A 72,089-nucleotide genomic window follows, 5' to 3' on the forward strand; every position below is an offset into this window, starting at 1 on the left:
AAAACAATTTCATACTTATAAGATATGTACATGTGATGTGCATGTATGTACAATATAACATGTGTGTGGTGTGTGTATTTATATAGTACATACAAATAATATAAGATACAAAATTAATAAAACATTTTGGAGGGAGGCAAATTCTGAGGGAATTAGGAAAAGGGTTATGCAGAAGGTGAGACTTCATTTTATGAATGACAATTTTGACAATTCTGGTGGAGGTGCTGGTGATGGTGTGGGTTGTGATGATGATGATGAAGAAGGAAGAAAGAAAGGAAAGAAGAAGAAGAAGGGAGAATAAGAAAGAAGAAGGAAGAAGAAGAAGAAAGAAGAAGGAAAAAGATAAAGAATAAGAGGGAAGAAGGAGGAGGAGGAGAAGAAGAAGGAAGAAGATAAAGAAGGAAGGAGGAGGAGGAGGAGAAGAAGAAGGAGGAGGAGGAGGAGGAGAAGGAGAAGAAGGAAGAAGATAAAGAAGAAGGAAGGAGGAAGAGGAGGAGGAGGAGAAGAAGAAGGAGGAAGAGGAGGAGAAGAAGAAGGAAGGAGGAGGAAGAGGAGGAGGAGGAAGAAGAGGAGGAGGAGAAGAAGGAAGAAGATAAAGAAGAAGGAAGGAGGAGGAAGAGGAGGAGAAGAAGAAGGGGAGGAGGAGGAGGAGAAGAAGGAAGAAGATAAAGAAGGAAGGAGGAAGAAGAGGAGGAGGAGAAGAAGGAAGAAGAGGAGGAGAAGAAGGAAGAAGAAGAAGGAAGGAGGAGGAAGAGGAGGAGAAGAAGAAGATAAGAAGGAAGGAGGAGGAAGAGGAAGAGGAAAAGAAGAAGGAGGAGGAGGAGAAGGAGAAGAAGGAAGGAGGAGGAAGAGGAGGAGGAGAAGAAGGAGGAGGAGGAGAAGAAGGAGAAGAAGGAGGAAGAAGATGATGAAGAAGAAATGCTCTATTTACTTTGATCAATGTCCATAGAAAACTGGCATAGGGTTAATTGGCTTCCTTTAAGCTGCCCTGAAATTTACTATCAACCAGGACTGAATCTCAGATTATGCACTCCAGACTTAAGTTTATATGTAAAATATACAAAGAAAGTCAATACTTCTCACTATTTTTCACTCTTTGACAGTTATCATTTTACTGTGACATTATTTATTTGTATGATTTTAGGTAAATAGCCTAATCTCTTTGAGATTCAGCTTCCTCATTTGTAAAATAAGAATATTGACATTGACCTTACCTATCTCTCAAAATTATTATGAATATCATCAATTCATTTATTCACATAAAGTCATATATCTTTTTGGTCTCTATACTCTTTACAATGCCATACAAATTAAGGTGGTTTTGTTATTCTTATACATTATTCATGATGCCACAATGGTAAAATTCTGCTCAGTTTTCTGGGACAACAACTGAACAGAGATGATCATCTTTGGGCTATTACTGAGCCTCCATTTACAGCAAGAATTTTATTATCAGAGAGAGACTGGAATAGGTGGAATGGGAATAATTTGCATTCAGATCTCTAATTTTATTTGCATCTTTGCACATGATTCTGCCATGGGTTTTCAGAGCTGAATTTTACCTAGACTGAGGTGATTGTCCAAAATTCCCATATTTTGAGGGACCCTAGAAATAATGAAAACTGATTTCAGTATTAAACAGTCAGTTAGAGTTGCCAGTGAGTCAGGAAGACTTTGGACAAGGGAAGGGAAGACTAGTTTTGAATAAATATCAGTGTGGGGAACAATGACACCCAAATGACAAAGAGAAACTGATTAAGAACTGTAAGCCAATAGCATGTGACCATTTCTAATGAAGTGGACCACAGTCTGAGATCCCCCTGAATCTTATTTTTATAAGATTTTATATATATATATATATTTCCATTGGCTAATAGATCTTGCTTTGAAGGTCAAAAATGATGTGATAGCTTGAAATGGAATGTTAACAGTGAGAGTCATGGGTTGGGTGAAGCAGGGAATGTTGGTTATCCTTCATAAGAAAGATAGATTCCTCATCGTGTCAAGCAAGAGGAGTATGTACAAGTCATATGTAGATACCAGAAACAAATTGGGGGGATTTTCTGTACCATGCCACCCTTACTTGGCTTGGTCATGGAAACTGAAGGAAACAAGATGGAGATATATCAGCAAGAATGTAATCATTCTTGTGGTTACACAAGTAAGTTTTGCTGTAGCAAACAGTAAATATGAGGCCATTATAGGGGCCTTATATATGATTTGTGTAAAAATGGATTAGTATATTGTATATTTTATAACTATCATCAGATTTCTGACTATTACTAGATGACACTGTCAATTAATAATTACAAATAATCATTATCTCTTATGAAATCATACTGAACTGATTAATACTGATTAGAATTTGACAACAGGTCCAGAATAAACCATCTCTCACACTAGAACAGAAAGTCATATTCCTTCCACTCAGTCTCATATGCACTTTTGGGCTGCATACTACCATTTTATGACCCATTCTTTTAAAAAAATTCACAGTCAAAGAGAATATGTTTTTGTTTTTACCTATATAAAATATTAGGCTTGACCTGCATAGTGTAATTTGCTCTGGAGTCATCCACTTCCCTGTCTTTCTACTCTTTTTTATACTCTGCAGTTCAGATAAATTGGTCTTAATGTTCTTTACACATAACAGATACTTTATTAGACTGAGCTTCTTGAGAGTAGTGACTCTTTTTTGTAGTGATTTTTTTACTTTTCATTGTATCCTCAGTTACCAACACATAGGAAACTTAATGAATGTTTGTCTTGAATTGTTCTAGCAATGCCTGTAATGCACTCTCTAGCTCTACCATAAAGGATTCATTTTCCACCTAAAGACTCAGTTCAAGCACCACCATCTCATTGTGATCTTTTCTGATACCTTCCAACTCCATATGCCCTAATTCTCCAAACTACTTTGATTGATTTTACACATATTCTATATGTACTTGTTCTCTTCTCTATACCATGCCTTACCTTAAGCTCCTTGAAGGCAGACAATGTTTATTTTTGTGTTGTAATTCCCAGTATTCAGAACAACATGGAATATGGTAGGTACTTAATAAGTGTTTATTATTTGATTGATTTGTAGGTTGGTTAAATGACAAGAACCACCCTAATTTTAAAATCTTTTGCTGATGATACATTTAGATAATTTACATGAAATGAGATTTTCACCTAAAACAACTTAATTTACTTTACTGGTAAAGTATTATTGGGTTCCATAAGAGGTGGTTTTTGTAGATTATTAGCATGAGTAATAATTAAACAAAAATTGCCACATGCTTTTTTATCATTTTTGTTATCATGCATTAATTATGTTCCACAAAAATTTGTTAATGACTTTGCAGTTTAGTCAAATAAGTTATCTACACAGGACAAAATACAGGGTATTCTCAGTATCTGCAACTGACTCTATTTTGTCCTGTTCATTTTTAAATATCATCTCAACATTAAAATTGACTGTCATTGATTCATCTTCTTAAATTTTATCTCTAATTATACATTTTCAAATTCTTGTTTCTAAGGAGCTGTGATTGTTTTGGATATTCTTGAGATATCTTGGAAAGACTTCAAAAAAGATCTGTCTCACTTGGGTGTAGGGGAAGCATGGCCCAGCACAGGCAGGTGGGGAGGACTGTGGCAGAGGCTTTCCCTGAAGCAAATTTCAGCAAGTGAGGTACCTAGGTCTCAGAACACTAGGTCAACAGCAGAGCAGGCCAACTGAGAGGTCTCCAGGTCCAACATAGAAGGGAAAATGCGAGCCCCAGAACCCCAACATAGTTGGTATGACAAGGCCAAACACTAATACCTGAGCATGCAGAAAGGCAGTGAACAGACCTGTGACCCCCAGTCCAAGAAGTTAAAGTCAATGATCCTCTGTGACCCAGGAGAAGAGCTCAACTATAAAAAAAAAAAAAAAAAACATGAACTGGACTAAATAAAATAAAAAAAATAAAAAAACCCTAATCTTAGAAACTTCCTATGGTGATAAGGAAGGTCAAAATACCATTTCAAAAGAGGACAGTGGGAAAAGAGCTATAGTGAAGATGCAGAGAAGAATATGAATTTCTTTCAATTCCAGAAAGTCCTCTTGAAAGAGATAAAACAAGATCTTAAAAATCAAGTAGAAAAATTGGGGAAAGAAATGAAAGGTATGTAAGAGAGAGTCAACAGCTTAGAAAAGGGGGCACAAAAAATTGACTGAAGAAAATAACTCCTTCAAAAACTCAATTGTCAGGGAGGCAGAGCTAAGATGGTGGCATAAAGTTCATTTGAACTCTTCCCCCAAACCCTCCAATTACTTTTAAATAATGGCTCTCAACAACAAAAAGATGGAATGAAAGAATTTTCTAGTTCTACAACTTAGAAGATTGGCAGGAAAGGTCTATTGCACCAGGAAGCAAAGTGCAACACAGACTCTGCCAGTGCAACTCTGACCCCAGCTATACAGGAGCAGACCTTGGGAGCCACTGAATCAGCAGGGGCAACAGGAGCTTCCAGAACACCTAGCATACTGTCACTCAGGGGACCTAACAATGAGTTAAAAGATTATGGTGGTCTTTTCGCTGGCACTAAAGCAGAATGGTGTTGCTTTACCCATACCCAGATCTTGTTTATAGTCATGGATAGCAGTCCCAGGGCAGGAAAGAGCATTAGTAAACCAGAACTTGGGGCCACAGTGGAGAGGGAACTATTCTCATAATTCCAAGGCATTAAAGAGTTCTTGGGATCACTCACAGATGGGAGCATAGGCCAGGAAGGTAGTACACACCTCTCCTTAGAGAAAACCACTTTGGAAGAACTGAATACTTTTAGTTCCCTAGAAATGTCACCAAAAATAATACACAAAATCCAAGAACTTAGGACAGTGTGCATTCCACTCTGAAAGCAAAGCCCTACTTTAACAAAGAGCTAAAATCAAGTCATAGACTGGGAAAGTAAGCAAACAACAGAGGAAAAAATCTGACCATAGAAAGTTACTATGGTGACAAAGAAGTGCAAAACACACTCTCAGGAGAAAATAACATACTTTTTTAGGAGAAAAGATAGCTATTTAACAAAATTGGTGATTTTAAAACTTTCATAATGAAAAAACCCAGAGCTGAAGAGAAAGTTTGATCTTCAAAAAGGAGACTCAAGAGATTCATGAAAAGGTTAACAGGAGAAAAGAAAAAAACTAATTTTTAGTAAGATTGAACTTGTTCAATCCCTTCCTGAGAGGAAAATTCTCAAAACTCTTGAGAATCATATCTATTAGAGGGAGTATTTTTGGACATGAGTTATTTTGATGGAATGATTTCTATAAAAAATGAAGACATTAAAAATGGGAGGAGGGTTGTAATGAGACTGGAGAAGAGGAAAAGCAGAATGTGCCACATGAAGAGGACCTATTGCAACAGATAGAAAGAAAGGAGAGGGTAAGAATTGCTTGAATCTTATTCTCATCAGATTTGGCTTAAAGAAATTTATCTGACCTTTCAAGTATTAGGAGGGAAGGGGTGGGGTGTGGGGAAGAGAAGGAAGAGCTAATAGAAGGAAGGGGAAGAAGGGGGAAAGGGGAAAAAGTGAAGAAAAGGGAGGGGTACTGATAGAAGTGGGGGCAGATTGAGGGAGGTGCTATTCAGAAACAAAATATTGGTGAGGAGGGATAGGGTGAAGGAGGGGAAATAATACAAAAAGGAGGAAAGATAGCATGGAGAGTAATAAAGAGTTAGTAATTATAATTGTGAATGTGAATATGATGAACTCTCCCATAAAACATAAGTGAAGAGCAGAGTAGATTAAAAACTGAAATCCTACCATATGCTGTTTACAAGAAATACATATGAAATGGAGTAAAGGTAAAAGACTGGAGCAGAATATATTATGCTTCAGTTGAAGTGAAAAAAGCTGGGATAACAATTTTTATCTCAGACACAGAATTTGCAAAAACAAATCTCATTAAAAGCAATAAGGAAGGGAGCTATATCCTCCTAAAAGGTAACATAGACAATGGAGTAATTTCAATACTAAACACATGTGTGCCAAGTGGCATAACATTCAAATTCTTAGAGGAGAAGACTCAGATCCAGGTTGCAGTTTGGGCTTCCATACTACTATTTCCAAGCAGGGACTCTCCTCAGAGTTATGGGAAAACATACACAGTAAAACTATAGACTGGGGATCTCAACCTCACTTTCTCAGAATTAGATAAATCTAACATTAAAATAAACAAGAAGGAAGGTAAGGAGATGAATAACTTATTAGAAAAGTTTAATATGATAGAATTCTGGAAAAAATTAAATAGGAGAGGGTAGAGCCAAGATGGTGGCATGAAGGCAGGAATTCCTGGAAACTTGTTCTCCAAAAAATTCCAAAAGATGTCAAATTATGACTCTAGTCAAAATTTAGAGGGGAAGAATGCACAGAATGACTGAATGATATAATTTCCCAGTCCAAGACAACTGAGAACTTCCAGAGGAAAGGTATCTTTCACCAGAACCAGGGATTGGAAAAAGCTGCTGTGAGTGCAGCCAAAGCCACAGCCTCAGTCACAGTGCAGGCAGGCCAGACACCGGGGTCCATAGCAGAGTGGGTAGTTTCCAGACCTCCTGGCCCTGGGATCACCAGGAACAGCTTGAAGGAGTGGTGAGGGAACTCTCCTGCACCAGATCAAGCTTTGACCTCAGAGAAGCCCTGAAGTGAGAACCTGCAGTGGGAATTGGCGAAGGCAGCCTGCACCTCCAGAGCACAGCCCATAGATGGTAAGGGGGTCGGAGAAACTGCAGAGGTCTCTGCGCTCTCCCTGAGGCAGGACTCTGCTGTTTGCCCACACTCAGATCCAGGTTGCAGTTTGGGCTTCCATACTACTATATCCAAGCAGGGACTCTCCTTAGAGCTCCAGAGCAGAGGGGAAGGCCTGTGGTCATCCACTTACCAAAGCAAAGGCAAGAGAACAGTCAAAGCCTCTCATAAGACCTTGGAGGAATTAAGGTCCCAGTGGGTTGTCCCAACCTCACCTCCACCACCCCCCCCACCAAAAGCCTTGGAAGTGAAGTAAATCAGTCATAGGTTGAAGAAGTGAGCAAACAAAAGAAAAAGAAGAATCTGACCATAGAAAATTACTTTGTCCCATGGAAGATTCAGAAGATGACAAAATTGCAGCTTCTATACCCAAAACCTCCAAGAGAAATAGAAAATGGGCTCAGGCTATAGATGAGCTCAAAAGAAACTTTGAAAAGCAATTAAGGGAGGTAGAGGAAAAATTGGGAGGAGAAATGAGAGCAATGTAGATAAATCACGAAAACCAAATCAGCAGCTTGACAAAAGAAATACAAAAAAATACTGTTGAAAATAATATGTTAAAATCCATGAGGAGAAGAGTGTGTTAAAAAGCAGAATTGGCCAGCTGGAAAAGGAGAGAAAAAAAGCTCTCTGAAGAAAATAACTTCTTCAAATGCAAAATGGAACTAAAGGAAGCTGATGGCATTTTGAGAAATCAGGAAGAAATAAAACTATTCCAAAAAACCCCCAAATTAGAAGAAAATGTGAAATATCTCATTGGAAAAAAGAACTGATCTCAAAAACAAATCCAGAAGAGATAATTTGAAAATTATTGGGCTATCTGAACATCATGACCAGTAAAAGAGTCTAGACTTCATTTTTCAGGAAAGAAGATAGCAAAATTGCCCTGAGATCCTAGAAACAGAGGGTAAAATAGAATTTGAAGGAATTCACCTCCTGAAAGAGATCCCAAAAGAAAGGCTTCCAGGAATATTATTACCAAATTCGAAAATTCCCAAGTCAAAGAAAAAATACTAAAAGCTGCCAGAAACAAACAATTCAACTACTGTGGCTCTATAGTCAGGATTCACAGGATCTGGCAGCATCTATATTAAGGGTTTGGAATATGATATTCCAGAAGACAAAAGATCTTGGTTTACAACTGAGAATCAACTACCCAGCTAAACTGAACACCCTCTTTCAGGGGAAAAGATGGACTTTCAATGAAAGAAGGGACTTTCTAACTTTCCTATTGAAACAACCAGAGCTGAACAGAAAGTTTGATATCCCAGTACAAGACTCAGATGAACCATAAAGAGGTGGATGAGGACTAAATATGAAGAACCTAATGATAGTGAACTGTTTGTATTCCTGCATGGGAAGAAGATACTGATAACTCATATGAACTTTCTCATTTATAAGAATTGTTAGAAGGAGCATATATAGACAAGCACAGGAAGGAGCTGAATATAATGGTATAATATAATATAATAAAAACATTAAGTCAAAGTGTGATAAAGGAAAGTACTGGGAGGAAGAGAAAGGAGAGGAAGAAGGGGCTAAGATAGTTCACATAGAACAAGAAAAGGTTCACAAGAAAAGGTTTTTTCAGTGGAGTGGAATGGGGGGAAGGTGAGGGGAATGAGTGAGACTTCATTCTCATCAGAAATGGCTCAGAGAGGAAATAACATACACACTTAAAAAGGTATAGAAATCTATCTTACCCTAGAAAAAAATAAGAGGAAAGGTATGGGATAAGGGCGAATGGGGGGAGGGAAAGGGGGGGAATAGGTGATAAAAGAGAGGGAAGACCATGGGAGGGGGTCCTCAGATACAATACCCTTTTGAACAGGGACAGGGTGAAAGAAGGGGGAGAAAATAGAATAAATGAGAGTGGGAAGGAATAGAGTAGAGGGAAATACAGCTAGTAATAGCAACTATGGGAAAAATACTGAAGCAGCTTCTTTGGTGGACTCATGATAAAGAAGGAAATTCATCCCAGAGACAGAGTCATTAGAATCTGAACACAGACTAAAGTACATTTTTTTCTCTCTCACTATTCTTGAGGTTTTTCATTTTTTGGAGGGAGAGGAAATTTATGTTTACACTCACAACAAGATTATTGTAATAATATAAAATAAATAAACCAAAAAAACAAAGAAAAAATAAAATTAAGTAGGAATAGAAAGGAATATGCTTTATTTTCTGCAGTACATGACACCTACACAAAAACTGACCATATATTAGGGCATAAAAACCTCATAAATGCAGAAAGCCAGAAATATTAAATCCATTCTTTTCAGATCATGATGCAATCAACATTACATGCAATAAAGGGCCATGGAGAGATAGACCAAAAATTAATTGTAAACTAAATAACCTAATTTTAAGGAATGAATGCATCAAAGAACAAATCACAGAAATAATTAATAACTTCATACAAGACAATGATAATAAGAAGACTAACATTCCATAACTTGTAGGATATAGGCAAAGCACTTATTAGGGGAAATATGTTTAAATGAATATATAAATGAAATAGAGAAAGGGGAGATCAATGAATTGGGCATGCAACTAAAAAAGCTAGAGAAAGAATAAATTAAAAATACCCAATTAAATACCAAATTAGAAATTCTGAAAATCAAAGGGGAAATTAATAAAATCTAATGTAAGAAAACTATTGAACTTAAAAAAACCTGAGTTGGTTTTATTAAAAAAAAGGAATGAAATAGATAAACATTTGGTTAATTTGATTTAAAAGAAATGAAGAAAACCAAATTACCAGTATAAAACATTAAAAAGATTAAATCACCACCAAATGAAGAGGAAATTAAAGTAATAGTTTGGAGCTATTTCTCCAACTGTATGCCAATAAATTTGATAATCAAAGTGAAATAGATGAATATTTGCAAAAATATAATCTGTACAGGTTAAAAGAATAAAAAATTAAATACTTAAATAACCCTATTTCAGAAAAAGAGATTGAAAAAGCCATCAATGAACTCCCTAAGGAAAAAATATCCAGGATCAGATAGACTCTACCATTCTAACATTCAAGGAACAATTAGTTTCAATTTTATATAAACTATTTGGAAAAAAAAAGGTTAAGAAGGAATTTTCCTTCTATGACATCAATATAGTGTGATTCCTCAACCAGGAAGAGTCAAATCAGAGATAGAAAATTCTAGACCAAGCCACTTAACCCCATTGCCTTGCAAAAAAAAAAGCAGAAAAGCCTAGAAAGACATACATGATATTGAATGAGATGAGCAGACTAGAAAACTATATACACTAACAGCAACATTGGGTGGTTATAAACTATGAAGGACTTATTTATTATGGTAGAATAATCAAAGTCCATTCTAAAACACTTGTGATGGAAAAATCCATTCATATCCAGAGAGGGAACTGTGGAGTTTGAATGTAGACCATAGCTTCTTATCTTCAATTTTTAAAAGTGGTTTTATGTATTGTCATTTTTTCTTTCCATTTTTTCTTCCATTTGGATTTGATTCTTCTTTCACAACATAATTAATATGGATCTATGTTTAGCATAACTGCTCATGCAGAGCCTATATTAGATTGCTTTCTGTTGGGGAGTGGTGAAGAAAGGTAAGGAGCAAGAAAAATATAAAACTCAAATTCTTGCCAAAAAAAAAAAGAGAATGGTGACTACTACCATTGCATGTTTTAGAAAAACAGATAAATAAAAATATTAATTAAAAAGAGGAATTTGTGAAAATTTTTTTTTAGGTTTTTGCAAGGCAAATGGGGTTAAGTGGCTTGCCCAAGGCCACACAGCTAGGTAATTATTAAGTGTCTGAGACCGGATTTGAACCCAGGTACTCCTGACTCCAGGGCCTGTGCTTTATCCACTGCACCACCTAGCTGCCCCGTGGAATTTGTCAAATTAAAAAGAAGGTACAAAAACACACTGAAGAAAATAGTTCCTTAAAAGTTAGAATTGAACAAATGGAAGCTAATTACTTTATGAGAAATCAAGAAACAATAAAACAAAACCAAAAGAATGAAAAAGTAGAAGACAGTATGAAATATCTCACTGGAAATACAAATGACCTGGAAAATAGATCTAATATTCAACTACCTAAAGACTAGGATGAAAAAAGAACATAGACCTCGTCCTTCAAGAAATTATCAAGGAAAACTGCCCCAATATTCCAGAGTCTGGGGGGAAAATAGAAATTGAAAGAATCACCAATAACTGCCTGAAAGAAATCCCAAAATTAAACAACCAAGAATATTATAGTCAAATTTCAGTGCTCCCAAATCAAGGAGAAAATGCTCTAAGCAGGAAAAAAAATCAATCATAGAGTCACAGTCAAAATAACACAAGATTTAACAGCTTCTTTGTTACAGTATCATAGAGTTTGGAATATGGTATTCTTGAAGGCAAACGAGCTTGTATTACAACCAAAAATCTACAATCCAGCAAAACTGAACATTCAATGAAATAGAGAACTTTCAAACTTTGCTGATAAAAAGTCTAGATCTGAACAGAAAATTTGATCTGCAAATACAAGATTTAAGAGAAATATAAAAAGGTAAAGAGGAGGGACAGGTAGGTGGTGAGTGGGTAGATTACTGGCCCTGGAGTCAGGAGTACCTGATGTCAAATCTGGCCTCAGACACATAATAAATACCTAGCTGTGTGGCCTTGGGCAAGCCACTTAACCCCATCTGCCTTGCAAAAAACTTTAAATAGATAAATAAATAAATAAATAAATAAATAAATAAATAAATAAATAAATAAATGCCTAGCTGCCATGACTTTGGGCAAGTCACTTAACACCATTGCCATAAATAACATTTTTAAAAAAGAGATACAAATACTTTTATTATAATTATTTCCCATAATCACCGTTATGTTTCTCTGAATCATGTTCTGCGGTTCAATAAAAGTCATTTAAAAATCACTGATCTGGTGCCTACATGTGTTTGTTTATGTATGAGAAGGAGCAAAAAAATTTCCTCACCCCCTAACCATCTTATCACTTCTAAATTTCTTTTATTTTATTACTCATGTGCTATTTACTTCCAACTTTATATCTGTCTATCCTTCTTCTATTTCATTTTTATTGGACAACCTAATGAGTTAGTCAGCAGTAGGTTCCAAAGATCATGCCCAAATGATTAAACTAAAATTATTAACAAGTCCTTGCCATGTTTGACTATATTCATTTAAATATAAATGACCACCCATACTGAATATTATTGGGGATGTCCCAGATTTTCTCCCACAAATTGTATACTTGCTAGATTACGAGCCCTATTTTAAAATTAAAAAACTTAGAAAATTACAGCAATATTGTGAATTTGAATGCATTCCAGTATACCAGGACAATCTGAGCTTAAATGGATATGTGATTGCCAGTGAGAGGAAGTAGTGCATTAATTTTATGAAAACTAAGAAAACTGGTAGATTTAGTACTTGAACGAGCATGGTTCTATAAACTAAAATGAATTGCCCATTAGTTCAAATGCAGGACTTCTTTTTAGTCAAAATGAGCCTCTCTAATAGTAATCCAAAATTGAATTCAAATTAAACCTCAACCAGAAAGTTCTGTGAAAAGAACATTAATCCAAGTGATTCTAGACTTCAATGAGTAATTTTAGGAAAAGTTTAAAGGATTCATTACAATAGGTGATCACAAGAAATGGAGTGGAAAAAACAAATGCTAATTTAAAAACTCAAACAAAATCTTAGGCACTTATATAGAGAGAGATGTTACAAAGAGAGGCTCAAACAAAGATGAATTAATCTAGCCATTTGAAAAGTTAAATATGAAATATCTGGACAGATGTGTTGAAGAGAACTCAGGAAAATCTTTTATATGTGAGAATTTAAAAAAACTCAAAAATGAAGTCAAGCATAGTTCATAAGCTCATAAACATATTCCCTAAATTGTTATGTTCCTTTCCCCTATCACTTCAAACTCCAGATTTAAATCGTAGTTATTCTGCATGTCAAAAGTTCCAAATTACATCATGTTGAGCTTATATGGTTGGGATTTAGACCTAAAATGTTGTCATTGCCCCAAAAATGACTTGATAATTTAGGGGAAAACTGATTTTTTTAAGCAAATTTAAAGATTAATCATCCCTACTGCCCAAATTGACCATATGATTTTTATCCTTGCACTGCAATCTGCACTAATTTCATTATACTGGATTTAACCTAACATTAAAATATCTCAGAATTAACCTCATGAATAATGCCATCAGTAATTCAATGCTTTTTAAGAATAATAAGGGATTTTTTTTAATAATTGAAGGCTAAAATTTCTTATCATTAAGCTTTTCTTAGTAAGAGGCCATGAAAAACTTTCAAAAGTAACCAAACTTTTTTAGCACCTGAAAGTTACAGTCTTCCTGTTGGGAAATAATCTTTGTTCCAAAGTTCTTTGAATAAGTGTCAAAATTATTTTTATTTCTTGGACCTTAAAACTTACAAATAAATATAAGCTGAAATGGTAGTAAGAGTAAAAAGAAGCAAAATATGTCACAATTTTCCACTTTTTTCCCTATTTCTCGGCATTTTAAAGAAATGAAGCTGTGAAGGGAGCAGAACCAAGAGAACATTGTCCACATTAACATCAACATTATAAATTATTGACTTTATAGATGCATCCCATCTCAGCAGTTCAGAGAGCTAGGATAACCTTGGGAGATCTGTTAAGGAAAATCATATCCACATCCAGAAGAAGGAAAAAAAACCCCTACAGAATCTGAATGAACACTACATTCACTTTTTTAAAAAAAAATCTCTTATGTTTTTCCTTCCTACCCCATGGTTTTCTTTCTTTCTTTTCCCTTAGTCCTAATTCCTCTTACCAAAAATGACTAATATTTAAATATGTTAAACATAAATGTGCATTTAATGATGTTCATCAGACTGTTCACCACTGAAGGGTGGGGGATGGGAAGGAATAGTGGAAGGAAACAATGGATCATAAATATGCATGTGGACGAATGTCAAAACACTTTCATAATGTGGAATTAGTAAAATAAAATATAATATCAGTAACAAAAAGAAATGAAGCTGTTCCTGTGGGGTTAAAAATGATAACTTTCTGATCCATTTCTCAATTCATACCAGGAAATGGAGGATTGTGTAGGATGGAATTGTGAATTCTTTATAAAGTGAAATGAGAATGGACTTCTAACAAACTTAACAAACTTCAGCTGTAAAGGATTAGGGAGAAAATTATGGTGGCCACATATTCTTTAAATTGCAGAGTAATTCTGTGCCCCTTGATGACACTAGTAAGTACTTAAGTAAAGGTAATCATCAAGGTAATTTGAAATATATGTTGGATACATATTAGCCTGAGTGTTTTGAATTATAATCAATCAAGTTGGCTAAAAAATCAGATTTGTTTGTTTATTGACTTCATTATTGTGTGTTTTTATTTCTTGCCCAGCATGTAGGTCAAAATAATCTGTTTAAAGGTAAAAATACAGCCAGCATTTAGTATTTGCAATATGATGAATAGTGTAATCTTGAAAAGATTATTCTACTCTTCCTCTCCAATACCACCACAGAGATTAACATACTACTAGAGGTAACATAGCACTTTGTTAGCAGAGTATTTCTTTGGACCAAAGAACCAATCCTTTATGAAGTCAATTCATCTGGGAGAAAAATTAGGAACCTAAATGTCCCAAAAACATTGTCCTTCTCTCTTCATCCAATGCTGTAACTTTGACCTACAAATACAGATAAACTAGTCTGCATACTTTGTGAACCCAGGGTTACCTTTAGACCACATTGAGTATTAGAATAGTACTAAAATGGATCTCAGTTGTGTGTTGTTTGAGGTGGGAAAGGAGGGGGAGAGTGTTAAAAATCACAAAAATTTTAGACCATCAACAAATTTGAATTTAACTATTGGATGTGCTAATTGTGAAATCTTTATCCAATGTCTGAATATTCCTATTACTGGAAATTAATTGTATTAATTATGACATTCTTGCTATAAGCAAAACTGGAAATAAAGAAGGAAATTGCAGCTAAATGGAAGAATGACTAACATGTATTCCCTGGAAAGATATAGAACATAATTGGCAGAGTGAGCTTAATTATATACTTCAAAGTTACAAGAAATATCATTTCAAAGGTTATTTGGTCATCACACATTACATTACTACTTATAAGTATTTGCAAAAAAATTGTCATGAAAATAATTTCAGCTTATGTATCAGTATCATATACAGAGGGGATCAAGTGGTTGAGAAAGTTTATAAAGAATTTCTGATTCCTGAATCTCTGATGAGACTCTCCAGACCAAATCAGTAACAAAACACTTGGATATTTCATGACATCAATGTAATCATTAGGAGAAGGGAAAATGAAAGGAAATATGAGGCAAATGTGGTTCAAGTCAAAGAAAAGAGAGAGGTCAAAGATTTGTGTATTACAAAGAAGTTTCATGTTTCCATATCTCAAATTCTTTCTTTAAAAGAAATATGGCTAATATGACAGAAAAGGAAAATGATAAATGTTGAAATAAATGTGGGAAAAGTAGGACACTAATGCACTGTTGGTGGAGTTATGAATTGATTCAACCATTCTGGAGAGTAATTTGAAATGATGCCCAAAAGTCGATCAAAGTGTGCATACCCTATCATCCAGCAATACTACCATTATGTCTATCATGAAGAGATCACAAAAAAGGGGGAAAGCTAAAAAAAAAAAAGACTTGCAAAAATATGTATAGTGTTTCTTTTTGTGGTGTCAAAGATTTGGAAATTGAGGGAATGCCTATCAATTGGGGACTGACTGAATAAGTTGTGGCATATGAATGCAATGGAATACAATTGGATTATTAGAAATGATGAGGGGCAGAGCCAAGATGGAGGCATGAAGGCAGCATTTCTGGAGAACTCCAAGCCCCCAAACCCCCCAAAAACAAAGGATGACACTAGCAAATATTAAGAGGGTCAGAATCCACAGAAAGACTGAGTGATACATTTTCCCAGTCCAAGATAAGTAGAAGTTCCACAGGAAAGGTGTGTTTCACCAGGCCCAGGAGTTGGGGAAAAAAGGCTGTGGCACAGCCCAGCACAACCCAGTGCAGCCCAGAGATCACCAGCAACAGCTTGAAGAGGTGGTGAGAGAACTCTGATTCACCAGGTTGGGTGTGGAGTGAGGAGCACCAGCTGCAGAACCTGCAGTGAGAATTGGGAGAAAGCAGACTGTACCCACAGAGAAGGTAACGGAAGTCTGCAAAGATTTCTCTGCTCTCCCTGCGGTAGGACTCTGCTGTTTGACTACACTCATATATTGCAGTTTGGGCTTCCATACTAAATAACCAAGCTGGATCTCTCCTTATAGCCCCAGAGCAAAGGGAAGTACTGGACCATCTACATATCAAAGCACAGGCTAGAGAGCATAAGACCTTGGAGGAATAAAGGTCCCAGTGGGGTGTCCCCCCCAAAAAAAACCCAAAGCCTTGGAAGTACTGCAAATTAGTCTTGGGTTGAGGAAATGAATAAACAACAGAAAAAAGAATAATCTGACCATAGAAAATTACTTTAGTTCAATGGAAGATCAAAACACATATACTCAGATGATGACAAAATTGAAGCTTCTGGATCCAAAACCTCCAAGAGAAATAGAAAAATGGGCTCAGACTATGGATGAGCTCAAAAAAGACTTTGAAAAGCAATTAAGGGAGGTAGATGAAAAATTGGGAGGAGAAATGAGAGTGATGTAGAAAAATCATGAAAACCAAATCCAAATCTTGTTGAAAGATATACAAAAAAATACTGAAGAAAATGATATGTTAAAAACTAGTTTAGGTCAAATGGAAAAAGCAAAACAGAAGGCAAATGAGGAGAAGAATGCCTTAAAAAGCAGAATTGGCCAGCTGGAAAAGGAGGTTAAAAAAAAGCTCTCTGAAGAAAATAACTCCTTCAAATGCAGAATGGAACAAAAGGAAGCTGATCACTTTGCAAGAAAGCAGGAAGAAATAAAACTGCCAAAAATAAGCCAAAAATTAGAAGAAAATGTGAAATATCTCATTGGAAAAACAACTGACCTCAAAAACAGGCTCAGAAGAAATAATTTAAAAATTATTGGGCTCTCTGAAAGCCATGACCAGGAGAAGAGCCTAGACTTAATTTTTCAAGAAATAATACAGTAAAATTGCCCTGAGATCCTAGAAGCTGAGGGTAAAATAGAAATCGAGAGAATTCACTGGTCACCCCCTGAAAGAGATCCCAAAAGAAAAATTTCCAGGAATATTATAGCCAAATTCCAAAACTCCCAAATCAAAGAGAAAATTCTAAAAGCTGGCAGAAACAAACAATTCAACTACCAAGGCTCTACAGTCAAGATTACACAGGATCTGGCAGCATCTACATTAACAGCTCATAAGGATTGGAATGTGATGTGCTGGAAGGCAAAAGATCTTGGTTTTCAAATGAGAAGCAACCACCCAGCAAAACTGAAATCTGTTTTCAGGGGAAAAGATGGACTTTCAATGAAACAGGGGACTTTCAAACTTTCCTATTGAGATGACCAGAGCTGAACAGAAAGTTTGATCTCTAAGTACAGGACTCTGGTGAACCATAGAGGAAGTGGAAGAGAGGCAGTAACTATGAGGAACTTGATGATGTTGAACTGTTTGTGTTCCTGCATGGAAAGAAGATATTGATAACTTATATTCACTTTCTCATTCATAAGAGCTGTTAGGAAGGAGAAGAACATAATGGGAAGAAGATATTGATAACTTATATTCACTTTCTCATAGGAAGGAGAAGAACATAATGGTATGATGTGGTAAAGGGATGGAGTCAATGGGTAATGGGGGAAAGTACTGGGAGAAATGAAAAGGAGATGAAGAAGAAGCTGAGAGATTTCTCATAAGAGTAAAAAAAATGCTTTTTCAATCGAGTGGAGGGGGGAAGGCAAGTGGGAATGAGTGACCCTTCATTCTCATTGGAAATGGCTCAGGGAGGAAATTACATACTCACTTAATAGGGTGAGGAAATCTATCTTGACCTGGAAAAGGATGGGAGGAAAGGTACAGGATGAGGGGGAATGGGGGGAGGGAAGGGGAGAATAGGTGATAGAAGAGAGGGAAGATCGAGGGAGAGGGTCCTCACATTCAACACACTTTTGGACAGGGCCAGGATGAAAGGAGAGAGAGAATAGAATAAATGAGAGTGGGGAGAAATAGAGTGGAGGTACAGCTAGTAATAGCAACTGAGGGAAAAATATTGAAGCAACTTCTCTGGTGGACTTATGATAAAGAAAGCAACTCACCACAGAGGCAGAGTCATTGAAATCTGAACAGACTGAAGTACAATTCTCTCTCTCTCTCTCTCTCTCTCTCTCTCTCTCTCTCTCTCTCTCTCTGTCTCTCTCTCCTCTCTCTCTCTCTCTCGCTCTCTCTCTCTCTCTCTCTCTCTCTCTCTCTCTCTCTCTCTTCTCTTCTCTTCTCTTCTCCCTCTCTCTCTTCTTGAGGTTTCTCCTCTTCTTGGGGAGGAAGGGGTTTCTGTTTATTCTTATGTTTAGTCTTATAACATTCAATTTACATCAATGTATGGCATGGAAACAATGTAGAGACTGTCAGACAGCCTTCTGTGGAGGAGAGGGAAGGGAAGGCGGGGGGGGGGTAATTGTGGAATTCAGAGCCTTGCAGAAAATGATGGGTACATATTACTATTCTATATAATTGGAAATCAAATTGTTAAAATATTAACAACAAAAAAGAAATGATGAGCAGGCAAATTTCAGGAAAACTTGGTATACTTAACATGAACTGATACTGAAGGAAGTGAGTAGAAGTTGAATCCATCCCAAAATGAACACCCCCAAGACTATTAAAATCAAATTCCAGAGTTCTAGGCCAAGAAGAAACTATTGCAAGAAGTCAGAAAGAAACAATTCAAGGGGATCATGGATCCACAATCAGGATAATACAAGATTTAACAACTTCTACATTGAAAGATCAGAGGGATTGGAATGTGATGTTCCAGAGAGAAAAGGAGCTAAGATTATAACCAAAAATCACCCAACCAGTTAAACTGAGTACAATCCTTCAGGGGGAAAAATGGATATTCAATGAAATAGAGGACTTTCAGACATTATCATTGAAATGAATTGAATAGAAAATTTGACTTTCAAGGCAATGTTTTATTTTGTTGAAAAATTTGACTTTCAAGTGACACTAAAAAAGGTAATCAAGAAAGCAAAATCATAAGGAACTTAATTAGGTTTAAAGAGTTTACATTCCTACATGAGAAGATAATACTTGTAGCTCATAAGAAATTTCTCATTTTACAAGGAATATGTATTGATAGAGGACATAAGTATGAATTGAATATGAAAGGATAATATCTAAAAACTTAAAAAGTATTTACACTGGAGGGGAAGGAGAGGAAATTTGAGGGCAAGTGAGTAAATCTTAATTTCATCAGAATTGATTCAATTGGGCATAGAAATCTATTTTACTCTATAGGAAATAGGAAGGCAAGTGGTTAAGAGAAGAAGGGGAGGGCAGATTGAGATATGGGGTAGTCAAAAGCAAAACACTTTTGAGGAATTAATATGGTAAAAGAGAGAGAAAAGAATAAACAGAGGGAGTAGAATGGAAAGAAATACAGTTACCTGTATTGACTGTTAAATATGTTAGCTATGAAAACATTGAAGCAGGTTTATCTGCTAAAAGTCTCATTTCTCAAAGATATAGAGAACTGAGTAAAAGTTATAAAAAATAAGATAAACTCTCCAATTGGTAAGACATCAAAAGATATGAAAAGGTTTTAGATGAATTCTCATTCACTATTGATTAAAGAAATGCAAATTAAAACAATTCTGAGGTACCACCTTATATCTACTGGATTGACTAATAGGACAAAAAAGGAAAAGGTCAAATGTTGGAGGGGTTGGGGAAAATAAGACATCAATATATTGTTTGTGTAGTTTTGAACTGATACAACCATTCTGTAGAGCAGTTCAGAACTATGTTCAAAGGGTTGTAAAACCATGCATATCCTTTGACTTAACAATACTATTACTAAGTCTATATCTTAAAAGAGATTTTAAAAAAGGAAAAGGATGCATATGTACAAAAATACTTATAGCAATTCTTTTCTGGAGGCAGGAAGCTGGAAATTGAGGGATTTGTTCAATTTAAGAATGACTGAATTGGCATATGTGATTGTGATAGAATACTATTCTGCTGAGGGAAATGTTGGGCAGAATGTTCTCAGAAAGACTGGGAAAGATTTATGTGAGCTGGGTCAAAGTAACAGCAGCATTTTAAGATTATCAGCTGTGAATAACATAGCTTATTTTCATCAGAACAGTGACCCAAGACAATGCTGAAAGACCTATGATGAAAAATCCTGTCTGGCCTCAGGGAAAGAACTGATAGTAGCTGAATGCAATCGAAGCATACTTTTTTACTTTATTTTTCTTGAGTTTTTTATTTTTATTTTAATCTATTTTTAACACGATTATTATGTAAATGTTTTGCTTTATTACATAATTCACATGAATAATCTATATTGAATTGCTTTTCTTCTCAATGAGGGACATTAGAGCAAGAAGGGAGGGGAGGAGAGAATTTGGAACTCAAAGTTTTAAAAATGAATGGTAAAGAATGTTTTTACATGTAACTGGGGGGAAATGCAAATTTTAAAGAAAAATAAAAAGAAAATATTATTCACATCCTGAGAAAGAATTGAAGGAGTCTAAATGCAGAATGAAATATATTATTTTCACTTCTGGGGAGATGGGATTGTGGTTTTTACCTTTTTATTCTTTTTCTTCTTTCACAAAATGACTAATGTGAAATGTTTTATATTATTACACTTGTATAATCTAGATCAGATTCCATGGTGGGGAGAGAAAAGAAGGAGGGAGGGAGGGAAGGAGAAAAATTTGGAACTCAAAATCTTTAAAAAATTAAATGTTGAAAATTGTTTTTATATTTGGAAAAATAGAATGCTATTAAATGAAAGGAAAAAAATAACATCATGAAGAATTAACCTGACACCCTTTTAAGGGATAAGAAAAGATGTATTATGGATGTGGGTGTTATTCTTGAGTCAGCCATCTGTGTACATTCAAATCATTAATTTATCATAGCTAAGATCAGTATTTTATAAAAAAAAAGTATCATAATGAAAATAGTTGAAATATATTATACTGTATAATCATATAATATTAGTATATAGCAGATTAAGAATATATAAGCCAAATTATTTAAAGATGCTATTGAAAAATATTTTAATGGGAAATGGACAACAGAAATTACAGTGTCACCCATATAATAATTTCATCCAGAAGTTAAAGCAATATAAACTAATTGTGACAAGGCAACCAAAGTCTCTTTTTTTTAAGTTAATAAATTATTGACTTGATTGCCAAATGGAGAGTGATTACTTACAAAGACATTAGATAATTCTTGTGGAAAATGATGCTAAGCAATATTATTTCATAAAACAGAGGAATGTAGTAGAGTGTAAAATCATTGGGAAGATAGGTTGTCAAGGTGTATAACTAATGGAATTCATCCCCAGGTTATTTAAGGATAAAAATGGGAAAAGTTTTATAAAATAGGAGAAAAATTAAAATGTAAATTATTAAAAAATTTATTTCTCCAGGAAATTGTGCTATCATACTTGGACCCTAATATTACTATTTTTGAGTTACTTAAAAAGGAAGAAAAAATGGCTATAAAGAAAACAAAGAAAGCCACATTGGGGTGTGTGTGTTTGTCTTTGTGTGTGTGTGTGTGTGTGTGTGTGGTGTGTGTTCCATGCTGGAGGTGAAAATGAGAGGGCACTAAGGAACCAATTTATAAGTTATTTAGAGGAGGAGAAGACACCAAAAGCAAGGAGAAAATAATAAAGACATTATTGATTCTAACAAAAAGATAACCATTAAAATATCAACAGCTATCAACCTATATGCCTATTATCTCAGCTTTATGATGGTTATCTATACAACAGTTGAGGGCACCCTTGATATAAACATTAGGGAATCAAAAAGATTTTTGCAAATTTATACAATAAAGGATCCTATCTTTATCACCTCACAATTGACTGAAATTTATAGAGAATATGATTCCATTGTGTTGACTGTATTTAAAAAATCCAACAGAATAAAACATTGCCTTAAAGGTTGTGTTATGCAAGTTGTCTCACATTTACATATCAAAATCATTCAAAATTCTTTGGAAGATGAAACAATAATAAATATCAATGAAGCACAAAACAAAGAAATTTTGTGGAGACATGCTCTCCAAAACTATTCATTATTCATGAAAAAGGAGATTCAACACATAGTTCAGTTAAGGAAATAATCCCTGTGGATTATAAAGTACTCCAAATTCTCCTATTTATGGATAATATTGTTCCTCCAAAACTTTAGAGAACCCCCTAAAAGAAATTTGTAATATATCAAATGGAGTTAGCCTGTCCAGTCACACTATAAAGTACAAATGAATAAAGAGTATTTATTCCTAAGACCTCAGCCTGGATGATGAGGATAACACCAATAATATAAATTAGGATTTACATAGTACTTTAAAGTTTATAAAGTGGTTTACATATTTAACTCATTTGTTCCTCAAACTTGATCCTCAAAACTGTTAAGTAGATGCTATTAATATAATATTATACTATTACTATTTTATAGTTGAAACTGAGACACAGAAAAATTAAGTCACATTTGGGTTACACAGTTAGGGAATAAGGGAGTCAGAACTAGAACTCAAATCTTTCTATTCTATTTACTATCCTTAATATTCCACCTGGAATCTGGAAAGACATCTTCTGGAGCAGGTGTGTGTTCAACCTTCAGTCTATGGGTTGCATTCAGTCCTCAAAATCCATTCATGCAGCATTATTATATTTTATTATTATGCTCATTAGCAATTAGTATGTTTCATTCTAGTTAGAAATAAAAATCAAATTTTATATGTGGCTCTTGACAAGTTTTTGTTGCATGATGCAACCCAGAAGAGCTAAAAGGTTGGACACCCATGCTCTATTTCTAAAAATATCCCCAATTTTGTTTTCTTCTGATGTCTTACATTTGTTTTATTTGTACAAAACCTTTTAAATTTATTGTAATTGAAATTATTTTATACTTCACACCTCTCATTATGTTTATCTGGGACAGATAATATAAATGAACAATGAATTTGGCTCAAGGTTAGAAAGGAGGAAGAAAATGGACTGGGTTGGTTTTTTTTTTGAAATTGCAGAGCACTTTTGCTAGCATGACCTCTGAACCTCTTTATCACAACAAAGACCAAATTTTTATTTTACTTTTATTTTTTCTCAATTACATGCAAAAACAATTTTTAACATTTATTTTAAAAAATTGAGTTCCAAATTCTATCCTTCCCTCCTATTCCTTCCTCAGGCTTAAAAAGGCAAGCAATTTGATATAAATTATACATGTATAGTAATGAAAAACATATCTTCATATCAGCCATCTTACAAAAAGATAACACAGAACAAAAAAAAGGCAACCCCCAACCCAACAAAACAAAAAAGTGTGCTTCATTCTGCATATAGACTCAGGTAGCTCTTTCTCTTAAAGGGGATAGCATTTTTTTTTTACCATGAGTCCTTTGGAACTGTCTTGGATCATTGTATTGCTGATAATAGCTAAATCATTCACAGTTGACCAGCCTTACAGTATTTCTGTAATTGTGTATTTTCTTGGTTCTAGTCATTTTTACTTAATATGAGGTCATTTAAATCATTGATTTTTCTGAATATCCTGCTCATCTTTTCTTATAGCACAATAGCATATATATGTAAAATTATTCTATGCTTATTTCTGTCTATCAGTTTTTTCCCTCTGGATATAAATAGTATCTTCCTTTTCATATCCTTTGTATTTAATATGATTTTTTTGTAATAGCCAAAATAATTCCCTTGAAGTCATGCTTAAAACAATTTTGTTGGCAATGTTTTCTTGCTTCTGCTCATTTTGCTCTTTGTTATTTTGTGCAAGTCATCCCATATTTTTCTAAAATTATTGAGCTCAGCATTTCTCCTAGCTCAGTGAGTTCCATCACAATTATATACCACAAATTATTCAGCCATCTCCTAGTTGATGGGCATCCCTTTAGTTTCTAGTTTTTTGTCACCTCAAGGAGAGCTGCTACAAACATTTTAGAAGATTTTTTTTCTATTTAAAATAGACCTAGCAGTGGCATGGTTGGATCAAAGAGTATGCATAATTTAATGACACTTTGAGCATAAAGTGATTGCTTCAGTTCACAAATCCACCAATATTAAATTAGTATCACAATTTTTCCACAACCCCTCCAACATTTTTCATTTTCTCCTTCAGTCATTTTAGTCAACCTGATAGTATAAAAAGATATTTCAACTTTGTTTTAATTTGCATTTCTCTAAATCATTGGGGCATTTTTATATGATCATAAATTGCTTTTCATTGGAAAACTACTGTCCATATTCTTTTACCATTTATCAGTTGGAAAAAATGACATTCTTATATATTTGACAAAGTTCTTAATATATTTAAGATATAAGAATTTTACCTGAGAAACTATTTGTAAAATATCCCCAATTTTGTTTTCTTCTGATAATACCTTATATTTGTTTTATTTGTACAAAACCTTTTTAATTTAATGTAATTGAAATTATTTTATACTTCACCATTCTCATTTTTTCATAAATTTTTCATCTATCCATAAGTTTAATAGGTAATGTTCTTCAAATTTTCTTGTAATATTTCTCTTTATATTTCAACATGTATTTTGACATTAGGTATATACCCAATTTCTGTCAGACTGCTTTTCAGTTTTCTCAACAATTTTTATCAAAAATGAATTCTTATCACAAGAAATTCCCTTTATACTTGTTGAATACAAGGTTGTCATATTTATTTGCTGCTGTAAATTATATGTCTTCTATGTTCCATTAATCTACCTATTTCTTAGTCAGTACCAGATAGCTTTTACCAGTTTAAGTGAATTTTTTAAATTTTTAATTTTTAACAGTTTAATAAAAATATTTTAAAAAGTGCAAATTGCCTAGATTAACAGAAGAGTAAATAGAATATCTAAAAATATCCATTTTAGAAAAAGAAAGGAAGTTGAAAAGCAGGATGGTGCAGGGAACACAAGGAGGATCCGCTGCAGGCTATGTATAGAGGAGATGGCTGTATCTGGTTCCACAGAGTTGAAATCTAACACAGATAGAAAGTACAGTTAGGGTTTGAGGAGGAGGAGATACATTTTCTATTACTACAGAAAGTGATGTAAGAACTGAGAAATCAGAGTTTCAATCCTAACTCCCATAAGTACTGAGTCATTTGGGGCCAACATCCCTCTCAGTCTTTGTCTCTTCAAATGATGGAATTTCAATAAATGACTTCTTAGTTCCAAATCTAGATCAACAATCCTACAATAAAATGGATATATTTGTTCTACCTATTTCACAGAGTTATTATAAGAAAAACATATTTTAAACCTTAAAATTCTATATAAAAATAAATTGTCATACATTCTTATTACCTTTAAATCATCAATGGAGAACTAAAGGGAAGGAAAGAACCCTATGCTAATATTTAAGACAGAAAAGTAAATCTTTATGATCCTAGAAAAATTGAAAGTTTTCAAATGCAGAACTACAAACTGAAATTTTTAATTGTAAGGTACTTAACAAGTTAAAAGGAAAATTATCCTTTTAAAATCTCACAGTTAAAATGCAACATCCTTTACATTCTGAAATCAGTAGCAATTATTTCAGTCATAATATGAACAGTCAGGAGAATTTTAAGTATCTTATTCTCATAGATTATAAAAATTGCTTTGCTAACATTTTCTCAAATAATTATTCTATTCCTGATTAGAAGGGGGGAAAACTACTTTAAATGTTCAAAATGTTTTAAATTTTATATGGTACTATGTAAATAAAACCATATTACAATAATTAGCTAACCTATAAAATAGTTGCTTTTAGATGCAAAAATCTGTAATTTGAATTTTTTATTTCTTTAGGTCTTTAAAGATTAGCTCTTTAAAATATTTTATTGTATTTTTGAAAAAAACTATTGTAATTTTTGAAAGAATAATTTTAACTTATTCTATTTGAGGCAACATATTAGTGAGATTAAAAGGAAAGTCAGAATATAGGTAATCATAAATCTGTTGGTCTTCCCCTCTCCCAGCTCCCCTACCCTCTTTTCTGAGACTGTTATGGAATTCACCTTTCATTAAATGTAAAACAACTTCTGAAATGACAATTCCTACTTATTTTGAGAATGACCAAAGAAAGAACAGAACTGCCTTCAATTTAATAAATCTGGTTTTTTTCCCCCTCAATGTGGTAAGAATCAGAGAAACAAAGTAACTAAAACAAAGCCAAAAAAAGTGAGGAGAACAGGATATTTACAGGAGAGAACAGCTTCAGGGTATTCTCCATAAAGCCAAGATATAAACAGTGTTTAAACCACCAAGCCTGAAATACTACATCCAATACTGAAGAGACAAATAAATAGTTGTCTGTTTACAATTAACTTCAGGGTTATTTCCACCAAAAATAGGAAAAAAAATTATAGCTTGATATCAATAGGCACTTTACATTCATCATCTTATTGGATCTCACAAAAAAAAAACTGTGAGAAAAGTATTGCAGATATGGTCATGCACACAATTGAAAGGATAGATCTTAAATAACTTGGGATTCAGGGGACTTTAAAAATGTTAGTGTCCTCACAGTGTTAGAAACAGAGCACAAATCTAATTTTCTCACTAGTCATATTCAGAGCTTCCTTCACCATGATAGACTGTATCTGGTAACATATGTCTTTTCATGTGAGCATCTTATAGGTAGAGTTAAAACTTGCTAAATCAAGAAATCCCAGGAAAAATAATACATTGGCATTTCAAATCTTTTCTGTAATTCATACCTTCTCTGCTACTATTCCTTGTCTATGTTTTATTATACCTTGAACTCCCTCATTACCACTTTCCAATCCCTTTCTTTCTATTCTATTTCCCTCAGTCCCTACCCTTGACTCACTAACTCCAAGAAGATGTAGGATATATCTTTAATTTTACCACAAGCTAATTTGGGAGGGAGAAGGATTTGAAAGAAAGATTTTAGACCTATCATCAACTCTTGGGGATCTTCTTGTGAAAATAAAACACTTGTCAGACAAACTGTCATTAATAGGAAAACATCAAAAAATGCTTCTTGGTTAGAATAAAAATTTAGAATTTGGGTCTTTATTTAGGGAAGTTGGAGAAAAGAAGGATGCAGTGGTCCCTAATTTCAGATTTATGATTTCTTTAGCATAGGAACCTTGATAAGAAAACTCCCTCTATCAACACAGATCAACAAATGTTGCCCATTGACTTAAGAGTCTTAAAGTCTTCTCTAGGGTACTCAGAAGTGAAGTGATTGACTCATGATCATGTAGCCAAATTTGAATCCCAGTCTTTCTTATTTTAAAAATTCCAACCACATTCCACTGATTCCTGGAAAAATTTTGCAAAATTATAAATTAGGTGTCACCTTCCTTATTGTTAAGTCCAAGTGAATTGCTAGATGTCTCCATCTAGTTTGTGTTGGATATCTTATACCTATGAATCAGTTGATATGCTTATTTCATTATTTTGAAGCTTCAATGGATCTGAAATATATTTGGTGTGATCCATTGTTGCAGACTAGAAACCATCTATTTCCTTTCATCTTTGGAGATTCTTGTCCCTGTCTTTCCAATTGATCTTCCAGAGATAGTCTAACCATTGTGTTGTAGGTCTCATTCAGAGAGGGTCATACTTACAGTCTTCTTCAGGTTGGATAATTTGTGGGTGACTGTAGAGCACACAGCCTATCTGTTACGTCCATTCTTGTTAATTGAATAGATCACTATCTTTTCTAGTTGTAATAAGTTTGTCTTGACTCAAGCCAATTAGTTTCATTACAAAATTGTAAGAAAATGAGGCCTTCATAATCCATTTTATAGTTATCAAAAGAAACTCTACTTATTTATAGAAAGAGAAGAATATTCAGACCAGGTAAGGGATGTCTATACAGGATAAATTACTGATTTAGCTGAGCACAGATTTCCAGTGTTATTCATACTGCTCACCTATAGTCTAAAGCCCCAGAGGAGGATTCTAGGCCCTCATATCCCTATTTTTTTTGTACTAAAGTAAATCAGAATGAATGCCAGTGGCCCAAACCTTATTGCCTTGAGTGAATCAAATTTCAAGGATAGTAGTAATACCTTTTAAGGAAAGATGACTAATTTTCAAAAACTTGGGGAAGATGGAATTACAGTGTTATTTCCACCTGATTGCTTATATATATATAAAGGTTCAGGGAGGCTAGGTGTCATAGTGGATAAAGCACCGGCCCTGGAGTCAGGAGTACCTGGGTTCAAATCAGGTCTCAGACACTTAATAATTACCTAGCTGTGTGGCCTTGGGCAAGCTACTTAACCCCATTTGCCTTGCAAAAATCTAAAAAAAAAAAGTTCAGAGAATCTCTGAGTTGCTCTCAGATGAACTTACAGGCCCTCTAATTCCAAAATATGCCTAAACAAAAATCTTTCCTCCAATAAACTCAAAGAATGGTCATACTATCATATGCTTTTTATGGTACCTATTTGCCACCTCTCATAGGCCAAACATCATTGGCAGTATGTAATAGAGACCACTTTAATCTCCCATGGGTTTTTCTATTGACTGTTGGGTGGCCTAAAAATTGTGATTCTTCTGCAATTGAAATTGTCCATGTTTCAGAGCCTTATATCATCACTGGGGAAGAAATAATTTCCTAAAAAAAAAAAAGATGAGTTTTTCATCAGTCATCAAAACTGTTTGGTACTAGATAAGAAATAGAGTGGTGGATCAGTGGAATGAATTAGGTGCAAAAGAAACAACAGTAAATGACTATGGTAAACTCAAATATTTAGGCTTCTGGGATAAGGATTCACTCTTTTATAAAAATTACTGGGAAAACTGGAAGATAGTATGGAAGAAACTAGGCATAATCCAACATCTCACAGCCTATTCCAAGATAAAGTCAAAATAGGTGTAGGATTTAGAAATAAAAGGGAATACTATAAGTCATTTAGGATAATAAGGAATAGTTTACCTGTCAGATATATGGAAAGGGGAGCAGTTTATGACCAAAGAAGAGAAAGAGAACACTATAAAAAACAAACTGCATCATTTTAATTACATTTAATTTAAAAGTTTTTGCACAAATAAAACCATTGCAATTAAGATTAAAAGGAATAAGTTGAGATATAACTTTTACAACTAGTGTATCTAACAAAGGAATCATTTCTAAAATTTACAAAGAACTGAGTCAAATTTTAAAAAAAAGTCCTTCTCCAATTGATAAATGGTCAAAGGATATGGAAAGGCAATTTTTAGACAAAGAAATCAAAGCTATTTATAGTTATATGAAAAATTGCTCTAAATCATTATTGATGAGAGAAATACAAATTAAAATATCTCTGAGGTTCTACTTCACACCTATCAGATTGGCCAGTATGACCAGAAAGGAAAAAATAAATCAATGTTTGAGGGGGTGTTGTGAAACTGGGACACTGATGCATTGTTGGTAGAGCTGAAACCTGATCTAACCTTTCTGGAGAGCAATTTGGAATAATGCCCAAAAAACAATAAAAATGCATACCCTTTGATCTAACACTACTGAGTCTGTATCCAGAAGAGATCATGAAAAGGGATAATAATCCTACATGAACAAAAATATTATCATCAGTTCTTTTTGTAATGGTAAAGAATTGAAAATTGAGGGGAATCAATCAATTGAGGAAAGACTATGGTTATATGTATGTGATGGAACGCTATTATTCTATAAGAAATCATATGGGACAGGATTTCAGAAAAACCTAGAAAGACTTGCATGAATTGATGCTGAGTGAAATGAGCAGAACCTTAATAGCACTATACATATTAATAACAAAATAAGGTTATGATCAATTATGTTGTACTTGTTCATTTCAGCAGTACAATAATCAAAGACAATTTTCAAAGACATGATGGAAAATAAGATTCATAAGCAGAGAAGAAACTGGAGTTTAAATAAAGAGAAGTTATTATCTTCAATTTTTAAAAGTTATTTTTTCTCTATAATGCTTTCTTACTTCCATTTGGATTTGATCCTTCTCTCACATGATCAATATGGATCTATTGGTTAGTATAGTTATAAATGTAAAGTCTATGTCAGATTGCTTTCTGTCAGGGGGAGTGGAGGGGAAGAAAGAAAGGAAGAGACATGTAAAACTCAAAACCTTGAAAAAATTGATTGATTGGTAAGAACTACCATTGCATGTAGTTGGAAAAACAAATAAATATTTTTTTAAAAAAATATGGGCTTTTCTGTCACAATTTGGGGGGGGGGGAAGCAAAAAAATCAATATGTCTAAAAATTTAGTTGCCCTTTGCTCAATAAATAACCACCCCAGGGACAAGGTTGTAGAAAGTTAGTGAAGTTGACCCTATTTTTTTCTTATCACACTTGTCTCTGAATAAACCAGTCTATTTTATTTTGAGAAATGTCCATCTGATTCACTTTTGAAAATAAGAATTCCAGAAAATAGCCCTTGCTACTGCCCCATAAAATATGAAAGAAGAGGATTCATGGTGAAATTACCCAACTGTGCAAAAAGCATGGAGGGAAAGAAGGAAAGTGCAACAAAGCGTGTCTAAAAATGAAGCATGGAAAAGCAGCAAAACCATTTAAGATCCCTATAATTAAAAACATGCAAGGGGTCCTGTTAACCTCAGCTGACTTCAATAACATGGTAACAAGGCAACTGTTATACTACCAACATATCATTAACAGTAAATACAGAGGTGAAGAGGTCCAGGGAAAATAAGATCAAAGGACAGGGAAAGTGTGATGGGATGAGAGGACCCCACACAAACACTACTAAGGATGTAGTATATATATATATATATATATATATATATATATATATATATATATATATATATATATATATATATATATATATGCCCTGGCTTTCCAGTAGACTCAAGAAGCAACAGCAACAGCTTGAATTCCTGAACATGAATTCTCACCTACTCTTAATAGACATTCCACTCTAAAAAACCTGAGTAGGATTTGGAAGTAGAAAGGGCTTTTAAGATCCCCTGGTATACCTCCTCCCTTTACACTACAGATGAGGAAATTGAATCTCAGGGAGATGACGTTATTTGTCCTAGGTAATACAGACTATAATTAATAGAGAGAAGATTTGAACTCAAGTCTCCAATTCTAGCACTCTCTCCTCTACATCACACAGCTTGTCATTTCCAGAATGATGACTGAAATTGTAGGCAGACCAGATTTTCCTGGCTTGTTTAAGAGTAATTAATGCTTTGGGCTTTTGCACAGACAAAACCACTGTAACCAAGATTAAAACAAATGTAGTAAATTGGGAAAAAATTTTTACAACTAAAATTTCTGACAAAGGAATCATTTCTAAAATGTTCAGAGTACCTAGTCAATTAAAAAAAATTCACCAATTGATAAATGGTCAAAGGATATGCAAAGGCAATTTACAGATGAGGAAATCAAAACAATTCATAGTCATGAAAAATTGGTCTAAATCACTACTGATTAGAGAAATGCAAATTAAAGTATCTCTGAGAGACCACTTTACACTTCTCAGACTGACCAGTATAACCAGTAAGGACAATGATCAGTGTTGGAAGGGATGTGGGAAATCTGGGACACCAATACATTGTTGGTAGAGTTGTGAACTCATCCAACATTTCTGGAGAGTAATTTGGGGCAACCAAAGGGCAACAAAAATGTTCATACCCTTTAATCCATCAATACCACTATTGGATCTATACCCTGAAGAGATCATGAAAAAGGATAAAAGCATCACTTGTACAAAAATATTCATAGCATTCCTTTTTGTGGTGGCAAATTTATAGTTGGGGAATGACTGAACAAATTGTGGTATGTACATTATGGAACATGATTTTTCTATTAGAAATCAGGAGGGATGGGAATTCAGGGAAGACTAGAAGGATTTGCATGCACTTATGCTAAGTGATATGAACAGAACAAGAAGAACATTGTACACCCTAATAGCAACATGGGGGTGATGATCAACCTTAATGGACTTGCTCACTCCATTAGTGCAACAATCAAGCACAATTTTCGGGGTATCTGTGATGGAGACTACCATCTGTATCCGGAGAAAGGATTGTGGAGTTTAAACAAAGTTCAAACACTATTACCTTTGATCTAAAAAAAAAAACTATTATCTTATTATGTAATTTTTCTATTTTTTCCCTTAATGATATGATTTCTCTCTCATCACATTCAAATTAGATCAGTGTATACCAATGTAAAGACTAACAGACTAACTTCTGCGGGGGATGGGAGAGAGAAGCAAGATTAGGGGAAAAGTTAAGTCCCTTTTCTGAACTCCCTTAATCTTCCCCAGGTGAGCCTTGGAGGCGCAGGAAACAAGGAAGACAAGGATGACATGTTTCTCCCTATACACCAAGGTCTCCAAGGTCTCCTAGATCTCCATTTATTGAACCAAATTTCAAATGCTCAACACTAACACAAACACAGAAAACAATTCTTTCGTATTTCACACTTATCAAAGTGAGATTTTTAGACGCCCTGGCCAGCACCAAAATCTCAAAATATAGAAACATTTTCCCACCTCTCCAGGCCAATGGAAAGATGTAAAAACATCCTATTCATGATTAAACACACACATATATACACAAACACCCCAAAATATTAGCCATAAGCACAGGCTTCCTTCAAAAGACAAAAGTCTAAATTTCCCAATCCCAGGAAAAAATCTTCCTCTTTTTCTTAACTAATTAACCATGGAGCTTCCCAATCAATAGCCTATTGAAAAACATAGCCATTGTCCAACCCACCTCTCCTCCCCAAACCAGGAAGAAGGCATGGGCATCCCTTGATTTCTAAAACAAATTTTTTGAGACATGGGTTTGAGTTTCAAAGTTCCAAAAATGGAAGATTTCCCTTCTCCCTCCTCCCTCCCTCTGCAGAGGATGGGAATGGCAGAGAATGAGAGAGAGCATTTGAAATTACTTAAATTGTTAATAACAGTACAATTTGGAGTTGTTGCATTCTCTGCCCAATACTCAGCACCATTACAAATGGTGGCATGTGATACCTTTGCTCTCAGTACAGGAAGTGCAGCTAGTGTGCAATTCACAGCCCTCTGCTGCCAGAGTGATGGCTGAGGTGCACCCGATGGTAGGCTGGAAAGTGAAACTCCTTGTAGCTTCTGAAGTGAAATTCATCATGGGGTCAAGGTGTGTGTCAAAGTCTGCATCAAGGTATTCATCAGTGACGAGAGGTCTCTACAGCTAGTCCTAGGCCCAGGGGCCTGGGTCATTCCCAGTATGCACAATGCAGTCAAGGCAAGCAACAGCAGCCAAAAAGAACAGCAAACAGGTTCTCTGCATCCCGTTCATGGTGCTGGTACTTGGTGGCAGACTGCTGCTTGAGGAAGAAGCTCCATCCCCTGAGACTCTGCTTCCCTGATGACTCCTCAATATTGAATACCATTTGTCTTTCACTTTCACTTTACACTTCCTTGATTAAAATCAGTGCCTAGTAACAAATCAAGCTGTTACTTTCTCCAGAGTCCTCTGCTATGGTTCTCTTGGTTGTATCTGTTGTATCTTTATATAAGACTTTGCTCAGATAACTCTGCCTTCCTGCCCCTGTACGGGTGCCATATGTTGAACCCTAGTTCTGATGCCATATATTAAGTCCCCTTTCTGTATTCTTATGTTGAGTCCCTTTTTCCAGACTCCCTCAATCTTCCCCAGGTTAATTTTGGAGGGGTGGGGAAACAAGGAAGACAAGGATGACAAGTTTCTCCCTATACACCAAGATCTATAAGGTCTCCTATATCTCCATTTATTGAACCAAATACCAGTGCTTAAATATCCTTCCCAGTTCCTTAATCCACTCCCACTCCCATGGCACTTAGCAAAACAAGGCTCGTGCTCAAGGACACCATGTAATGAAGGTTCACAGTACTCCCACACACAACAGTCCCTAACAGGGAAAAATGTAAAATTCAAAATAAATAAACAATTTTTTAAAAAGAGTAATTGCTTTGGGGATAAAGAGAGTCATTCTCAGACTTACAAATATGACATCCCTTTGCAGAACACTTACTTTTTTAAGATTCACATAACACTGATATTGATCTTTGACCAAAGAATAAGAATAAAGTATTTGGGAAAATACTTTTCTAGCTTTTAGGGGGAAAAAAGACAATACAAGTTTATTTGGTCATGAAAGGAACTGAAATTGACCTTTTAAGTCACATTAACCCAGTTTTTTTTTATTTTGCTGCTGTTGAGTCCCTTTCCAGACTTACTTATCCTTTCCCTAGGGGAGTGCTGGAGACAAGAAAGACAAGTTCTCCTTTACACCAAGATCTTGTTTATTTACCAAAATACAAATGCTTAAATATCCTTCTCAGTCCCTGGTCCACTCCCATTCCTGTGGCATTTAGTAAAACAAAACTCTGGTACTCAAGACACCAGGTGATGAAGCTTTTACAGCACTCCCACACACAACAGTCCCTAACATATCCCCTATTTGTCTTTTTTTGAAGCGACATTCATCAATTCATTTACATCTCAGGTATAAGCAGATAGGTTCAGATCCCAACTACATTAATAGCTTAAATTAACCTTTAATCAATTAAATTCAAAGTTCAAACTAAAAGGGGTAACATTTAACTTTACCTAATTATTTCAGAGTTTAGACACTAACAACAGATACAACTCTCTTGACATGTATTTACCAAGATGAGAATGATACCCTGGCCAGTACCAGATCTTCTTTTTTCCATTTCAAGGGTTGACAAGGAATTTCTGTTTTCCCACCTCTCCAGGCTAGTAAAGAGAGATGTAAAGTGTCCCATAGATGTTTAAATACACATATACAGACATAACACACCAAAATATTACCCATAAGCACAGGCTTCATTCAAAATACAAAATCTAAATTTTCCAATCCCAGAAAAAACTCTTCTTCCCCTTTTTTATTAACGAATTGACCACGAAGCTTCCCAATCAATAACCTTTTGAGAAACATAGTCATTGCCCAGCCCTCTCCCCAAACCAGGAAGAGGGCATGGGGGGTCCCTTGATTTCTAAAATAAGTTTTTGGGAGGGTCTTGCCCTTTCTGTACCAAAGCATGCATTCAATCTGAGACATAGGGTTGAGTTTCAAAGTTCCAAAAAGGAAGATTTCTCTTCTCCTGCCCAGCCTCTCCCTGCAGAAGGTGGGAACAGCAGAGAATGGGAGAGAGCATTTGCACTTACTTGAGTTGATAACAATATAATTTGGAGTTGTTGCATTCTCTGCCCAATACTCAGCACCATTACAAACTGTCCAACAGCATGTGACATCTTTACTCTCAACACAGGAAGTACAGTTAGTTCAATTCACAGCCCTCTGGTGCTGGAGCAACAGCTGCGATGTTCCAGGCTTTAGGCTGGAAAGTGAAACTCGTTGTGACTTCTGTAGTGAAATTAGTTATAGGCATCAGTCTGCTTCAGGGTCTGCATTAGAGTCTCCGTCAGGGTCTACGGCAATGACGAGAAGTCTCTAAAGTTGCCCTAGGTTTGGGTCGTGCTTAGCATGCATAGTGCAGTTAGGCAAGCAGCAGTGGCCAAAAAGAATAGCAAGCAGGTCCTCCATATCCTGTTCATAGTGCTGGCACTCAGCAGCCGACTGCTGCTTGAAGAAGCTCATTCCCCTATGGCACTGCCTCTGAGACTCCACTTCCCAACTCAACAGCAGCCCCAATCACAGAATCTGTGCTTATTATAGCCCCCTAATTGCCATAATATATCTCTTCCCTATAATATTGTAGGGAGTCCTTCAACTATGAAAGGAGTGACAGTCCCTGTTTTATCTTCTTTTCTCCATTTCAAGGGTTGACAAGAAATTTCTGTTTTCTGTCTACCTTCAATACCTACTAGATTAGTATAGGCATCCTGTTTAGGTCAAACTTTTGGCCATTTCTGCATGGGGGAACACAGTCCAATCTGCTCCAGTGCCAATCAAGCCTAGGAAAGCAATTCCTTCTGCGTGGATAACACAAAGAGGTTTTTCTGAAGAAATCATAGCTGTAAACAATTTCATTGTGGTTTCACTGTTTTGGCCCATTTTTCAACTCATTTTCCTTCTTATTTATACCAGATCTTGAAAAAACATGTAACTGAGCTATATATTGGTTTTCATTTATGTAGCTGTCATCATCATTAGCATTCATTATTGTAATAGAGAACATTTCCCCACTCATGTGTTTTCCTAAAGGTATAATGTAGGTATACTCTGGCTTTGGTGGAGCCATTAATCATAAAGGGTGAATAGGTATTTCAATAGAAGTATATGGAGGCTTCAGCTTGCTGCCAAAGCTGCATACTGGTTTTTCCATTCCATCTCCTGCTGGTCCTGAACTGTCATACCCCATGATTGTTTTTGATGGGGCCCCTGAGAGGGGGCCCTTTTTCCATTTAAATTTCCTTGTCTACATTCTGATGCTCAGTGTCCTGCCTTTTCACACTTTGAACACAGAGTTTTAGGATGATGTGCCCTGACCTAGGAAGAAAAATTCTTTATCAGGGCACTCTAACAATCTTTCTTTAAGTATCCAGGTTTTCCACAAACAAGCAAGTCCATTTCTCTTTATTTCCCATGTGCATATTAGCAAATGCCTCTGTCATTAATTCTGTATGATACACTTGAGACTCTACTCTGTCACATCTTTGAATCATTTCCTCAGTGGTGGCATTCCTTCTTAAGCCAATCATTGCTTTCTGACAATCTGTATTTGCATTAGTCCTTGTTAATTGTATTATTAATACATCTATTCCTGCTACATCTCCTAAAGTTCTTCCAACTGCTTCCTGTAACCAGCCAAAGAAATCTACAAAAAAACCTCATCATTTCTTTGTTGGATAAGTGAAAATGGTTCTTTCTTATCATTTTGTATTGGAATATGTCCCCAAACATTCTTTACACAAGTAGCAATTCTTTCATATATCTAACCCATAATATAGTTGGTCTGCATTATTGAAAAATTGACCTGTGCCACTAAATTGTTCATAATATGTGGTAGCATTGGGAACTTGTGCATGCCTCAAAGCCATCTGTATACATTGTTTTATAAACTCCATCATCCAAAAATAATATTGTCTGGGTGACAAACATGCTCTATCTGCTTCCAATCATTAGGTGTTAATATGGAGCATGAAAGAGTCTCCAATTGTAGTCAGACAAAAGGTGATCTTGGCCCATATTTCCCCACTGCCTTCTCTAAATCTCTGACTACTTCTATATATATATATATATATATATATATATATAGTGGCTTATGTCTTCACCTAAAGTTTCCTGGATTAAAAGGATCTGGCTCCCCATAATAGGATATGACTGAAAATCACCTCCTAGATCCATCAAACTTTCTCTCTGATATTTTGCTTTTTTTTAATGGTTTTTTGTACTACTAAAGTCTCTTCCCTAAGTGCTGTAGGGCTGATCATAGGCTTTTCTTGATAATACTTCTTTATTTCTTCTGCCTCAGGCCATAGATGTGAGTATACTTTCTCTTTACCTTCACTTTCCTCCACACCTCCTTGTACCAAATTCCTTAACATCAGCCCCATGATAAACTTACCTTCTTTGAAGTCTTTTCGATGTTGCCTAGAATTTTTCCTTGCTTGTATCTGCTGGTCCTTATCCCGGATTCTACTCAGATGGCTCTGCCTTTATGTTCCTGTTTGGGGGCCATTTGTTGAATCCCTTTCTGGACTCACTTATCTTTTCCCCAAGCGAGTGTTGATGGGATCAAAGACAAGAGAGACAAGTTCTACTTTACACCAAGATTTCCATTCATTTACCAAAATACAAATACTTAAATATCCTCCTCAGTCCCTGGTCCACTCCCACTTCATGGCACTTAGTAAAACAACACTCTGGTGCTCAAAGACACCAGGTGATGAAGCGTTTTACAGTACTCCCACACACAATAGTCCTTAACAGGCTGTGCAATCACATTTACTTCACTTATTATTTTCACTTCACTATGCCAAGGCTAAGAAAATAACTGGAAGTTTAGAAAAGTAAGCTATGACTCATCATCAAAAAATGAGAAGGAAAAAATAGACCTATTCCATTCATCTCTCATGTGAATTTAAAGACTTTTGGTAGCCATTTTGAGTATGCATTTTCATGAGTTTACAACCAGCACCTTATCATTCTCCTCCTAATGATCTATTTACCTGCCCTGACTGATTATTGTTGCTTCATCATGTCCAACTCTTCCAGACACTGGAGTTTTCTGGTTTGCCATTTCTTCTTCAATAGATTAAGGCAAACAAAGGTTAAGTGACTTTCTCAGGATCATACAGCTAGTGAGTTTCTGAGATTAGATTTGAACTCAGGTCTTACTGGCTCTAGGACTAGTATTCCATTCACTGAGCCATTTAGTTGCCTTGAACTACAGCTACATGATATTGACTATTAATTATTAGCAGGCGTTTCAGAGACAATAGCTTGTCTTGTTTATACAAGAAAGTTTCAAAAATCCTCATTTTAAAAAATCTTATCCTTTTTACCAAAATACTATGCTTGGAATTTTGTAACCAGTTTATAAGAACTGCAGCGATATTGTCATGAGACATTCTTTGATGGAATTCCGCTGATAAATTTTCAAAGTTCATGACCATTGAATTGTTCAAATAGTTTATTTAAGTGTAGTTCATTTCCAGTCCCATTGCTCTCTCAGACAGTAGGTAGAGATAGTAGGTAATATATGGGCTCAATACAAATGTCTAAATTTTTTCATTCTGATATCTATCCTTACCATTCTCCTTAAAATTGTTCTTTCTAGGGGCGGCTAGGTGGCGTAGTGGATAAAGCACCAGCCCCGGAGTCAGGAGTACCTGGGTTCAAATCCGGTCTCAGACACTTAATAATTACCTAGCTGTGTGGCCTTGGGCAAGCCACTTAACCCCATTTGCCTTGCAAAAAAAAAAAAACAAAAAAATTATTCTATCAAAAGTTAACAATGACTTAACTACCAAATCATATAACCAAAATTAAAGAATGTTGAAGGCTATCCAAAGTCAGCCAACCTAGCCCATTTTTGTTTTTTTTGATTTGTTTTGCTTTTTGGAGGGAAGCAATCACAGTTAAGTGATTTGTCCAGCATCACATAATTGTCTGAGGTCAAATTTGAACTCAGTCCTCCTAACTCCAAGGTCAGTGTTCTATAGCCTATTTATTTTTTTTTAAATTAAAATTGTTCATTTTTCAAACTATATATAGTTATAACAATCCTTTAACCCATTTATTTTCAATGAATTTTTCCTACCTGTGGCTCTTCTTTGTGCCATTTGTCCACTTATAATTTCTTAAATTCTTTTTTTTTAGGGTTTTTTTTTTTGCAAGGCAATGGGGTTATGTGGATTGCCCAAAGCCACACAGCTAGGTAATTATTAAGTGTCTGAGGCTGGATTTGAACTCAGGTATTCCTGACTCTGGGGCTGGTACTCTATCTACTGTACCACCTAGCCACCCTCAAATTTCTTAAATTCTTAAAAATTCTTTTTCCTTTTCCCTTTATGACAAGATGCTATCCTGGTTTTCTTTTTAACCCTCAATAACTTCTCTGCCTCCATAAAAGGATACTCTACTTCTCTATATTTCTTATTATGGCTATTCTCCAATGTCTTTAGTCTTTTTTCCTCATCTCTATTCCTTATTTTTATTTCATGTTCATAAATGTATGTCTCTGTACCTTACAATTATTGTCCCTTTTTCAGTTAGTGGGTAATATCTTTCATCATAGGTCCTTTGGGGACAAGGCTGATCATTGCATTGGTTAAAGTTCTTAAATCTTTCAAAATTGTTTTCCTCAATAATTTCACCATCCTTAAATAAATTAACTTGATTCTACCCCTCCATTTTGAATAAGTTTATAATACCTAGAATTCTCTGAAATCATTACCTTTTTTTAATTTCTTATGGCACAATAAATTTCCATTACATTCAGAGATGAAGGGATTCATTATTTGTTCACACATTCTCCAAATGTCAAAGAGTAAATCTAAGGTTGCCCCTTAAATTCTAGATTTTTAAATTTTCTTTTATTTTCTCTTTTAATCCTTTTAATCCTTTTCCTTCAGAATCAGGAAGTGTTTGGGTGTATGTATTCAACCCTTCCTTGTCCATTTCAGATAAAAGTAAAGTTTACATGATGCTGACTTCCATCTCCTTTCCTCCATATATGCATATTCTATCACACAAAGCAATAGTAAGAAAAAGCAATTTCTGTCTTTTTTTCTTTATCCTTTCAGCAACTAGTGATTTTTTTTAACTCTCCCTTCTCTTTCCTGTCTTCAAACACTGAGAAGAGAATCAAGCTGTCTTCCAGAAGCCCTGTGTCATTTGTTTATTTTTAACTCCCTTAATAATCTTTGGAGGCATTAAGGTACTGAAGGGATATTTGTTTCTTTGCCTCCTTTTGGAATGCAAACACTAAATCATCATAAACTACCTTCTAATTACTCAGGTAAATTTACCTTTCTTGTTTTCTATGGACACATGTTCATATTTTACAGTTCCTACTCATCTTGCTTTTCATAAAAATTTCTTGAAACTCCTCTATTCCGTTAAAGATGAATTTTGTCTCAAAGAATTATGCTTAGCTTTGAAAGGTAAGTTATTTTTGGTTTTAACTCATTCTTTAATTCTAAGATCTCTCATTTATGGTAGAAACTTCCAGGTCTTCTGATTTCTTGTTACTTCAACTGATTTTTTTGGATTCTTGCAATTTTTTTTGACATTTGAGTTTTTGATATTGACTATGCATTCCTGGAAATTTTCTTTTGAGGGTTACTTTGCGGAAGTAAGTAGTAGAATATTCCTAGCCTTTCCCAACCTCTTGTTGTAATAGATTTGTAGTCTGTATGCTTTTGTTTTTAGATTATTGCTTTCAGGAAATCCAATTATTCTTAAGTTTTTCTTTTACTTGTTTTCCAGTAAGTTGCTTTTTTATTGCATTTTATACACACACACACACACACACACACACACACACACACACACATATATATAAAATCTTTGGATTTTCCTTCAATATCTCTTGTTTCATAGTCATTGATTTGTTTGACTATTCTAGGCTTCAGGAAGTACATTTCTTGGATAAGACTTACCATTTCTGCCAAGATACTTACTCTTTCCAATATTTTCTTTAGAGGTGTTTCTTAATATGTCTCATTTCATTTGTTCTAGTTCTCATGTATTTATTATGGAAAGTTTCTTTTTCCCCTTCTCTCTCTCTCTCTCTCTCTCTCTCTCTCTCTCTCTCTCTCTCTCTCTCTCTCTCTCTCTCTCTCTTCTCCTTTTAGTTTTTGCAAGGCAATAGGGTTAAGTGGCTTGCCCAAGGTCACACAGCTAGGTAATTATTAAGTGTCTGAGACCGGATTGGAACTCAGGTACTCCTAACTACAGGGCTGGTGCTCTATCCACTGTGCCACCTAGCTGCCCTCCCCTTTTCTCTTAAAGTTTTTTTGCAGTAACCTGTTCCTTCTCTCAAAAGATCTCTGAATTTGAAATAATTTTTATATTCAAAAATGCTTTCTTAGATATCTTCCTCTCTGCTTCAGCTTCTGAACTGGAACTTTGTGCCAAAGCAATTCTCTGATTTCTTGCTACACTTTCAGTATGGTTAGCCCTGTTTGGTTTGGCTTTAGGTCCCCTGGACTTGTGCTTACCTCAAGTGCTTCCATGATTAGCAACTCCTCTTTAAGATCCAGATTTCTCAATGTTCACAACCCTCTGTGTTGTTTCAGGACAGTGTTAGTTGCTTTCAGAGACTCTGGGCTTGAGATGTCCCAGTATGAACATTGTAGCAACACACTGTTTGGAATGATGCTGGTCCCTGAACACTGTAGATTGCCAGGACTTCCAGTGTCCCAATCCTAGGTATTTCTCATGGAATCCTTCCTTTGTAGCCCCCAGACAGAGACCCTTGTAGGCTATGCATCTCTCATCTCTGGTTGTTTTGGAAATTTACTCTGTGATATTGCGGGCTTTTGTTTTCTACTGTCTGTGGGTTTGTGGTTGAATTTTTTTGTAGTTGTGTGGTAGATGTTGACCTGTTCACTGAAGTTACTCATTGGATTTTTTGGTCATTATTCATTCTGGTATGGACTTCCAGGTTTTGCTAGACAACAACAACGATGACTACTACAACTAGCATTTATTTAGTATTTTAAGGTTTACTAAATGCTTTATAAATATTATCTCATTTTTTCCCCTCAAAGCAACCTGAAAAGTAGGTGCTATTTATCCAAATTTTATAGAATTATTTTTGTCAAAATATTTTGGAAATACCATTTTCCCCAGAATTCAGACCCAGCAAGCAGGCTGTGCCCTGAACTTGGCTTAACAACAGTCCTCTCCTTAGGATAATCTCATGCCTTGGCATCATCCCTCATCCCCTATATTGCTATGATCTGTATTTTTGCCCTCTATTTCCCAAGGACTGAGAGTCAATGGACTGCAATATAAAGCTATCCATCCCTCAACTTTCTTGACAAGTTCATAATCGTTGTTCCTTGCTACTATTAAGTGAACCAAACCTGATACTTGTACTCTTATTCTGACTGATTCAAGAGACAATCAACTAGGAGACTGTTCCCACAGGACCCAGGAACACCATGGAACACCTACTCAAGACCTAAAAATCATTATGCTCAACTTACTGGTGATTTATGTATATAAACTCTGTCTTTCCACTAGCAAGATAAGGCTTTACCAGTCACTCTGCTCACAAGAGTTGTTTTTATCACTTTGAGATTAACAAACTTCTGTTTGATCTCTGACTCTCCTGTCTCTAAACTGTTCTGTTCAGTTTGGCTATTCACAGTTTAGAGACTGGTACTGATTTTTTTTAACATTTTCCAGTTTTTCAATTGTTCAAATTAAAAATGCCTACATAGAAAGTAGAGATAGAGATAAATAGGAATTTATTTTGTTCAACAACATATAAAACTATCTGCAGTAGTTGCTTCTTGTGAGCTAAGCAAGCAGATCAAGTCTTAAGTCTTCTGATTCTTTCTTTGCTAGTTCCTTTCTGAAACAGCCGCAGGAGCAAAGAGCAAGCAACTGTTATTTCTGTATTAGGCCAGTAGCTAAAAATACTGGAGAGTTATTAAGGGAAAAGTCTTTACCTTTTAAGAAAGTAACAAGATATACAGGCTCTACAGATATATAGACAGGACCGACCTCCTTGCACCCACTGATGATAGAGTGGGAACACTGACGTTACAGTTAGGTAACCAATTTGCAAACAGTCACTATCAATATTATAGACACCCTCTAAGAAGAAAAGCTACAAAGTTTGTAAAGTTGCAAAGTCAATAATAGTAAACAATTCACAATTGTAGTTACTGAGTGGTTTGCCTCCCATTCAGTTAGGCATCTTTGTACTTTTTTCTTTTTTAAGAACTCATCTATTTCCATGATTTCAGCTAAAATTGCAGGGGAAATCTCAAAAGAATCTATTTGAAAGACTCCTGTAATCATATCTAGATCCCTAACTTCTCTCCTCAGTTCTAGAGGCCTTCCGATGGCTAGATTTTCTAATGCCTTCTGCATATTTTCACTAGGGTGTCCTACCATCAACTCAAATTCTACATATCTCAAGACTTTAACTCATATTAACACCCCAACTCACTCCCTTTCCTGAAATCATTATCTCCATTAATAATATAATATAATATGATAATAAAATGGAATGTTATTCAGGTTCACAACTGAATTATTTGGAGGGTGGGGGAAGGGGAACAGCAGTCTAGATCTTTTCACAAACAAAAGCTATTACTAAAATTTACTTTTCTTTTTAGTTTTTGCAAGGCAATAGGGTTAAGTGACTTGCCCAAGGCCACACAGCTAGATAATTATTATTTGAACTCAGGTACTCCTGACTACAGGGTCAGTGCTTTATCCATTGCATCACCTAGTTGCCCCCTATTTTGGTAATGTTAAAAAGAATTTGAATATTTCAATAACAAAGACCATTTTGATCTCATTGGACTTGTTCCTCATTTTTCTCTTATGTTTGTTACAATACCAGAAAATTATTTATTGAATGCCACTGACTGTAATGCATTTTGAAATACCAAGGAGGGAAAAGTTATTCTCCTTTTTCTCAACTAAGAAATACAGTCCTTTTTCATCATTTAATAACTAGAAAGAAAACAGCCATCCATCAATTGGAAAATAGTTAAACAAATTATAATAATATATTACTGTGCCATAAGTAATGAATTTAAAAAATTAAAAACACTGGAAAACATAAAGTGATATACAAAAAAGTAAAAAGAAACAAAAATATGTATAAATGTGAAGTAGGAAAGAAGAATAAAGTGAAACTAAATTCTATGTAATTATATTGATAAAATCTGACCCCAGTTTTGAAATTAATTCATTTACCTCTTTTATTTGTTTTTCAAAGTTGGGGTATTATTATATTCACAATCAGACATGGCTGATATGTTGGTGTTATTACTGAATTACTTTTTTTAATCTTTTTTTTACTATTACCACAGTTTGTACATTGAATATAGAATGAGAAAGGTATAAGAAATGATAGTAATTTTCTAAAGTTGTTTATAAAAATAAGATTAAGAAATTTTGTTCTCTAATATTATTGTTGAAATTTAAACTTGGGGAATGAGAGGTAACAAAATTCTCCGCTTAACCCATATACATATATGTGTGTGTGTGTGTGTGTGTGTGTGTGTGTGTGTGTGTGTGTGTGTATAGCTGTATTATTTTCCTTTAGGTTTGCTAGTTCATTGACTAAAGTCACATTTATAAGTGGCAAATTGGTCAAGGCAGGATTGTTTCACTGTGCCCTGGCAATCCTTATGAACAGTTGTGTGAGTGAATATGAAGAGTTCTTTGTAAGGCCCTGAGCTAGTCATCATTAGAGAACACAGGCTAAATATTTAGGTCTATGCCTAGCTTTCATCTGTACTATTGGTAAGCTACAAATATTTTCAAACAACAGAGTAATATTAAAGTCACTTCTATTTGGCTTTGGAGTTTATCCTACAGCTATTCTTGCAGGATGTCATTTGACATTATACTTTGTAGTCTAATGTTAAAGGTAGCCAAGTGGATACAGTGGATACCTGAAGTCAGGAAGACATGTGCTTCAGACACTTACTAGTTGTGTGACCCTGGGTTAGTCTCTCAATCCTATTGCCTCAATGCTTCAACTGTAAACTACACTGGAATACAAAATGGTAAGCCACTCCAATATCTTTGTCAAGAAAACCCCGAATGGAGTCATAGAGACATGACAAAAAATTACTGAACAATAAGGTTGATGTTACTTTGGATTCCTGAAGTACTCATACAGCACAGGGGAAAATAATCTAACAATGTGACAGAAGAATTAAGGGCAGAACTCAGGGATTCCCCGGCGGCGGTGATGAGGGTGCTGGAGATGGAGGTGGCCGAGGTTATGGGCGCTTCACCTTGCTGGGGCTTCCGCACCTCCACGGCTGGGTCCTGCCGGGCAGCGGGAGGCTTGGTACTGTCTGTCGTGATGCCAACACCTCAGGACACCAAGATATCATCATTCTCAAACCTCTCGAGTGGCCGGAAGGTGATGGCCTGGCCATGCTGGCAGCAGGAGGTGCAGGGCTTGTTGTGTTCCTACACACAGCTGTGGGTGTCAGTGACCTAGAGCTGAATCCACCAAGCTACCCCTGGTTTCATCTCCTCTTTGGACCAAGGAAGCATCCGCTGGGGCTTCCAGGAGTATAAGTAGGTGTGCTCTTCCTGCCACAGCATGGACTGCCTGGCTTATCACCATTTGGTGGGTGTGTGCTTCATAAAGTCAGAAGCTAAAGCAAAGGCAGAGGAGATAGAGGTTCAGGATGGCCCTAATGAAGATGGAGAGATGTTTATGAGTCCAGGGAAGCTTTCTATTTGCCCAAGCCCTACCCCAACCCTGAGGCTGCCTGGGCTGCCAACAGTGGAGCAGTATCCCTCTCCCTTCTCTTCCCACCACCTCAGCTACCTCATCTGAGCCAGGCACAGCTGTGAGGATTATATCTTTTCCTGCTCACAGGATGCTGTTATTCACCTACTGGAGTCCTCATTCAAGAGGGTCTTCACTTCAATGCCTACTTCCCTGGCCAGGTCACGGCTGTGGCTCCCCCTATCTACAATGATGTCCTTGAGTATGATGATGGTATACCAGCCACTATGTCACAAGTAGCAAAGGACGTGTGTACTTTCCTGCTTTGGGCATCTGAACTAGAACATGATCATCGCAAACTCATGGGGTTCAAGATGCTGCTGATGTTTAGCTTGCTGATCCCTCTCACCCACACCATGAAAAGGCACAAGTGGTCAGTGCTGAAGAGTCATAAGTTGCCATACTAGCCCTCTAATTGATCACAAGATGTGGGCATCTTCCCCCACTTTTGGGCTTGATTCACCTCAGCCCAGCTTGGTACATCTTGTCCTACAGGCATGGTCAGCCTGGCAGTCCAGTCCAAAGCAGTTGACAACTCCTCTTGGATAGGCAAGGGTAGGGTAGGGGTGGGGAAGAACAACTAACTGGCTTCTCCCCACCAGCACAGAAAGTCTCCTCTTCCCCCCACCAGAAATAAAATGTTTCTCCAGGTTGAAAAAAAAAACTCAGGGGTTACAAATTTATCACAAAGAAACAATAAAGTAAATAATTCATAAAAAAGATCATTGAAATGTAATATTATAACATAGTCCAGGAATAATAAAGAATCCATTAAAATAAATCTAAGGGTCACAATTAGCAACTATTCCCCAGCCAATTAATATACTTAAAGGCCCCTATCTACTCAATGGGCATTTACAAATCTGTGAGACTAATTTACTCATCTATAAGTATTCCTAGGATTCAAGCCTGTTACAGATACTTTCTGCTCAGTTTCCTGAATTTTTGAGGAAAATAAAAATATTTGATTTAAACTAAATCAAATTCTATATTTCACTTTCTCAGAAGAATTCTGACAAAATTAATAACAATCACTTATTTCCAACAACAGTGGCTCCTTTGCACATGGAGGGTAAATAGTAATCATTTTCATAAATAGTATCAATTGTTTCAGGGGTTTTTTATGGCTACCTATCAACTCCAGTTTTTCCTCAGATATTTATCCTCAAATGTCATTCAAGGCCAATGGTAACAAAAAAAGTTATACTTGGTTCACTACTCAGATTTAAATTTGGATTTCTTGTGCTAAACCCAGAGAACCTCCATTGGAAATGAAGAATTAGAAATCCAGCCACAACCTACATTTTAGTAAGGTATAGTTGACGGAACCAAGAAAAGAATGTCTTTTTCCTTCCCTGGATGTATTTTCTCCTTCCTCTAAACTGAGTGAAAGTAGAATCTAGATCCTATAATCTGACACTAACAGAGTACTTATCTGAGCTCCTTCTCTACCTTGGTCCTTCTACATTAAAATGATCTTTGTTTATTGTGCAGTGTCCAACTACAAGAAAAGACAAACTGCTGTTATCTTCTTCCCCATCCCAAGTGCTTATCAAAAGGAAGACTCCCAAAAGAAGGAAAAATGGATAAATTGGTTTTCACTAATAGGATTAGAAGGGTTGAACAATAGAATATCTCTGTACCTATATAAATTTGAACAAAATAGACTTTGCATAATGTTAATTACTTAGCATATTTTGTAATACAACTTTTAAACTTACTGTGTTTCACTTGAAATAACAAAAAAGCCTATTTTGTTCCCTGTCAAGACCTTAGGGGAATGTAAGTCCTTGAAGATCAGAAAATAATTGATTTTAGGCAGCCATGACAAAAGGGTCAGTGGTCCAGAAGCTATGGAATGTGGATTTATCTATAGTAAGATAAAACTCAATCAAGTAATTATTATATTCATACTATCTTCCAGGCAAAATAAATGTCATGGTTACAAATACAAAGAATAAAATGATCCCTAATTACAAAGAGTTTGCATTCTAATGCAAAAAGACAACTGATACTTACAAAATGTGCAAAGAATAATTATAAAATTAATTGATATGCAGAAATATGTAAAGTAGTTTAATACAAGTTATTGTGGGACAGAGTGTACTAGCAGTCAGAGGATCAAAAGAGACTTCATGTAAAAAGATGGTGTCCAAGCAGTATCTTCAAGGGTGAGAGGAAGGGTGATAGGGTTAAGGAAGGGATATATTTCAGGAAAGTCTAAAAGAAAGTTTACAAAATATTCAAATGAAACACCAGACATGACTGAACTCTCCTTGACCACCCCTGATTATATATGTACATATATATATATATATATACATATATGTATGTATGTACACATACACACAAATATATATATATGTGTATATATATATATACATATATATATATATATATAATATATATGTATATATATTTATATTTATACCCCTAGGTATGACTGGATAACCTAATAACTATTGTTGGTTAAGCCACCAGATGGCACTTCAGATCCTGAGCTTCCAGTTTGAATAAATGCATTTGGGTGAACAGGAACTAGGGGACCTTTGCTCCCCTGCACATGGACAGGAACTGTTTAGTCTAATTTTTTGCTTTTTCTCTTATAGTGCCAGTTTATACTTCTGTCTAAGGTTATGAATATTTTCTACAGTAATTGATATCATCAAATGACCCTAACCCCATTTCTATAGGCTCTTAATTTCTTTTCACATCAGCTTGAATCTATAAAGATTATTTACTCACATTCAGAGCAAAGTATATTTCTTAAAGATGGAAATGCAAAACTAGGAAACTCCTGGAGTTTTTCCCAAATTATTTTTAAATGAAGCCTCTTAAAGTGACAGAGCCCCCACAAAAACACAGAGTAAAGCAAGTTCTCAACTCAAGATATCATGGAGGAGCTTCACTAAAGGTCTCTCACATGGGCAAAAGGAAAGCTGGAAAGACAGTAGGAGGTTCAGCTACAGAGTAGTTCAGATAAAGGCTCAAACCAGTGATGCAGCAGGCCAGCAGTGAGGGTCCCACCCAAGGCCAGAAAGCAAAGTTCAAACCCCAGGAATACTGGGGCAACATATGGGACAGGCCTGGGCTAACCTAATGCAGGAAACAAATTGCTAGCACCTGAAAAACCATAGGCAATGCCATAAGCAAGTAGTAAGCTGGGGACCAGACACCTGACCCCAGCACTAAAAAGCTTGGAACTGTCTCCCCTTTGTCCTAGGAGCAGAGCTAAACTATCAGAATGAACAACAACAAAAAAAGCACAAACCATAAAAAAAATTACATTCTGATAAGGATGATAAAACTTCCATCTCAGAAGAAGGAAGCAGTAACAAAATACCTACATGTGAAGTCTCTAAGGGGTTTTTGAATTAATCTCAAATCCTAGAAGATCTCTGAACAGCTTAAAAAGGATTTTTTAAAGCAAACGAAGAGAATAAAAATGGAAAAAAGAAATGAGTCATGCAAGAGACTGAAGAAAAATATCTGAAGAAAACTATTCCTTTAAAAGTAAAATTGGCCAAATGGAAAAAGAAATCAATTTCTTTAAAAAGAAAAATGACCAACTAGAAAATGAATATAACTCCTCAAAAAGTAAAATTGACCAACTTGAAAAGGAATGTAAATCATCAAAAAAAAGTTGACTAACTGAAAAAGGAAAACAACTAATCAAAAAGTAAAATCAATCAATTGAAAAAGAAAACACAAAAGCTAACTGAAGAAAATAAAACCATAAGAATTAGAATGGGACAAATAGAAATTAACGACTCTATGAAAAACCAAGATTCCATCGAACAATACCAAAAGAATGTAAAAATAGAAGAAAATGTAAAGTAACTTTTACAAAAAATTACAACCTATAAAAATAGATCCAGGAGAGATAATTAATGAATTACTGGTCTTTCTGTAAAACCATGATCACAAAAGGAACTTGGACAATATCATACAGAAGATTATAATAGAAGATTGTGCTAATGTCCTAGAAAAAGAAGATAAAATAGACTTCAGAAGAATCCATAGATCACCTGCAGAAAGAGATCCCTAAATAAAAACTCCAAGGAAATTGTGAACAGATTTCACAATTCTCAACTAATAGAGAAACTACTGTAAGCTGGCAAAAAGAAACAATTCAAATACCGGGGAGCTACAGTCAGGATTATACAGGACTAATAAACTTCAATATTGAATGGCTGGAGGACCTAGAATATGATATACTGGAGGGGAAAGAAGTTTGGATTACAACTAAGAATTAACTACCCTGCAAAGTTCAACATATTCTTTCAGGGGAAAAGATGGATTTTAAATGAAATAGAGGACTTTCAAACTTGATAAAAAGTCTGGAACTGAACAGAAAATTTGATCTTCAAATACAAGATTCAAGAGATGTGTAAAAAAAGTAAATGGAAAGAAAAAAAAGTTAGTCAGTAAGTCTAAGGAAGAACTATAGGACTAAACCATACCTGTTACTCTTGAAAATTGTATTTCTCTTAGGACAGTTGAAAGGAACTTAATTAGACAAAGGTTATGGGTATACATTGATTATGATATAATGATGTTTATAGCTCTTGAAATTGTACTTCTATCAGGCTAATTGAAAGGAGTATACTTTGACAGACAGTGTCTGACAAGTATAAAGCAAAGCATGAAAAAAAGGACTCTACAGGGGAGAAGGTTGAGACCATAGAGGATAATTAGCACCTTATGAAGAGGCACGAAGGATCTATTATACTAGAGGGAATGTAGGGAAAGTTTAAACTGAGTAAATCTTACTTTCAACAGATTTGACTCAAAATAATGTTAAACATTCCTAATTGGATTTATAATTTATCCCACCTTTCAGGAAAGTAGGAGGGAATAGGGAAAAGCATAGTGTGAGGCAGGCAGCAATCAGAAGCAAAGCATTGGTGAGGAAGGATAAGGGGAAAGGAAAAAGAAAAGTACAAATATGGGGAATATATGATGGAGGGAAAGAAATAGTTTTTGCACAAATGAATCAATGTAACCAATATTTGGAAGAATGCAGAAAGTTGAGAAATAATTTTCATAGCTAGTGTTTCTGATAAAGGACTCATTTCTAAAATATATAGGATCTAAATCAAATTGATAAGAATGTAAGTCATAGGGAAAAGGATAGTGTGAGGCAGACAGCAATCAAAAGCAAAGCATTGATGAGGAAGGAGAAGGGGAAAGGAGAAGGAAAAGTACAGAAAAATGCAAATTAATGTAATTCTAAGGTATCACCTTACACATATCAGTTTGACTAAAATGACAAAAATTGGAAAATGATCAATTTTGGAGGGAAAGTGGAAAAATTGGGATATTAATGCATTGTTTGTGAAATGAGTCATTCATTCTGAAGAGCAATTTGGAGCTAAGTCCAAATGGCAATAAAACTGTGCATTCCCTTTGATCCAGGAGTACCACAACTAAGTCTATGTCCAAAAGAGAGCATTAAAAAAAGGAAAAAAGACACAACTATACCAAAAACATTTAAAACAGCTCTTTTTGTATTGGTAAAGAATTGGAAATTGAGAGCATTCCCATCATTTGGGGAATGGCTGAATAAGTCATAGTATATGAATGCTAAAGAATACTGTGATAATGAGTTGACAGACTTTAGAAAAGACTTGAAAGATTTGCATGAAATGAAGCTGAGGGATGTGAATAGAACTAGGAGAATGTTATATTAACTGCACATTGTGCAATGATCAACTAAGATGGATAGCCATTCAGTGGTCAAGGATAATCCCAATAGTCTTGTTATGGAAAATGCTATCCATATCCAGAGGAAAAACTTTGGAGTCTAAATACTGAGCCAAGTATCTATGTTCTCTTTTTAAAATTTCTTTTATGTTGTTTCTTTCTCATGATCTTCCCCCCACCCTTAGTTCTATTTCTTCTTTCACAATATGCCTAATATGGAAATATGTTAAACATGATTGCACATTTGTAACCTGTATCATATTGATCACTGCCATAGGGAGTGAGGAAGAGGAGGTAATAGAAAAATGTAGAACTCAAAAACTTGTGAAAGGATGAATGTTGAAAACTATCTTTGAATACAATTGGAGAAAATTAAACATAAAGGAAACTGAAGGTTGGGGAAAATAAAATTGTAATTTTATCGCATACAAAAAAGAAAAAATACAGGAAAAATACAAAGCAATGTATAATTAGGGAATTGAAATTGGAAGTAGAAGAGTTTGGGTTTCAGAATTGTGGGGCTATTCATAATTAGCATCTGAAATCTCAGCTCCTCTAGCAATATCTAGAAGGTTTGGAGGTAGAGTGGGAGGGGTAGGACTATAAATTCTCTTAGCTGACCTAATTTGCTCCCATGGTATGTTGTTCCTTTTCTAATTTTCTTCCATATTCATATATCAAATTCTTTCTCATTTTCTTCCAGTGGTTCTGCAACCTAGATCATTTTTCAGTTCTGATCTTTCCTCTCCTTAGATGTGTCAAAAGTTAAGAATCTCTGGGAGAAAAATGTACCAATTTGTGAAGAATATTGTATTGTCCTGTTAAGTTTTTTATTGTTTTCTTTTACTAGGATTCTCTGAAGTTTCTCAGACTAATACTTCTTATCTCTGCTTCCTGAAAATATAGATGATGCCTGGCTACATATGTTCAGTTCTTCAGCAATTTATGCTGTTACAAAGAAGTTTCTTTTTCTGTTCAATTTTCTTCGGATAGGGAGGAAGTAGCGAAGGTAAGTGTTTGAGACCCTCTTAAAGTCTTAAAATATGAATGATTTTTAAAATTTAAATCTCTCTCAGGAATATGAGAATGACCTCATACATAAATGTTAATGCTCTTCCCTGAGAAGACATATATACATATATATATATATATATATATCAGCTGTATATTTTCTTTATTCTTATTTTTATTTTGTTTTTTAAAATGATTATAAAGAGTCCTTACAAACACATTTCCTTTGATCCTTTGAGTTTTTAAATGTAAATATAAGAAATTAATTATCAGTTCAAAGTGCTAAATTATTGATATTTTCTTTTTAGATATATTTTTCTTTTGTTATATAGTCTCAAATGATATGTAAAACAAATTTTACATTCATTTTTAACATTTTGATTTCCAAGTTCTCTCCTTCCCTTCCATTACTCCTTCCCATTGAGGCCAGCAATTTGATATCAATTATACATATGATATCATGCAAAATATATTTTCATATTGAAAAATAAAATACAGAAAAAATAGAGAATTAAAAAAGTATACTAGAATCTCTATGCAGAATCCATCAGTTTTCTATCTGGATCTGGATAACATTTTTCATCATGGGTCCTTAGGAATTGTCTTGTATCTTTGTCTTGATTAGAGTAGCTCGGTCTTTAACAATTGATCTTCCTTATGATATTGCTATCATTATGTATTATCCTGATTCTGCTCACTTTAATCTACATGAGTTCATATTCCCGAATTTTCTGAAAACATCCTAGTAAATACTATTCTGTCACAATTGTATACTACAACTTGCTCAGCAATTTCCCAAATGAGCATCCCCTCGATTTCCAATTCTTTACCACCATGAAAAGAACTGCAATAAATATTTTTGTACAAATTAATCCTTTTATATTATCTTTCAACTCCTTGGACACAGATTCAATAGAGGTATTGCTGAATTAATGTTTGTATTTTTAGAGCCCTTTGGGCACAATTCCAAATTGTTCTCCAAAACGGTTCCACAAACACTGCATTAGTTCCTAATTTTTCCACATCTTTCAAGTATTTGTCATTGATTTTTTCTGTCTTGTTAACCCATCTGAAAGTGGGAATATCAAAGAATTGCTTTAGTGTGCTTTTTTTCCTAATCAGTAGAGACTTAATATTTTTCATGTAATTATTGCTTGTTTGTAACTATTTTTTCATGTAACTATTGATTTCTTCTTCTGAAAATTGTTTGCATCCTTTGACTATTGATCAATTAGGGAACAGCTTTATTTTCATAAATTTGACTAAGTTCCCTATATATTTGAGAAATGAGATCTTTATCAAGATATTTGCCATAAAAATATTTTACTATTTTCCCAGTTTCCTTCTAATTTTAACCATATCATTTTTGTTTGTATGAAAATTTTTAAATTTCATTTAATCAAAATTAGCCATTTTAGTTCTGATAATCCTTAGCTCATTTTTTTTAGGTTTTTGCAAGGCAAATGTGGTTAAGTGGCTTGCCCAAGGCCACACAGCTAGGTAATTACTAAGTGTCTGAGACCAGATTTGAACCCAGGTACTCCTGACTCCAAGGCCAGTGCTTTATCCACTATGCCACCTAGCTGCCCCTAATCCTTAGATCTTGATTTGATAAACTTTTGATTTGATAAATCTTTATAAAGTCTACCTTTACTTCTATATCTCACAGGTACATTTTTCTATGTTCACCTAATTTACTTGTGATATCATCCTTTATGTCTAAATTATTTATCTATTTTGACCCTAGCTTGGTATGTGATATGAGATATTGGTCTATTTTCTGCCAAACTGCTTTCCAATTTTCCTAGATATTTTTGTCAAATGGTGAGTTCTTATCCCAAAAGTTTGGATATTTTGAATAATTAAACACTAGATTACCATGGTCATTTACTACTGTATTTTCTTACCTAATCTATTCCAATGATGTAGCTACTCCAATGATCTACCACTATTTCTTAGCTAGTAGCAGATTGCTTTGATGATTCCCATTTTTTAATATAGTTTGAAATCTGGTATTGTTACGTCACCTTCATTCACAAATTTTTTCATGGAGTCCCTCAATATTCTTGACCTTTTTTCCTTCCATTTGAATTTTGTAATTATTTTTCTTTCTCTATATAATAATTTCTTTATATAATAATTCTTTGACTTATATTAACTTAGAATTTTCATTTTTATTATATTAACTTTTAGTACCCATCAACAATAAATATTTCTCCAATTGTTTGTATCTGTATTTATGTGAAAAATGCTTTGTAATTGTATTCATATAGTTCCTAAGTTTGGCTTGGCAGCTAGATTCCAAAGTATTTTCTGTCTGAAGTTATTCTGAATGGAATTTCTCATTCTACCTCTTATTGTATTTTGTTGGTTGTATATAGAAATGCTGATGATTTATGTAGATTGATTTTATATCCTATAACTTCGATAAAGTTATTAATTGTTTCAAATTGACTTGAAAAATGACAGTTTGAATAAGGATTCTTTTAACTTTCTGCCAAAGGCTGAACTTTTTTTCTTATTAGTATTGTCAGTCCAAATGGAACAGTTAGTACATGTTTTACAATCCACAATTATATATCAGAGGCTAGAGTTGTTTTTTTACCCTTTTGAGGATACTGGTATTTAAGTTTATTGAGCTCCATTCTCTTCTTGTGGGAGGAGATGAAACAGTCATAAACTCCTTTGGGAGTTTACATAGGGTTTGCATGGATGCCAGAAATGTGTGAGTATATCTGGAAAGAGCATGTGGATGCTAATATCTTCATTCCACACCTATAATTTAAGACATCAGACCTCTCTTTTTTACAAACTGCTTTTCAGAATACAGGTTTTTTGTTCAAGTTCTATGTGGTCAGAATCATTTATGATTCTTCTGTTAGGATAAAAAAGCCCCTAAGTATATTCATGTTTTTGCATGCCTTTATCTGTTCTGTGGTCAGCATGTTCTCTTCTCTGGGAGGAAAGAGTGCCTCTTATTGTTCTTCTCTCAGAATTACCTCTTCCTTAACTTGTATTCTCTCATTTCCTCCTACTTCTTCCAGGTCTTTGCTTCATGAACTAGCTAGCTCTTCCTGTAGCTTCAAAACTGCCCACTCCTCTTTGTTCCAAAAGCAAACTCACACACACACACCCATACCCACAAAATTTGTTCATGTGTGTGTGTATTTATGTATGTATGTATGTGTGTGTGTGTGTATATGTATATCACTTTTCTTTATCTGAAAACTAGAAAGATAACTGGATCCTATTAATTTCTTCAATTGTTATCCTATCTCTTGGCCCTCTTTACAGAACAATTTTTTGAAACGGTATTTTATGCCTAACGCCTCCACTTTTCATTCCCACACTCCTCAAAAACTTGTAAGCTGGCTTCTAACTGCTCTCCCCTTCAGCTCTACTCTACTGAAACAAAAGTCTTTTCCTAGTCCTCAGTTTTACTGGTACCTTTTTGTTGCCTTTGAAATTGATTATTTCTTTCCTTGAAGCTCTTCTATTGAATTCCCTATACCAAGCAAGATATAGAGAAAACCACAGGAGTTAGGATGAAATGTTTTTACATAAATATTGATGCAGTTAGAATTAAAAGTGAAATAAGAAAGATAAATGAGAAATAGATACAAATATATATATATATATATGTTGGGGGCGGGGGGAAGAGGCTTGGCGGTCGCTTAGAGGGGAAACATAATCACCTTATAAGGGAATGTTACAGAACTCGGCCCCTCATTGAGTAAGAGTTCATGGGAGGGAGGACAGAGGGGATAAAAGGGTCTGCTGAGAGGTGGGGGGAGAGCGGGAATGTGATCACAGAAGAATAAAGACTCATGACCCACCTCAGGCGCTCTGTCTGGTTCTTCCCCCATCAAAGAGTGGGGGCCGGAGGTACCCCGAAGACTCACCACGCGTTGGACTGGTGAGTAAGAGGACGGACTAGCATTAAGAAGCCGGCGTTGTAAATAAAAACCCGGCAAGTGGTGCCGAAACCCGGGACCTGATTTTGCTAGGGAACGTCTGAATCCGCTGGTCGGATTCTCCAGACAGCCTCGGTCGTTTCTGACCGGGAGGAAGGAGAGGGCGTTTACTCTCAGATATTGCCTGAAGGACATACCCCTATTGTGTTGACTATGCTTTCTTTCTCTCCCCTTTCTCATTCTGCTCTAATCACGCTCCTTGCCGTGCTGGCCTGTCTGATTGTGCCCTGCTTCCTCCTTCTCTTTTGCCGAACGGGAACTTTCCAGTTCTGCCACCTGTTAGGATTGCAGCCTCGGCTAGTAGACAGCATGGGGGGCCGGAATAGTATTCCCGCCTTTGAGCCGGAGGAAAAAGAGGCCGTTGCAGGGCAGCTTTATAAACTCTGCGCTAAGCATGGCCGTAAATTACCTATCAAGACCTGCCGTGCTTTTGTTGAGAATATCTGGAACATCTGCCCTTGGGTGCAACATAGTGGGATCCAACCAGATAAATGGAAGGTGGTAGGGCAGCAGATGGCCTCCTATGATGACACCTGCCCGGGAAAACTAACCCCCAAGGATTTTACAGTGTATAAGATAGTGGATGCAGCCCTGCATCCCCAGAAGGTGACTTTAGCACGAACAATCAGCACTCAGGTGGGTAGCTCGTTGGCGGGATCGGATTCAGAGGGCTCAGAGGAAGAGGGAAGGCCACTCCCTCCCCTGTATCCGTGGGAGGAACTTAGAAGAAACAATGGGGGAACAAGGGGCCCCCAGGGAGAAGATTCAGGGCCGGAAGTTTCCGAGCGCGGGAAGGGAGGGGTGCAAACAGCCCTCAGGGGTGGCAGGAAGAGGAGCGTGAGTAGGTGGGACCGGGAGGCTGCTGACGAGGAGGGAGAAGTCCGCGCTGATTGGACAGCTGCCGCGCCCCAGGCTTGGCGGCCCAGCCAGGAAACAGAGGCAAAAAAATCCCCCGTGTTCCTTGTCCGCCCTTCAGAGATCCCCTCAAGGGCTCCGCCCATCCGGCCTACTTGCCACCAGTGCCTCCATAGCAATAGAGAAAGGGGAGGAGGTGGACTGGGATGACTGGGGCCTCTACCCGGTATTTACGGACCCCCTTACCGGAGCCCGAGACTACCGCCCTGTCCCTTTTAAGATGCTTAAGGAACTTAAGGAGGCCGTGACTAAATACAGCCCAAGCTCCCCTTATGTAAAAAGACTGATGCAAAACCTCTTTGCTACGCACCCTTGGACCCCTGCTGACTTTGACGAAATTGCAGCCGCGTGCCTGGATGCCTCCTTATATTTAGCTTTTAAGGCTCAGGCCCGCAGAGAGGCCTCTAAGCTGGCAAAATCCCGGGGTTATACTCCCCTGGATTTAGCCATTGACCTCCTGTGTGGAACTGGAGCCTATACTGACCCTGCTGTTCAGGCCCAGTATGGCCAGTTTGAGCTAGAGACTGTTAAAGAAACACATGTTGCAGCTTGGGATAAGATTGGAGCCATGAAAGGGGGGAGAGCCACACAGAAGTTGGTTGGGCTGAAGCAGAGAGCAGATCAGACACCCCTCTCATTTGTGAACGAGGTTAAAGAGACAGTGACTCGTATAATGGGAGACACCCCGGGATCTGATCTACTTATGAGACAATTGATTAAAGAGGGTCTTCGCCCCAAAGGGATCGCAGCCATTAGCAGCCTTCCCCCTGACGCTTCATTAGAAGGAATTGTTGACAAATTGCTGGACATGCCCAGCGAGGATTCAATTCAGGCCTTAGTGACTGCCATGGAGAACCGGGAGGATAGCCTCCTGACCGCCCTTCATGGTATGCAGGTGAGACCCACCTGTTTTGGGTGCGGAAAGCCAGGGCACCTCAAAGCACAGTGCAGGCAGCTACCCCCCTCCACTTCAGTTCCGACCTGTTATTCCTGTGGAAAGCCAGGTCACATAACCAGGTTCTGCCGATCCAAAGGGAAGTCGGGAAAAGGGAAAGGGAGGGGCCCGGCCGCGGGGCCCCCCCCCCGTGCTCGAAGACAGCGGCCCCATTACTGTGACTATCCCCGTGAGGGTTGACTATAGAGAAGGGACACAGCAGAGAGAGATCGGGCCTTGGGAAACCTCGATGATTCCCATTGAGCTAAATATTTTCCCAGCGCTCATCACAGGGGCTGAGAGATGTGTGGACTTAGTCACCCATACCCAGGTCATTTTTGGTCCCGGAAGTCCCACATCCGTAAGGGTCACAAACCCCCACCCCTTTCCCACCTTGGTAAACCAGGGCCAAGAGGTAGGAAAGGCGCTGCCCTTGCGGACCCCTCCAGCTCATGTGAACTGGGTCCACCCGGTCAGCTCTGGGCGACCACTGTTAACCGTCACGGTGGAAAATCAGAAGCTCGAAGGGATAATTGACACTGGAGCCGATTGCTCTGTCATAAATAGGGGACAGTGGAGGCGCGAGTGGCCACTCCTACAGAGCCCTCAAGCAGTGACGGGGGTGGGGGGCAATAGATCTGCCATGAAAGCAGCACACGCCCTACGGTGGTCAGCTTTGGAAGAATCTGGACTCTTCACCCCACTGTGCCTACCCGACCTCCCTTATGCATTATGGGGTAGAGATATCTTGAGCCAGCTTAACCTGACACTTGCCACCCCTGATAGCCTACGGGGAAATTAATTGGGGCCACTCTAGAGATGAGCTTTTCCCCCAGAATAACATGGATTAATAAGAAACCTATTTGGGTTGAGCAGTGGCCCCTGACAAAAGAAAAGCTCATCGCCCTCACAGACATAGTAATGACCCTCCTGCACGAGAACAAAGTGGAACCGTCCCTTAGCCCGTATAACTCCCCCGTCTTTGTCATAAAAAAGAAAGGGGGGAGTTGGAGAATGTTGATTGATCTTCGGGCAGTAAATGCCAACATGGTACCCATGGGGACCCTCCAACCTGGTCTCCCTATGCCCACTGCAGTCCCGCAAGGGTGGACTATTATAGTGATTGATGTTAAAGACTGCTTCTATAGCATTCCCCTCCACCCGGAGGACAAAGAAAAATTTGCCTTTTCCCTCCCCGCGATCAATTTCCAAGCCCCCAGTAAACGTTATCAGTTCACCGTCCTACCTCAGGGAATGGCCAATAGCCCCACCCTGTGCCAGCTTTACATGGATACTCTGCTACATCCTATCTTTTTTAAACAGAAAGGGGGAGTTGGCAGGTCACTGACCCATTCAGACCTGTCTCAGGTACTATTTACCATGAATTTCCTACAAGTCAGGGATGACGGCACTACAGCCGCCCAGAGATTTTTCTCCCCAAAAGGACATGCTAAGAAAGAACCAACGCTCCTGCCCTCTCCCACCAAGGCCCTACCAGGCTCTAAAGTCATGTGGAGAGATGAAGAGGGAGGTTGGCATGGCCCTGTAACGGTAAAGAACAGAAGACAGGGCCACCTGTCATTTCATCCCGAGGATAAGATAGAAGAGCCAGAAAGATGGCTCCCTGTTTACAAGATAAGAGACCTTGATTAATGCCCAACCCTACGGGGTGAGAGGAATTTCTTTCTTTTTCAGGCCTTCTGATCATCGTAGGGATCCTTGGAGGTGCTCCATCTGAAGGAAATCCGACATGGGGAATACTCCGAGTTATTCCCTCTCCCCTTCCGGTAGCACGGAACTCCCCGATCTACCCTCGCCTGCTAGTGACCAATACATCGATGGGGCTCCCTTCTGCCTCGGTGGGGCCCCTCATGTGTGGCCACAGGGGAAGACATCGAGGATCCCATACCATGGAGGGATTGCCAGATGGCGGGAGGATACCCCCTTGAGGGTGAACAAGGACGCTGATTCTGGGAATCACCCTACTTGTTGTCTGTTTCTGCCGCCTAGCTAGGCGACAGAGGGGCTATATGCTTCTTACTCAGAAAGCCTTCATGGCCATGGAGACGGGGGAGGATCCCCAAGTCTGGCTAGCCGCCATGCATGACATGTGACACCTAGGGGTAAGACGAGGTAAACCCCAAGACGGGCAACTTCTCCTGACCCAGCCACCTAAGACGGGCAAGGTCCTGGGTTGAAGGAGATGACCTAAGACAGGGTTCCTCGCCCCCGGCGGATCCCCAAGTCTGGCTAGCCGCCATGCATGACATGTGACACCTAGGGGTAAGACGAGGTAAACCCCAAGACGGGCAACTTCTCCTCACCCAGCCACCTAAGACAGGCCCTGAGGGTGTCGGGCGCCTAGGACGGGCAAGGTCCTGGGTTGAAGGAGATGACCTAAGACAGGGTTCCTCGCCCCCGGCTATCAGAGGCCAGTAGAAATGACACCGCTTAAGGCTAACCTCAGCACCGCTTAAGGTCACACCAAGTGATAACCTTGTAAAACAGAAAGGGGGAGATGTTGGGGGCGGGGGGAAGAGGCTTGGCGGTCGCTTAGAGGGGAAACATAATCACCTTATAAGGGAATGTTACAGAACTCGGCCCCTCATTGAGTAAGAGTTCATGGGAGGGAGGACAGAGGGGATAAAAGGGTCTGCTGAGAGGTGGGGGGAGAGCGGGGAATGTGATCACAGAAGAATAAAGACTCATGACCCACCTCAGGCGCTCTGTCTGGTTCTTCCCCCATCAAAGAGTGGGGGCCGGAGGTACCCCGAAGACTCACCACGCGTTGGACTGGTGAGTAAGAGGACGGACTAGCATTAAGAAGCCGGCGTTGTAAATAAAAACCCGGCATATATATATATATATATATAATATATATATATATATATAATTGCTTTTATAAATATATGTTCATGGGGAAGCTAGGTGGCACAGTGGATAGAGCACCGGCCATGGAGTCAGGAGTACCTGAGTTCAAATCCGGCCTCAGACACTTAATAATTACATAACCATGAGGCCTTGGGAAAGCCACTTAACCTCAGTGACTTGAAAGAAAACTCAAATATATATATATATATATATATATATATATATATATATATATATATATTCATAATAACAACCGTCATTCTCTCATTGATAAGTGGTCAAAGTCTATGAAAAACAATGTATACAAAGAAAAATGCAACCAATAAATAATCACAGAAAAAAATATTACAAGACACTATAAGAGAAATGCAAATTTGAAGATTTATGAAGTTCTATAAAACAACCCATCAAATTGCTAAAAATGACCAAAAAAAGAAAATCACAATTGTTGGAGGATTTATTTGAAAAGATAGACATATAAATGCATTCCTGGTGCAGTTATGACCTGGCCCAAGCATTCTGGAGAGTAATTTGGAAATTTATTCTGAAAGCCATTAAATTGTGCACATATTTTGATTCATTGATATCAATACTAGCTACATATACCAGAAAACAAGGACAGAGTGAAAGAATCTATATGTAACAAAATATTAATAGTAGAATGTTTTTTAGAATTAGAAACAAAGTAAACACATCTATCAACTAAGAACCAATGAACAAATTATAAGAATGTAATGGAATATTATTATTATTGTGCTCTAAGAAATAACTTTCACTATTTGTCCCTTTCAGGACAGATTCAGAGAAAAGTAGGAAGGTCATGATAAAATGAAAATAAATTGAATAGCACCAGGAAAAAAAATTCATGCACTAGCTTCAGTATTTTAAAGGAAAAAACTTTGAGACTTAAAAACTCTGATCAATCAATGACTAGCCACAACTCAAGAAGGCTTATAAAAGAAGCATGTTTTCTTAACAGAGAAGCGATGGACTGAAAGTACAGAAGGACTCTTAAGATTTTCAAACATAGTCAATATGTGAATTTGTTTTGCTTGACTACACTTATTTGAATTAAGAGAGGGTTTTCAATGTTTTCTTTTTTGAATTTTGTATTTGAAGGGAAAAGAATTTAGTAGAACTGGGAGGTAGTGATACCAAAAAGATAGAAGTGAAAAAATTTAAAAAAACCATCAATGTAACATTTTAAAAACATAGACAAGGGACCAGAGGGAAGGTCAGAAGGGAAAACAGACATGTGAGGCAATGTAGGTACTAATAATGTAGTATATATAATATGTTCCAAAAATCTTAGTGCAATTTTAAACTCCAATAGTTTAAATTTAATATGTTTCTGTTTGTTTTAAAAATGATTTTGTACTAAACAGAGAAATACAATTTCATATATAAACTCACTTTTTCTGGTTTTTTGCATGTGGAATTTTATGGTTACTGATGTTTATTAAATCAATAATAGTTTTTAAAAACAATTATTTACCCTTGAATTCTAAGACATTATGTTGTTATTGTTCTCCCACTTGTCATTGTCATCATCATCATCAGCAGCAGCAGCAGCAGCAGCAGCAGCAGCAGCAGCATCACTAATATTTATTTGATATTCTAAGATTTCCAAAATGGTATATCCTTTGCCCTTACAACAATTCTGTGAGATATGTTCTATTATTATTATTATTATTATTATTATTATTATTATCATTACCTTTTTACATGTCAGGAAATTGAGTGACCCATGATCTAGACTGTACAGATAACAAATGTCTGAGGCAGAATTCAAATTTAGGTTAAATGTTCTTAATAATCTTTTGTCTTTTCACTGATTTTTCTTCCTCCTTACATGACCTAAAAGTCCAAATGTTGGCTTCCCCTGAATTCTGTTCTTGTCTGTTTTTTCTCCATGCTACTCTCCATTCACCCTCCCTCACCATGATTTCTCTCTGTCTCTACATCTCTCTCCGTCTCTGTTTCTCTGTTTCTCTGTCTGTCTGTCTCTCTGTCTGTCTCTCTCTCTCTCTCTCTTCCTTTCTGTCTCTCTCCCTCCCTCTCCCTTTTCTCTGTCTTCCCTTCTTCTTCTTCCTCTTCCTACATTTTGAATGCCTTCACTGAAGTTTTTTGATAGGAAAGTTACAGGATCAGAGTAGTGTTTTAGGAAGCTTAATTTAGCAGTTGCCCTTCAATTAGAAGAAGACTATGCCAGCTATTCATGGTGGCTTGACACACACATTATTTTTTATTATAGTAAGGGATATGTTGTACAAAGATATCCTTATTTGCCTTTTCCAGAACCATTACAGTTTTTGGTTTGATTTCAGAAGAAACAAGACTTCGGTGATGCTCTAGATGCTGGGGGCATTCTTGACACCCTGATCATGGTTTTTCCTCCTGTATCAGCAAGGCACTGACAACAACATAGTATTTCACAGTATGTGAGGCATTGCAATGTTTCAGCAACATAGAGCTGCAACAACATAGTAATCCAAATGATCAGATATTGTCATAATTACAACCATAAGTGATGCTGACTATCAATCCAACAGGGTTATCCCTATGACCCCCTGGCAGCTTCTGAGAAACCAAAGTCTTTGAATTGAAGTATGATTGAAGGTCTGAGAGGAAAGACTGTTTTGAAGATTGAATGCATTGTTAACAAGGAGAGAACTTTGCAAATGCCCAGGTGAGAAGTACTATAAACTTAGACACAAAGATACTTTGCAAATAGAATTAATAGGATCTAGGGACTTATTGAATATTGGAAACTAGGGAGAATATAACCACTTGGTATGCAAGTGACAGGAGATTCATATTGCTCCTGAAATAAATAGGGAAGACACCAAGAAGAGGTGAGTTTGCATATGTTGTCACTGGGACGCCAGAAACATAATCAAATAGAAAACTGAAGAGTGTTAGAAATGAGAGTCTGGAACTCATAGGGGAAGCTTAGGTTTCAGATAAAAATGTGTGTGTATGTGTGTGTCTGTCTGTGTTTGTGTCTGTGTGTCTGTATAAGAGAAAGACAGGCAGACAGACAGATAGATGCAGAGAGAGAAATGTCAAGTATTAGCTTGAATAAAACAATGAAGACTGAGGTGCCTAGGATATGAAGAAGGTTATCAATTGTCTAGGCGAGGGGGTGGAGCCAAGATGGAGACAGGAGAGGATCATCTCTTAGGTGCTCTCTCTCTTTGATATTTCCAAACTTATAAACTAAATTTTCGAGAGACAGAATCCATAGAGGGATCCAATGATGCAGTTCTCCAGTCCAAGATAATCTGGAAAAGAATGAAAAGGCTCGGCTCCATGGGTTTGGAGGGCCAGTCACCAGAGCAAAGGAACTTCTGCCTCCTGGATGCACTCCCAGGGCTCTGGGAGATGGCTAACGGCTAATGGCAGCGAGGGCAGTTTCCTGATATACACCACAGGAAGCAGCAAGCACAACTTGGGGGATCAGTGGAGGGGACCTCTGGCAGAATGAGCAAGTGAAGCACAGCCTTCAGGGCACTCAGCAAACAATGTGGCCATGGCAGCCCAAATCCAGGAACCAGAAGCAGGAAGAGCCAGTAAGCAGGAGCCCCCAGGTATTAGTCCTGAGCCTAGGGAGGGTAGTGGAGAGAGACTTCCCAGGTATGTCCTCTGTCCCTGGAACAGGACTCTAGTGCTCTGACCCCATTCAGATCCTGATCGCAGTCTAGGCCCCTCATAAAACAGCAGAGACCCCCCCGCATCTCAGGCCTATGGTAGAGGGGTGTGCTTGTGGTTATTCACAGACCAGGAGAGAAGACAGAGCCTTAAACACAGAGATTCTTGTGGGGTGGTGTCCCAATAATACTCAAAAGCTCAGGAAGTACCCCAAAACCAGGCACAGGCTGGGGAAATGAGTAAGTAGAGAAAAAAGAGAAACACCATTGAGAAATACTTTGCCTATGATCCCAAGAAGGATCAAAATACTCAATCTGAAGATGAGGAAGTACAAGCTCCTGCATCTAAAGACTCCAAGAAAAACAGAAATTTGGCTCAGGCTATGACAGAGCTCAAAAAAGATTTTTGAAAATCAAGTGAGGGAGATAGAGGGAAAATTGGGACAAGAAATGAGAGAGATGCAGGAAAAACACAAAAAAGAAGTCAGTAGCTTAGTCAAGGAGAGCCAAAAAAATGCTGAAGAAAATAACATGTTAAAAGCCAGCATAGGTCAAATGGATAAAATGGTTCAAAAAGTTATTGAGGAGAAAAATGCATTAAAAAGCAGAATTGGCCAGATGGGGAAAAGAAATAAGAAAGCTCTCTGAGGAAAACAAATCCCTAAGTTGTAGAATGGAACTGAGGGAGGCTGCTGATTTTGTGAGAAATCAGGACACAATACTTCAAAAGCAAAAGAATGAAAAATGAGAAGAAAATGTGAAACATCTCATTGAAAAAAAACAACTGATATGGAAAATAGATTCAGAAAAGATAATTTAAAAATTATTGGAGTACCTGAAAGTCATGATCAGGAAAAGAGCCTTGACATCATTTTCAAAGAATTACTACAGGAAAATTGCCCAGATATCCTAGAAGCAGAGGGAAAAATAGAAATTGAGAGAATCCACCAATCTCCCTGAGAAAAGATCCAAAAAAAAAAAAAAACAATCTCCAGGAATATTATAGCCAAGTTCCAGAACTCCCAAGTCAAAGAGAAAATATTACAAGCAGCCAGAAGGACAAAATTCAAATATGGTGGAGCTACAGTCAGGATCATACAGGACTTAGCAGCAACTACAATAAAAGCTCATAGGGCTTGGAATATAATATTCCAGAAGGCAAAAAGGGCTCAGAATACAACCGAGAATCAATTACCCAGCAAAACTGTACGTCCTCTTCAAGGGAAAAAGGTGGACTTTCAATGAACCAGGAGAATTTCTCTTTTTTTTTTTAGGTTTTTGCAAGGCAAACAGAGTTAAGTGGCTTGCCCAAGGCCACACAGCTGGGTAATTATTAAGTGTCGGGGACCGGATTTGAACCCAGGTACTACTGACTCCAGAGCTGGTGCTTTATTCACTACGCCACCTAGCTGCCCTGAACCAGGGGAATTTCAAATGTTCCTGTTGGAATGGCCAGAGCTGAACAGAAGGTTTGATCTTCAAATACAGGACTCAGGTAAAGCATAGAGAGTGGAGGAGAAGGGTAAAATATGAGGGACTTATTGATGATGAACTACATGTATTCCTGTACAGAAAAATGATACTGATAATACTCATATGAACCTTTTCACTTAATAGAGCAGGTAGAAGGAGCTTTTATAGATTGAAGCACAGGAGAGAGCTAAATTTGAAGATAAAATATGGTGTAAAAATGGAGTCAAATACTAAAAGGGAAATGTAATGAGAGAAAGAAAAAGGAGAGGTGGAATAGGCTAAGATATTTCATATAATAAGATTTTTTTATTACAATGAGCTATTGAAATGATATGGAAGGGGGAAGGCAAGGGGGAATGAGGGAATCTTTCCTCTCATCAGTGGTGGCTAGGAGAGGAAACAGCATGTATATATATATATATATATATATATATATATATATATATATACACACATACTCAATGGGGTATAGACATCTAGAGTAAGAAGGAGAGAAGGGGGACGGGGGGATGAGAGTGATGGAGGAGAGGATGGACTGTGGGAAGAGAGTGGTCAGATATAACACATTTTCTTTTTTACTTCTTGCAAGGGGGTGAGATTAGATGTCCTCTCCGGGACCATAGGGCTTGGTGGATGCTGGGCCTAAGAGGTGGTATGTGGGCTCAGGGCCTCTTGGCCCCAGGGCCAGGGATCTGTCTGCTGTGCCACTCAGCTACCTTACAGCACATGTAAGAAGAGGGACAGAGTGAAAGGACAGAGAAAATGTAGTATATGGTAGTTGGGAGGTATGAACGGAGGGAGTTGCGATCAGCAATAGCAAAAGTGGAAAAATATGGAAGTAGCTTTTGTGATGGACTTATCATAAAGAATGTGATCCACCCATGACAGAGCTGGAGGTGTTAGAACACAGACTGTAGCACATTTATTATTATTATTATTATTATTATTATTATTATTGGGGGGGTTGTGGGGCAAATGGGGCTGGATGGCTTGCCTGGGGCTGCACAGCTGGGTGATTGTCAGGTGTCTGAGGCCAGATTTGGATTTGGACCTGGGTGTTCCTGGCTGCAGGGCCAGTGCTCTGTCTGCTGTGCCAGCTGGCTGCCCCTATTATTATTATTATTATTACTATTATTATCATTATCATTATTATTATTATTATTGTCATCATCATTTTTTTAATTTTGGATCTTTTTTTTGGTTTTTGCAGGGCAATGGGGTTGGGATGGCTTGCCTGGGGTCACACAACTGGGTGATTCTTGGGTGTCTGGGGCCAGATTTGGGCTCAGGTGCTCCTGGCTCCAGGGCTGGTACTCCATTCACTGCACCACCTAACTGCACCTATTATTATTATTATTATTTTTATCATTATTAATTTTAATTTTTTCTCTTTCCTTTATTGCTCATGCAGGTCTATATTTGTTTAGGGGAGGGGTATTATGTTTATCCTTAATAATATTTTAGTAATGCATTAAAAACATCATTTGTACAAAAATAAGTATCAATTAATTAATTAATTAATTAAAAAATAGTCTAGGAGAATGAGTTGAGCAGGTTAGTAGATGCTGCAGAAGGAAGATAGAGATTTAAAGGAGTTTAAGTGAAGCCTAATGTTTAAATTAGCCTGCCCCAGGATTCGGGGGGTGGGGTGGATAGATAATAACAGCCCATATTTATATAGTACTTTAAAGTTTTAAAAAGTACTTTCATCATGATAGTCTTGTAGGTTGGGTACTATGGTAATTTAAAGAAGATGAAACTGAGATTAGGAAAGTTTAAGGGACATGACTTTTGTTACTGCTTTTGGTAAGGTCATGATCCCATTTGGGGTTTTCTTGACAGAAATACATGGTGATTTTCCATTTCCTTTTCTAGTTCAATTTACAAATGAGGAAACTAAGGAAGAGTTAAGGGACTTATCCAGGGTCACACAGGTGACTTTTGATTTAATTAGGAATAAACTGGACCTCAGTGTATAATTAGAACTATCTAGGGATTTCTCCAAATCTTGACACATTTGAACTTTGTGTTGATTCTGTTTACCTAATGGTCTATCTATATAATACTTTGTCCCATTAAGAACCTTCATGATTCTATTAATGCTTCATTACATTACAACTGTGAATACAGTGCTGCTACAAATTGGCAGGGGGGACAGAAATTAGACCTGAAGTCAGAAAGACCTGAGTTCAAATTCAGTCTTAGACATTTACTAACTGTGTGACCCTAGCAAAGTCTTATCACTTCTGGTTGTCTCAATTTGCTCATCTGTAAAATGGGTATAATTAAAGCACATACTTCACAGGGTTGTTGTGATGATCAAATGAGATATTATTTCTAATGGTGCTAAATATAGTTGCTATCACATAGTTGTTTTATGTCCATTGTTTTTGAAGAGGACCAATGATATCATATGTAATGTCTTGATTCAGGCATGAGTTGGATTTAAGTGAGCAGAGTTGTATAAAGTCACCAACCTCACTCTCTCTTCCAAGGTCACTGAAATCCAGTGGCAAGACAAAAGTCAAGATGACTAGTGATGGCCCAAGATGTAGTGTATTGCCATGGCATCTTTGATATCTGACCAGGCTCTAAACCCTTCACTGTCTTCTTCAGCTGCCTTCATGGCTTTTGGAACAAATTGTTCTCATCTGTCCATTCCACTGGGGAAGATTTCACATGCTTGGGGCAGACTTCATTCACCAGTAGTTTTAAGACCAGTTGGTTGCCCTCAACCTATTTATCCTGTTTGCTGAGACAGTTTTACTGGGGGGGTGACTGCTCTGCATGCTATAATTCTTGGAACTACATGATAGAGTTGAGTGTCAAATGGACTCCAAAGATAGATGAGCACCTCTGAAAAGAGTTCAGCGAGCACTTACACCTGAAGTACTAATCCTCCTGAAACACTGTGTCACATTGTATTCACTATATAAATGCTTATTCCCTCTTTTCCCCTGTCCTTTTCTTACTGCTCGCAAAACAACTCTTCTAAAAGCATTGCCCTTAATGACAAGAAGTAAAGAATGCCTACATTTCACAAGACTACTCACAGGAATGAGTACCAATCCATTGGATTGTAGTACCAAAGGTCAGAAGCAAAAAAGCCAAACACCCATGGCTCCTAGTATAGCCAACTATAAACCCTGCCTTGAAGATGCCAAGATGGGTCTCAGGAAGGATCATTTTTTTTTTCTCTTTTAAAGCTTGCAGGGAAGAAGCAAGAAATAATTACATGGAGAGTTACATGCTACATATAGATTAAGTCATACTTTAGACATTGAATTATCTCTCCAAATTCTTCATTCTGACTTCACTGGAAAATTGTAAAACAAATAAAAAGTCAGATGGTTCCAGTTCCTGCACTTACAGATTTTTCCATTCACTAGAATTATTGGCTGTAAATTGAACTGGAGGAAAAAACAGCATGACTGGAAGAACAGCATTAGAACTAGTAAGATGTAAATTCAAGTCATACTTTTGGTAAATACTAGTTGTGTGATCTTGAACAAGTCATATAACCTCTTAGTGCCCCTAACAACAATCAAACACTGTAAAATAGATATGAATTGGAATGCTGCATTATCATTATCAATGGAAGAAATTTTCCATGACAATGAAATTCCAAGTAAGGACTATTTCCTATTCCTAAAAAGGGAATAAAAAAAGTTAGCAATGTTAAACTTTTCTTTTTTTAATTTCATCCATTTCATTCCAGCAAATATCTGCATTCATATTTTAGTCACTTTTATTAAATATTGCCTTATCACTATTTTCATTTAGTTTCTAAACGTTAACTTTTTTCATTCCTCTTATTTATAAGAAATTTTTTTTTGGTTAATTTTATTATGATTGAGCTAGTCACCTAACAACTGTAGACCTCAGGTTGTTCATGTGTAAAAGGTTCCTTCCACCTCTAAATCTGTAATGGATGCTTGTTGGAAAAAACAAATTTGAACTGGAATATGAGAATGATATATGGTTTACTTATTCTATGCATATGGATTCATTTATAGTGCTGATTATTTTTGAGCTTTGGAAAAAGCATAATTGAAGTAAAGTAATATGAACATGTACTAAAGTTTATATAAATGTTTGTGGGTCTCATTAAATTCATTATAACAATCGACAGAACATTTTCTTGAATGTAAACAATATTGGTTTTCCAATGTCAAACGTTGCTCTTAGTCACTGTACCCATTCAAAGGGAGTTAGCCCCTCTGATCCAGCAGTCACTATTGTGCAATGTTGTTCTGAACTAAGAATCACGCAACAATCTCCAACAGATGTTTTCTCATTATTTCTTCTTTTCATTAAAGAATACATTTCCAAAGACTTTTAAGACAAGTTTGAAATTTTCCAGGGTTTTTTTGTCCCACTTTTATTTAATCTTATTGCAGTTACTTGTCATTTCATAAATCTCTGTGGTTAACTCAGTGGCTATAAATAAGTATACATCATACAAACACATACATTGCAGGGAAATACATGTATGTGTGTGGATGTGTATTTCCATGCAATGTTTACATGATTTTGTAGATTAAATTTCTATAATTTTTTCTATAAAACCTGTTTTATAAAAGGTTAAATTTTTTTTGTGTAAATTTTCACCATCATATGAAAGAAAACATTTAGGATTTATGACTAGAAAAGGACAATTTAACTCACCATTCAAGTTTCAAAGTTTTTGTTCTCTGAAGATAAGAAGTAAATTTTATCTTTAAAAGAAAATTTAGTAGGACTTTGGGGCGGCTAGGTGGCGCAGTGGCTAAAGCACTGGCCCTGGAGTCAGGAGTACCTGGGTTCAAATTTGACCTCAGACACTTAATAATTACCTAGCTGTGTGGCCTCGGGCAAGTCACTTAACCCCATTGCCTTGAAGAAAACCTAAAAAAACAAACAAAAGGAAAAGAAAATTTGTACCAACTACTCTAAGAAGTTTAATCTAGTCATCCTAAGCAAGCTCAATACTTTACATCACCTTGGTCCCTGGGAAGAATGGGCTCAAACTTAGCTTCCACATACCATTTTCCCCACAAAATTCATGTTCAGATATGACATGGTTAGAAGAATTCTCTTTCAGCTATCATTAGGCTGGTTCTCAAAGGTCAAAGAACATTCCTTAGTCCTCAGGATATAGATGCTGTATTGACTGCAAAATGCATCATGAGGTTGACTTTCCGACTTCCAGTTTTCAGATCTCTGGTAGCTCTCTGGTAGCTAACTTTTCTGACATTTTGAATGTACCATGTCATGCCCTTCAACTAAATTCTTTTGATTTAAAATGAAAAATAAATTGTGAGATAAAAATAATAAGACCCATGTACTTGAATCCCATATTGGCCTTGGAAGGAATAAGGAACCATAGTTTCTCCCCTTATAACATTGTTTCTCACTTGATGCCATCAATGGAGTCAGACTAAAAGAATATGTCCAACCAAGAAAGGAAGTCAAGACTGACTTTTTTGAAGGCAATTCTCAAAAAAATATTTTTTTCATACATAGTTGACTATGAGGTATTCTATTTTATCCCTATAGGGAGTTAGCAAAATATTGCAAAATGTCCTAGGTTAAGATTAAATCCATTTTTTAAATTTCTTTTGTCTAGTACTAATTCAAGGTACATGAACTTTGGATTGGAAAATTCCTTGGACTCACTTTAATTCCTC

The 72,089-nt window shown here is 36.6% G+C and overlaps 1 pseudogene; it reads left to right on the top strand.

Moving 5' to 3' along the window:
• Positions 1-35,454: 35,454 nt before the first annotated feature.
• LOC141489389 (cytochrome c1, heme protein, mitochondrial pseudogene) lies at positions 35,455-46,293 on the top strand (annotated as a pseudogene).
• The last annotated feature ends 25,796 nt before the right edge of the window (positions 46,294-72,089 follow it).

Source organism: Macrotis lagotis, chromosome 5, assembly GCF_037893015.1.
Source record: "Macrotis lagotis isolate mMagLag1 chromosome 5, bilby.v1.9.chrom.fasta, whole genome shotgun sequence".
Classification (NCBI taxonomy): Eukaryota; Metazoa; Chordata; class Mammalia; order Peramelemorphia; family Peramelidae; genus Macrotis; species Macrotis lagotis.